The sequence below is a fragment of the Impatiens glandulifera genome, chromosome 4 (assembly GCF_907164915.1).
Source record: "Impatiens glandulifera chromosome 4, dImpGla2.1, whole genome shotgun sequence".
Lineage (NCBI taxonomy): Eukaryota > Viridiplantae > Streptophyta > Magnoliopsida > Ericales > Balsaminaceae > Impatiens > Impatiens glandulifera.
The window spans coordinates 51,495,225-51,558,055 of NC_061865.1; the positions used below are offsets into that span (position 1 = coordinate 51,495,225).

Consider the following 62,831-nt stretch of genomic DNA (forward strand, 5'->3'; position numbering starts at 1 on the left):
TCATTTTAATTTAATAATCAGATATGAAATCTCAAGTTAGTTAGACTTTTGAGTTCATTAGGTAAGATTGATTAACGAGGTCTAACATATTTATGAAAAAACATAATAAGATGGTTCAAATGTTAAAACCTATGTATAAAATAATAAAGTTTCCGAGTTCGATTTTTACTAAGAATACCTTAAATTAGAGTGTAATAATGACTTTGTGAAGTGTTAAAACAAATGTAAGGACCCGGTTGAAGTTATTTAAATAACACAATCTAATCAAGCATTATTTAATTCCCTTTCTAATATATCTTATCACTCAACTCATTAATCAAAATACTAAAATACTCTCTTTTATTAATTATCAATTTTTATTTTATTATTACTTTTAAATATTTTTATCAAAACAATTTCCAATTTCTCAAAATTATCATCAATTGAAGAGAACCAAAAACATAAAAACAAAAATTGTATAAGTTAAGCATGCATATGCTTAAATATATATTGATATGGGATTGATGAATTATTATATTAATTACCATTGAATAAGAAATTATCAAGCCATATGGAATCAAACCAGACAACCAAAAAGATTAAATTTTTGCTACAAGAAACTAATCAAGTCTGGTAGTTCTTCATACTTTTTTCCATTTGGGTTTGCACCACAAGCTTCAATAATAGCCAATTGATTATCTGCACCTCCATTTTTATGATCATCATCTTCTTCATCAAAAACTTCCCATTCATCTGTTATAATAGTATAGAAATCGCTCACCGTTCTCTTCTTACTCATCACAATCGCTTTCTCCTCCTTCTTAAACGTCGTCAATTCAGCGTTGTAACCATTAACAACTCTCTCCAGCTCTCTGATCTCATTCGCAGGAATAACCGGGATTTGGGGTTTCTCCGACGCGTTCATAACGCCTATTTTACGACAGAAATCAAAGTAATTTGTGAGATTTTGTCCCTGTTCGGTTGCTTTTTGAAGTAATTTAAGTGATATGAGACATTCTGATCGGTTGGTTATGTCAATTGTAGGAAGAACTTTCGCAATTCCGGTGCAGATTTTGCTGTAGATGTCGAATATTTCGATGATTACGCAATCCATGGCTTCGAGAATTAAAACGCGGACGTATTGAACTGATTCGGGTTTTATTTGGAGAAGCATATCGAGAAGAATTTGAAGTTTTTGGAGACGGATGAGTTCAAACATAACTTTTCTTTCTAAAAAAACAAAAGAAAATACATTAAAATTTAAAATATATAGTTAAGTAAAACAGGGAAAAATTAAAGAAAGATCAAAATACAAAAAAAAAAAATTAAAATTAAAATATATATATATTCAAAGTTAAAATATGGGTTTAGGTATGATTTTTATTTGACTTAATTTTTTTTAAAAACTATGCCCATTATTTTTTTATTATATTTAAACTATTTAAAAAATATATAGATTAAAAAAATAAGCTTAATGAGATGAGTTATATAAAAACTATTTGGATAAAAATCAAACTTTAATTTTTTTTATTTAAAAATCATGATTAGTAGTGGGTTATTTAAATAAGTTCATAGAACTTGTTAAGTAGTGAATAATTTAAAAAAATCATGAATAGTAGTGATTTTAAAAAATAAAATAAAAACTTTAATATATAATAACAATAATTATTTTTTAAAAATTGAAAATATATTAAGGGTAATGCCATAGTGACATTAGAAAATCCAATCAAACTTTTTACACTAAATTTTTAAAAAAAAATTGTTGTAAAAAACATAACATTTTAGAACAAAAGTCAATGTCACAAAAGAAAAAATACCTTTTGTTCGTTCATTTGCTTCATCGTTGATAAAACTAAAGAAGAACGCAGATTTCTGATCAAGGAAAGCATAATAATCGCGAACAAAAATATTATAAGGTCGAGCTTCATCCGGCGAAAGATGTTCATCGCAAAAAGTCGATAAATCGAAAGGGAGTCGACCAATTTTCTGTACGATTGGAACGCGACAACACATAACACCGTGCATTAAAATAAGACCCTTTAAAGCAACAACCCAATCGCGCGTTTTCTCCATTCTAATACATAAAGCCCAGGCAAATGGACGAAGATGTGAACCAGGGGAAATTCGAATCCATCTGAAAACGCGATCGCTGTTGCGATAATCAATGTGGAATTCGTTATGACTTGTTGCTTTGATCACGGCTGATTCGATAGCTGGATTCCTTAGAGATGATCGCGGCGTGAATTTGGCGATTATGATGCTGTTTTGATCTTTTATAGCTCTGGAAGCTCTCTTCCAGAGCTTCATTATCGATCGATTTCAATTTCAATTCCAATTTCGATCACGACAAGTCTATTTCTCTCTTTTTCTCTTTACTTATCGGTTGCCGAACATTTTGCAACCGATGATGAAAGGAAAAAGAGAGAAGAAAACTGTAATGATGAAATGATCCAAGAGAAGATTTGCGCGTTTTGAATTTTGATGGAGGAGAGAGTTTAAGTTTTCTTTTCTGTTTTGCGCGTTTTTCTCTTTCTCTTGAATGACAGATAATTTGAAGTCATAAGAATATACAGTCCACGTTTGCAAAACGTCAACCAATATAATATTGTTACACCCTTCTACTTTTCTTCATTATCAAATTTATTCCCACAAACTATTTTTATAATTTTTTATTGCCAAATTGATGTTTAAGTTTCGAATTTGAACTTTGAACTATCAAAATTTTGATCATTTGAGGACAAAACGTTTAAAATATAAAAAATTATGATGTTTAACGTATTATTTTTATTTTTAAATTAATTTATCATGTTTTTAAATAAAAAGTTTAATTTTTTAAATTGAATATTATTTTTTGAATATTACGTTTAACCCATTTTAGTTTTATAATTTTTTATTGTCAAATTGTTATTAGTTTAGGTTAGATCTATCAAAATTTTCATCATTCGAGGACGAGACGTTTAAAATATAAAAAAATTACGATGTTTAAGGTATATTTTTATTTTTAAATTAATTTATCATATTTTTAAATAAAAATTTTAATTTTTTAAATTGAGTATACTTTTTGAGGTTTACCTATTTTAGTTTGAAGGACTAAAAAATGGTTTTAATTAAATAAAGATTTGAGAAAATTTGAATAAAGATAAGTTTTGAATTTATTTTTCAAAAAATTTGTAATGACATAAGTTTGTATCTATCCATTTGGACGTATTTGTATTTTAAATTGAGTTATTTTTTGAGATATACGCGTTCAAAACTGTCGAATACGGTCTGAATATCTTAAAAGATGGGTAGCAGGTAGAAATAATTAAAAAATCGAAAAAATTTGATATTTTGTTATTATAAATGTGATAAATTAATTCTGAAAAGTAAAATAGTATATTAAAGTAAGACAATAAGCGATTCATTCATTTTGTGAGAAAGTCTTAAATAGTTAGAACCTCGTATGGCACAATTCAAAATTTGAGCCCATTCGATAAAAATGACTCAAATTCGAGCCTCAAATATCAATTAAACCATTTTTTATTCCCAGAGGGTAAGATAATAAGATCAGAAAATCATGACCCTCGTCTTAACTAAAGACGGTTTTTATAAAATCGAATATAAATTATTTAACTTTTTTTTTTATTTAAGTCAACATTGTAGATAAACTAATTCAAAAATCAATTTTATAAAAAAAAAAAAAACACTAAATTTGGAAACATCTTTTTTTTGGGTGTGTTTTGGATAAAAACAAATATTAGAAAGGTTGCACTTCAACAATAAATAAATAAAAGAAAAGAAAAGAAAATGAGATTTTGTTAGAAAATTTTACTCAAATTGCGTACTGTACATGGTAGGAAGAGTCAAATGGTTTGACTTTCAATTTAACTCAAATTGCCATCAAGATAGAAATTTTAATTAAAATTCGATAATCATGTTTAAAATGACGTGTTTATGACACAAATCAATTCAAATATTTAATTTGGTATATCATTATAGGATTTATTGAAATAATGGAACTTCTTATCCACATGATCATTGAATAAATTAAATCTTTCCCAGAAGTTATATAAGTGATTTAAATTTATCGGTTCTAAATGGGTACCGACCTAATTAATTACAAGTAACGATTTCTTTTAAGGTTTGGTTTGTTTTCAAATTTTGTTTTTATAAATTTAAACCAAATTTTTAACTTCGTCTGTTTTTTATAAACTAACATTTTTTTTAAATTTGTTTATTTTATACATTATTTTTTTAAAATAAAATTGTAACTTATACAAGATAAAAATTGCTTAACTTTTCTATGATAATGTATGCTTAAAGAAATTATTCTTTTTAAAAAAAATTATTCTTTTAAAAAAATGAAAAGTCTTAAAAATAAATAAATTAGACTTTAGAGTTAAATCTCATGACTTACATTCTCGTTGAATCTCAGCCAAGATTAAGAATAAAATAGTAAATTTTACATAGGTATTTTCTAGCTTTTTTCGACTTTTATAATAAATCTCACGACAAAAAATTCGATTTCTTGATTGGAAATAATTGTATGAGAATAAATATATCGATTTCATATTTTTTGAACAAGCGGTTTAGAAGTTATGATTCTATAAAGTTAAGAAAATGTTAAGTTTTCATCCAAACGGGCTCTTATCGGGAAATGTTTTTGTGTTTTTATTGAAAATATTATTTTCAGGTGTCTTATATTTATTTTATTTTTACAAAAATAATCAAGGAAGCTAAATAATTAAATACATAAAATAAATCATACAAAACAAAAACTAGAAAGAGCCTAAAGTCTAAAGGACTAGGTCGCTGGTCGAATCGGGTCAGTTCAGGCAAAGACTGGTGAGCTGGCTGGCTGGCTGTTGGTTTCTCGGTTGCTCCTTCCATTCTTAGTAAAAAACAAGACAAAGTTTGTTTTTTCGGTCGAAAATAAGGCCATGGCCAAAAACACGTTCGAAAGTCATGCTGTGGAGAATTTCTTTGGCCGATGATCCTTGCCTGGTTACTTTCACGGTCGAAAAGTTATCCAGGCAAATTTTTTCTCGATCGTCCCTCAAAAATACGATCAAAAACCATGTCATAGTTTAAAAAACCAGTTGTTATTCTAAATTCTTAGTCGAGTGTTCTTGGCCAACCAAGAACACCTACTAGCCCAAAACACCTTTAAATTGAATTTTTTTGAACAAAAACGTTAATATATATTTTATAACCAATAATCTATCATTAAATTAACCTTCATAACATCCATAATCAAAGAAAATTAAAGATTAACCAAAATAATTTTAAATAATTATTTTCAGTTAATTCAAATGACATTTTTAAGGGCTGTAAACACCCTATTTATTTAATATACAACAATATACATGTTCTTGAGCATTTTCCTTGAACATGGCCAATAACACGATTTTATTAAATTAAAACATTTTTATCATATTGAACGTTTTTTATTGGAATTAAATTAACGATTTTTATTGAAATATCAAATTAATTTAACAATCCAATCCTCACATGCATATATAAATTGAAAATACCAATATATTAATCAAACAAAATTGGGCTTACAAAATGATTAGGAAATTAAAAAAAAAAAAATTTAAGGATATCCTTAGCCAAACTACAAAATTTCAAAGTAAGAAACCTAAGTTTTGAATACCAAAGAGATGGGTTTGATGTTCTTGCTTAGAAAATTAAAATTGGGAGTTATGTGAGATCTAGGCGTGTGTTTTTAGGGTAGCTAAAGCATAGTATAAATAAGCTACTGTAAAGATTTCAGCCAAAAATTCTAAGTCTAGCGCTCGAATTATCGAAAATATTTCTAATTGACAACAAGTGCTTCTAATTTGATTTGTGACTTTTTGGTTATTCTTTTTGTTGAAATTGCTGACATATTTGAATTTCTCACATCCATGTGATGACGCAACAAATTTTAGAGCTAAAATTAAAACTCTATTGAGGGAGTAAAATGCGTTTTATAAAACCAAAAGGATTTTATGCGGCTTAGACTTGGTTTTTGGAAGAACAACTTGAAGGACACCAAGAACAGGACCTTTGAAGATTGCATGTGTTCTTGGACTTGCCTAGATTCTTCATTTTATGGTCGTGTGGGCCACACCTCGGTCGTCGCCTGGGCCTGGTCTAGGCTCAATTGACCTCCTCACCTAGTTTGTTGACCTAGTCCTGTGGGTTCTTTCTAGAGGTGTAAACGAGTCGAGTCGAGTTGAGTACCATAATACTCAAAATTGACTCGGTTTGCATTACATATACTCGTACTTGATCGAGAACCAAAATTTATACTCGAAATTGGCTCGTTAACAATTCAAGCTACTTAAGCTCAAACTCGAAAAATTATTTTTTAAAATTAAAATTATATCTTTTACACGAAACCAATTTGCTCATTTGCTTGGAATGTGAAGATCGAGTATGTGTATAAGAAAGAAAATAGGAAGGAAAAGATCATAGTTTGAAGAAAGATGCTCACGTAGAGGAGGAGAGATGTTTATGGTTTCTATTTTATAGAATATAATTTCAAAAGTCTAGTTTATGTTTTCGAGTTAAACATTTAATCCCCAGTAGAGACGTTTTAAAAACGGTCTCTACTTATAAAGTTGGATTTTTGAAAATCGGTTGAATCACGTTTTATTTTTATCGATTATTCTTCCAGTCCTAGTCATGTTTCTAGGTTTTAGCATTATTTAAAATATTGAAAAAAAATGTTTAAATGCTGGTACATGTTACTGATGATAACTAGGGATAGGTATACCTGAAGAACATCAATCATTTTAATGGTGTTAGAGTTTAGAAATAAATACTAAACATCAATAATATTTTGAAATCATTTTCTAATTACATCAAAGATCCCTGAAACATGTTGATCATCATCTCAAGGTATCAATCGACCTGGATGATGATCAAATCATTCAAAAAAGTCTATGAACAAAAATTGAAGTTTTGGTTTTAAAGTTGTTTTGAGGAGAAATGAGCTATTCAATAACTTTCATATATCTCATATACTTGATTGGTACCAAAACAATAATACTAGTTGTTCGTTTTGACCAAATCAATAACTCAAAATTTTAAATTATTTTGAAAATTTTGGTTTTGATTAAATATGATCGGGATAGATCAAACATGATCAAAACAGTTGTCCAACATGATTACAATCATATTGATATACTTTATGGGCTGTGATTCAAGAGAATTAGCCTAAGAATAGCAAACTCGTTTTTTTTTTAAATTTAATTTAGGTTTTCTGTTTAAAGTTGATTGATTGTCTCTAACCTATACATAAAGTTCATAAATGATCCTAAGAATGATTTCCAATCATAAAACACCATAAACAACAAATATACAAGTTTATGTAATTTGAAATATAAAAATTTCAAATTCAAACTGTAAATATGAATTAGAGGGTGATTGGTACTTTACCAAGGATTGGAGAACACTCCTAGATCCTTAGATCTTTTGGAATGCTCAGATCCAAGCTTTAAGGCCTAAAATAGAAAATCCAAAAAATCTGAAAGCTTGAAGTTTTAATGGTAGATTTATTATTTTCTTTGATTTGGGGTTTGAGATGTTATCTCTTGCCTTCAGAATGATTTAGGGGGCTATTTATAACATCACTGAGTCGGTGAAAATTTCAAGTGGATAGAATCAGCCAAAAGTCATTAGTGGCATTTGGACTGTTCTTCCAGCCACTTATTGAAATAGGGATGAACCATCCCTATTGATGAAGGAGAAATAATCACTGTGGTAGGATGATCATTTTAGTTTTTGAATCAGCCGAAATGGTTGATTGTAGGTTGTATTTCATATTTGAGAAATCAAAGATGGAACTGCATCCTTATTCCTCTTGTGATCGCGACGAAGATGACAGTGGCGTTCGAAATGACGTTGTTTTATGCGATTTAGCGTTCTGTCAGCGGTCTGTCCAATGTCGTTGGCGTTTCGGCGTTCCGTTAGCGATTCGGCTAACAAACGTTAGCCGATCTAGTGTTTTTCTGGCGCGCGTGTTCATTTGCAGCGTGCTACGCGGGAGCATCTGGAGTGTTGGATGAAAATTCAGCACTCATCCGATAGTTGTTGCTTTGGCTATAGCCATTCTATAGAATTTCAGCTATACCCGATTACAAATTTTATTTTTTATTTAAAACATTAACGGATTGTTTAAAATTGATTTTCTTTCACGTTTTTAGCTTTAATTTTAATCTTTTTAAATACAAAAAATATTAAAATAAATATGGCAAATATTTTACTAATTAAATTTATTATTATTTATTTTTGTATATCTTAAGGTTAAATAAATATTTTGGGAAATGAAATGGGTACCTCATTTCATCCTAAATTATTTATTTTAGTTCCTTGATTTTTTTCTAAAATTATTTTAAGATAAATGAATATAACATTTGTCCCAAATAATTTTATTTTGTTTTTATTTTATTTTAGCTAATCTCTTTTAATTAATTAGACTTTAATTATCACTATAATTAACCTAATTAATTGTTGTTATTGGGTTTTGACATTAAAGTTAATTATTTTAATTTAATTTATTCAAAAATAAATTAAAATAATTATTTTAATTTTATAAATATTGGGTAGATTTTTAGTGCTTACAATTATAAATATAAAAGTTTATAATATTTATAAAACGAGCTACTCGAACTAAAAATATAAAGTTTTAACTTGAGCTCGAGCTCGAATACAAAATCAAGCTATTTAAACTAGTCTCGAACTCAGTCAAACCTAGTTCGAATCAAGCTATACCGAGCTACTCACAAGCAGTTCGACTTTTATAGGTGGACCTATCAAAATTTTCATCGACCCGAGAACTTTTCTGACATAGTGGAACCCAATTTGTTTTTTCCCAAAATACCTACAAAACAAATCATATCCTATTCATAACAAATAAATTCATTAAAATTAATGTATATATTAACATTATCACTTATCTTATATATTTTTAGTTTATTTAACCAAAATTATATTCTTATATAACATGAGGAATTCTCTACAAATAATTATTTATTTAATAATAATAAAATATATCAATAATAAGTCAAATTATTCAAATCTAACTTATGTATCTAATTATTTATCTTATATCCCGAAATTAATTATTTCTGGAGTTCATAAACACGGCGTCACTCCCAAAATACTTATTTATTTAATAGTTCGTGTTATAAGCCCGTATATGAAATTTATAAAAATAATAAACTCGAAATTTATTAAAATATATAAACTATATAATTAGAGAGTAAAAATGAGTATCTATATAACTATTAACTAAATAAATATTATTGTATACAATTATGTTGACTAACTAATTTACTTAAATTGAAAAAAAAAATATTTATAAAAAATAAGATGATAATTTAAAAAAATTAAGTTATAAAAATATATTATTAAATTTTTTATCTAAAAAAATGATCCATATCTTTTCGAAGCAACAAAACCGATAAAATTTACTATCTTTGTATTTTTCTAACTAAGTAAATTAAAAATGAAATTGTGAGCAAAAATTTGACAAAAAGAATAATTCAATAATGGGATACCCGACTAGCCTGAATCAGATCTGGCTCAATTTCGATCCAAAATTTTTAGTTCCTAATTTACCCCATCTCGATCGGGTCGGATGGTGAAATACCCGACCTGATGGATACCCATTACCATGCCTAATAGCTTATATTATAAAAAAAAAATTCAAGTCAAAATGTGTACAAATATCAACAACAGATAATATGAGAATGTTGCCATGTTAGTCAAAGAATCAATAATTCAAATATTCAAATATGAGAGATCAAACATTAATAAGGACAATAATAGAGTTGGACATAACAACCTAAGAGCATAAGGACAAATTACATAAGAAAACATTGTTTGTGATCATTGTAAAATTGATGAGAAATATCCAATCAAAACTGTACAAATCAAATTATGACCTCTTTTATCATAAGTTAATCCGTTAAAGAACGTAACATTATAAAATATAAAAGAAAACCATTAATGTTGTGAGAGTGAAACTATTAACTATTTATAAAGGGGCGAAGATCATAACGTGATGTAATTCTCATTTTGTTACAAAATTATCAAAAACCAAAGGAGAAAAAAATTCTGCAAACATGGAAAACTCACCATTTTAAAATTATAAAGAGCCTTTGAGATCAAACGTGAGACACTTAGGAACGGAAAAGTTTTTTCAGAACCTTCATTTCCTAGATTGTATAAATTATGTAATAGACTAATCTTAATTCCTCTTGCACTGATTTTGGTAATCATAAAAAGGTTAGGATATCTTTGGCTAATTAATTATCTTAAACATAACTTGTTTCAGTGATCATTTAATGTATGACCTAGCCAGACCTAAGATGCATAGATTACCTTTCAATATTTGTCCATCTAAAACTTGCAGTTCTTGTTTGAGGATGTTCACATATGAAGATTGTATAATGAAATGGTAAACAGAAAACACAATATCTAATTAAAATGGCTAGATATGACACATGCCACTTGAATTAATATGGTCAATTTTTGTATTTATTAGCCAAATTTATTACACATAATCTTATTGTGTAACAATTACACATAAATATTATATCAATACACCAAAATGATAATAGATGAAATGCAATCGATTATTAAATAAAACGAAGAAAAATCTTCTCGTTTGTTCCGAGGCTTGTAAAAAAATCACAACTCCCTTAAAACAATTTTACCAGTCCCGTTTGTGCTGTAGAGTTTCGTTGGTGGCTGCTTTCCAGAGTACAACAGAACCTGTAATGATTTAACACATAGAAAATCACTATAACAATGAATTAGACAAAAACACATTAATCACAATCACCGGTTTTCAAGAAAAATAGTCAAGTCAATAACTCGAAGAACACTCACAAAAATAATGACATAATTTTTGGAATTCTAGAGTGAGAAATGATAAAATGATGTGTGAAAATGAATTAAAGTGAAAGGATATATATATAGTTGGAAATTAAACCTTAAAATCATTCATCAATTCTTTAATCCAACGGCCACTAATTTATTCATCCAATGGTTAGTCTTGCTTGCCTCTTCATTACATTGACTTATCCTCTTCATTAGGAGAATGCAAGTTGCATAAGTTATAGCAATAAGTATTTTATAGTTACAATAGCAATTAACAATAGGGGTGAGTCAGTACGGTACACATTAATTTTTTATCCATATTTTATATCTTACCGAATATTTCCATATACAAAAATTCATACTTACCTAATTTTATTATATCTTAATTTTGGTACGGTATCGGTATTATATCTTTAATACCTAAAAAATATATATTAACTTAAACAAAAAAGAACAATTTAATATAGATACTACATAAACGTGACACAAAACTAAAATAAAAATATTTATTATAAAATAAAATATATTTTTTTAAATCCAATATTTTTAAAAACCAGCCAAATGTTAAAAGTTAAAGTTCGTTAAAAAAGTTGAGTTAAGAAAGAATACACATAAGTATAGTATTAAAGTTAGACTAAAGTAGAGATTGGATGGTAAATCCATAACGGTCTTTAATCGTATTTGCATCTACAAATTTGTTTTATAAATGGATAATATAATTCAGGTTATATAATAATAAAAATAATAATAATAAATATTAGTTAATTTAGACTTAATTAATAATAAAAAGTCACTCTTTTCAATTTCTTCAATGTTCTTAAACAATTCAAGTTCATCATCTATAGAATATTTTCATAAGTTGAATTATTCTCCTTTTAGTCAATCATTTGTGCACACCAGAATTTCTACCATTTTAAGATTCAAGTTGTTTTTAAAATGATCCACTGAACAACATTCAAAGTAAGTGATAGAATAAAAGTGATAAACATGAACTCATTATTGTGGGTTTGAATCACCTGCTTCTGAAATACAATAATAAAGGTTATTAACAAATATTTAAATTTAAAACTATATTATTAACTTACAAATATTTACCAATATAAGTAGGGAGACACGAAAAGAAATATGGAAGTGCTGAACCCTATCCACCACACCATATAGATTTGATAGTAAAGTTCTTGGACAAGAAGTTGTGTAAGCAAAACCATAAGTCCATATGCTCCAAAACATCCTAAATAAATGTTACATGTCTGGCCTACAAAGATGATAACAACATTGTTAGTAATAAAAACATTTTACAAAGACTTTAATTAAATTTCATCAACTTAAATAATACATTTAATACCTTACTCGTCACATAATATACACCGGTAGCGTCTAGTTTGGTTTTTTCCCTAAATTAGAAACATTCCTACTTAATTAAGTCATTTGTCATATCTCTACTATTTAAATAAGTTTATAATTATTTATATATATATATAAACTCGTGTGGTGCTTGTGTCGATTTGTGACCGTGTTACAATCGTATAAACTCATAATTGTATCGTGATTGTGTCGTCTCGTGTACAACCCATGACCCGAATGAGATAATATTGTATCGTGTCCTTGATAAAGTATTCATAAAAATCCACTAAACAACATTCACAGTAAGTGATAGAATTAAAGTTGAAGACATGAATTCGTTACTGTGGGTTTGAATCACCTGCTTCTGAAATACAATAATAAAGGTTATTAACAAATATTTACATTTAAAACTATATTATTAACTTACAAATATTTACCAATATAAGTAGGGCGACACGAAAAGAAATATGGAAGTGTTGAACCCTATCCACCATACCATATAGATTTGATAGTAAAGTTCTTGGACAAGAAGTTGTGTAAGCAAAACCATAAGTCCATATGCTCCAAAACATTCTAAAACAAATGTTACATGTCTGCCTACAAAGATGATAACAACATTATTAGTAATAAAAACATTTTAGAAAGACTTTAATTAAATTTCATCAACTTAAATAATACATTTAATACCTTACTCGTCGCATAATATACACCGGTATCGTGTAGTTTGGTTTTTTCCCTAAATTAGAAACATTCCTACTTAATTAAGTTATTTGTCATATCTCTATTACTTAAATAAGTTTATAATTATTTATATATATATATAAACTCGTGTGGTGCCTATGTCGACTTGTGACCGTGTTACAATCGTATAAACTCATAATCGTGTCCTGATTGTGTCGTCTCGTGTTTGTGTCGTGTACAACTCACGACCCGAATGAGATAATATTGTATCGTGTCCTTGACAAAGTATTCATAAAAATCCACTAAACAACATTCACAGTAAGTGATAGAATTAAAGTGGTAGACATGAATTCGTTACTGTGGGTTTGAATCACCAGCTTCTGAAATATAATAATAAATGTTATTAACAAATATTTAAATTTTAAAACTATATTATGCACTTACAAATATTTACCAATATAAGTAGGGGCGACACGAAAAGAAATATGGAAGTGTTGAACCCTATCCAACACACCATATAGATTTGATAGTAAAGTTCTTGGACAAGAAGTTGTGTAAGCAAAACCATAAGTCCAATTCTCCAAAACATCCTAAAACAAATGTTACATGTCTGGCCTACAAAGATGATAACCACATGTTTAGTAATAAAAACATTTTACAAAGACTTTAATTAAATTTTATCAACTTAAATCATACATTTAATACCTTACTCGTCGCATAATATACACCGGTAGTGTATAGGTTGGTTTATTCCCTAAATTAGAAATATTCCTACTTAATTAAATTATTTGTCATATCTCTACTACTTAAATAAGTTTATAATTATTTATATATATATATAAACTCGTGTGGTGCCTGTGTCGACTTGTGACCGTGTTACAATCGTATAAACTCATAATCGTGTCGTGATTGTGTCGTCTCGTGTTTGTGTCGTGTACAACCCACGACCCGAATGAGATAATATTGTATCGTATCCTTGACAAAGTATTAATAAAAATCCACTAAACAACATTCATAATAAGTGATAGAATTAAAGTGGTAGACATAAATTCGTTACTGTGGGTTTGAATCACTTGCTTCTGAAATGTAATAATAAATGTTATTAACAAATATTTAAATTTAAAATTATATTATGCACTTACAAATATTTACCAATATATGTAGGGGCGACACAAAAAGAAATATGGAAGTGTTGAACCCTATCCAATACACCATATAGATTTGATAGTAAAGTTCTTGGACAAGAAATTGTGTAAACAAAACCATAAGTCCATATGCTCCAAAACATCCTAAAACAAATGTTACATGTCTGGCCTACAAATATGATAACAACATTGTTAGTAATAAAAAGATTTTACAAATACTTTAATTAAATTTTATCAACTTAAATTATACATTTAATACCTTACTCGTCGCATAATATACACCGGTAGTGTATAGGTTGGTTTTTTCCTTAAATTAGAAATATTCCTACTTAATTAAATTATTTGTCATATCTCTACTACTTAAATAAGTTTATAATTATTTATATATATATATAAACTCGTGCGGTGCCTGTGTCGACTTGTGACCGTGTTACAATCGTATAAACTCATAATCGTGTCGTGATTGTGTCGTGTCGTGTTTGTGTCGTGTACAACCCACGACCCGAATGAGATAATATTATATCGTGTCCTTGACAAAGTATTAATAAAAATCCACTAAACAACATTCATAGTAAGTGATAGAATTAAAGTGGTAGACATAAATTCGTTACTGTGGGTTTGAATCACTTGCTTCTGATATGTAATAATAAATGTTATTAACAAATATTTAAATTTAAAATTATATTATGCACTTACAAATATTTACCAATATAAGTAAAGGGCGACACGAAAAGAAATATGGAAGTGTTGAACCCTATCCAACACACCATATAGATTTGATAGTAAAGTTCTTGGACAAGAAGTTGTGTAAGCAAAACCATAAGTCCATATGCTCCAAAACATCCTAAAACAAATGTTACATGTCTGGCCTACAAAGATGATAACAACATTGTTAGTAATAAAAACATTTTATAAAGACTTTAATTAAATTTCATCAACTTAAATAATACATTTAATACCTTACTCGTCGCATAATATACACCGGTAGCGTGTAGGTTGGTTTTTTCCCTAAATTAGAAACATTCCTACTTAATTAAATTATTTGTCATATATCTACTACTTAAATAAGTTTACAATTATTTATATATATAGATATATATATAAACTCGTGTGGTGCCTGTGTCGACTTATGACCGTGTTACAATCGTATAAACTCATAATCGTGTCGTCTCGTGTTTGTGTCGTGTACAACCCACGACAAGAATGAGATAATATTGTATCGTGTCCTTGACAAAGTATTCATAAAAATCCACTAAACAACATTCACAGTGAGTGATAGAATTAAAGTGGTAGACATGAATTCGTTACTGTGGTTTGAATCACCAGCTTCTGAAATATAATAATAAATGTTATTAACAAATATTTAAATTTCAAATTATATTATGCGCTTACAAATATTTACTAATATAAGTAGGGGCGACACGAAAAGAAATATGGAAGTGTTGAACCCTATCCAACACACCATATAGATTTGATAGTAAAGTTCTTGGACAAGAAGTTGTGTAAGCAAAATCCTAAGTTCATATACTCCAAAACATCTTAAAACAAATGTTACATGTCTGGCCTACAAAGATGATAACAACATGGTTAGTAATAAAAACATTTTACAAAGACTTTAATTAAATTTCATCAACTTAAATAATACATTTAATACCTTACTCGTCGCATAATATACACCGTTAGCGTGTAGGTTGGTTTTTTCCCTAAATAAGAAACATTCGTACTTAATTAAATTATTTGTCATATCTCTACTACTTAAATAAGTTTATAATTATTTATATATATAAACTCGTGTGGTGCCTGTGTCGACTTGTGACCGTGTTACAATCGTATAAACTCATAATCGTGTCGTGATTTTGTCGTCTCGTGTTTGTGTCGTGTACAACCCACGACCCGAATGAGATAATATTGTATCGTGTTCTTGACAAAGTATTCATAAAAATCCACTAAACAACATTCACAGTAAGTGATAGAATTAAAGTGGTGGACATGAATTCGTTACTGTGTGTTTGAATCACCTGCTTTTGAAATATAATAATAAATGTTATTAACAAATATTTAAATTTAAAATTATATTATGCACTTACAAATATTTACCAATATAAGTAGGGGCGACACGAAAAGAAATATGGAAGTGTTGAAACCTATCCAACACACCATATAGATTTGATAGTAAAGTTCTTGGACAAGAAGTTGTGTAAGCAAAACCATAAGTCCATATGCTCCAAAACATCCTAAAACAAATGTTACATGTCTTGCCTACAAAGATGATAACAACATTGTTAGTAATAAAAACATTTTACAAAGACTTTAATTAAATTTCATCAACTTAAATAATACATTTAATACCTTACTCGTCGCATAATATACACCGGTAGCGTGTAGGTTGGTTTTTTCCCTAAATTAGAAACATCCATACTTAATTATTAGTATATTGTATATATCTTGTTACCTTGTTTAGATTCCTAGATTAGTGGGTTACCTTGTTTAGATTCCTAGATTAGTGGTTTACCTTGTTTAGAGTCTTTTGACTAGTATATATTGTAACATTGTTTATCAATAATAACCATGGGATTAATCTCTATCATGGTATCAGAGTAAAGATCCTCTCAAGATCATCAATCGAATTTTTTTTTCTCTTCCTCCCACCTTGCTGCCTCACGCACAAACTTCTAATGTCTGTCCCACCTACTAATTCAGACTCCTCCTCCAATCAAAGTCAGACGCCCACCACCATGTCTGTTTCTCAATACCACTCTGCTTTCTCTGTTAACAATCTCCGCTCCATAATTCCTATCACCCTAGAGATGGGTAGCGAGGAATATCTCTCTTGGGCAGACCTTCTCGAAAACCACTGCTTGATTCACAATGTTTACGAACATCTCAAACCAAAAACTCCCAACGCCTCCGAAACACCTTCAACATCTTCCGAGACCGACTCTCTTCTGTGGAAACGCCTTGACGCCCTTGTCAAGCAATGGATATTTGGAACAATATCCAAGGATCTACTAAACACGATCCAAAAACCTGGTATGACGGCTGCTCAGGCTTGGGAACGTTTAGCGAATATATTTCAAGATAACACAGGTTCTCGCGCTATGTATCTTGAAAATAGGTTTTCTCAAATTCGTCTCAATGATTTCCCAAACATGAGTGCTTATTGCACTGAATTGAAGATGATTGCGGATCAACTTGCTAATGTTGATTGCCCCGTTTCTGAAAATCGACTGGTGTTGCGTCTACTTGGGGGTTTGAATGAAAACTACGAAACAATCGCCACCATAATAGGTCAAAAGAAGCCTCTCCCATCTTTCTACGATGCTAGATCTGATTTGCTCCTTGTTGAAACAAGGAAGGATGAATTCGTCCACACAAACACCTCTTTTATTGCCTCGGACGATCGTAGCCAAGGCCGCGGAAACAACTCTAGCCAATCAGCCCGTGCTACCGGCCAGCAGCAGCAGCAGGGCACCTCTAGCGCGCAGGAACAGGCCGGCCAGGGCCGAGGACGCAGCCAGCGCGGCAGAGGACGCGGTCGCAACACCAGCCGCACATACCACCAGCAGCAGCAATTCTGGGCACCTCCTGGCCAACAGCAATGGGCACAGTGGGCGCCTGCGGGCTGGACAGCACCCCCTTGTCCCTACCCGACACAACAGATCTGGCCGCAGCAGCAAAGCGCCCCCTGGCACGCATCTGGTCAACAGCAACAAGGCGCCTCCTGGCGCGGTTCTGGCTATCAGCAGCAACACACTCGGACAGCAGGAGCAGGCGTACTCGGTTCTCGGCCACAGCAGGCCTACATGGCTGAGACGAGCCAGCAGCAGCCCCAAAGTTACGTTGCAACCGATATCAATCAGGCGATGCACACTTTATCCCTTACTCCGCCTGACGATACTTGGTACATGGATTCGGGAGCAACTTCACACATGACACCCAACTCAGGTAGTCTCACGCCTTATTCTAATTTAAATTGTGTTAAAAATATCATTGTTGGGAGTGGACAGGAAATCCCGATTCGCGGTATTGGTAAAACTAACTTAAAACCACCCTTACCACCCTTACTTCTGAACAATGTTCTACATGCTCCCAAACTCATTAAAAATCTTATATCTATTCGTCGGTTTACTCGTGATAACAACGTCTCTGTAGAATTTGACTCACTTGGTTTTTCTGTAAAGGATTTCCAGACGGGGAAGGTTATCATGAGGAACAATAGCTCGGGGGATCTCTACCCACTCTCTCTGTCGAGCCAAAGCCAAAAACCCCCAACTAATTCTTCGTTTACTGCAATTTCGTCAAATTTATGGCATAATAGATTAGGACACCCCGGTGTCGATATTTTGCATTCTCTCAATAAATCAAATTCTATTTCGTGTAAGCCCGTTTTAGGGTCTAAACTCTGTGAGTCTTGCATCTTTGGTAAACAAGTTAAGTTACCATTTACCAATTCTGTCTCTTATACTACTTCCCCATTCGATATTATTCATAGTGATTTGTGGACGTCGCCTGTGCTAAGTACAAATGGACATAAATACTATATTCTGTTTCTTGATGATTACACAAATTTCCTTTGGACTTTTCCAATTGGAAACAAATCCCAAGTATTCTCCGTCTTCTCTACACTTCAAAATCAAATTCAAACACAATTTCAAAAGCCCATTAAAACAATCCAATGTGACAACGGAACTGAATATAACAACAGTCAATTTCGTACATTTTGTGACAAAAATGGTCTACAATTTCGCCTCTCTTGCCCCTATACTTCTCCTCAAAATGGTAAAGCAGAAAGAAAAATACGCACCATAAATAACATGATTCGAACATTGCTTACTCATGCTTCTCTCCCGTTAAATTTTTGGCATCACGCCCTCGAAATGACCACTTATCTCCTAAATATTCTTCCAAATAAACAAATTCGAAATTTCTCACCCACTCAACTTCTATATAACCGAACTCCTTCTTACTCTCACCTAAAAATTTTCGGTTGTCTTTGCTATCCTCTTCTTCCTCCAACCACTATTCACAAACTTCATAAACGCTCTACCCCTTGTGTCTTTTTAGGATACCCCTCTAATCATCGCGGCTACAAATGCTACGACCCAGCCTCAAAAAGATTTATCATCTCTCGTCACGTCATTTTTGACGAAACAAAATTTCCCTTTTCTCTTGTCCAAAACCCAAACTCAACTCACCCATCTCAATCCGAACCAATAACCATCCCAATACACATCCAAACCCCGCCCATCACCGAGTCCATTTCCCCACCAAACAACACTCCATTACCGAGCCCATTATCAACTCAACACACTCCACCAAACCCACCATCACCCATCACCACTTCACCAGGCCCAAACCCAAACACGACCAGCCCGTCCACAAGACCAAACCGTCCAAATCATTCACCAACCATCATCAATCCAACACGGACAATACGAACCCGCGCAATGGATGGGATTGTCTGTCCAAAACGCATTTTCAATCTAAACACACTCACATCTCCATCGCCTATTCCCAAAAACCCAAAGTTAGCTTTATCAGACCCGAATTGGAAAGCCGCCATGGACGATGAGTTTAACGCTTTAATTAGTAATAAGACTTGGGACTTGGTTCCGCGTCCTCAGGGTGTTGATATTATACGATGCATGTGGATTTTTAAGCATAAAACTAACTCTGACGGCTCTTTTGAGAGGCATAAAGCCCGTCTTGTTGGTGATGGCAGGTCTCAGCAGATTGGAATCAATTGTGAAGAAACCTTTAGTCCTGTTGTCAAACCAGCCACCATACGAACTGTTCTGAGCATTGCTTTATCGAAGTCTTGGTCCATTCACCAAATGGACGTCAAGAATGCATTTTTACATGGTAATCTCAACGAAACAGTTTACATGCATCAGCCTTTCGGTTTTAGAGACAAAATCTTTCCCGACCATGTTTGTTTATTGCGCAAATCTTTATACGGCTTAAAACAAGCTCCTCGTGCTTGGTATCAAAGGTTTGCAGATTTTGTCTCTACAATCGGTTTTACACACAGCACGACTGATCATTCGCTTTTTATCTATCAACATGGGTCCGAAATTGCCTATCTACTCTTGTATGTTGATGACATTATCATTACGGCTTCGTCTGATCAGTTACGTCAGACTCTCATGAAAAGCTTAGGCGCAGAATTTGCTATGAAGGATTTAGGTAAATTAAGCTATTTCTTGGGAGTTGCTGTATCGTATACTAAGGATGGACTTTGTCTTAGTCAGAAGAAATATGCTGAAGAAATTATTGATCGTGCTGGAATGTCTACTTGCAAATCAACACAAACGCCGGTCGATACAAATGGCAAACTTGGAAAATCAACTAGTCCACCAGTCTCTGACCCCACTCATTACAGAAGTTTAGCCGGAGCACTACAGTATCTTACTTTCACACGTCCTGATATTTCATATGCAGTCCAGCAAATTTGCCTCCACATGCATGATCCGAAAGAGGCTCACTTGGCTGCCTTACACAGAATCATTCGATACTTACAGGGTACAAAGCACTATGGCCTTCATCTTTACAAATCCTCACTGTCTACACTCGTTTCATATACTGATGCAGACTGGGGAGGATGTCCAGATACCCGTCGCTCTACATCTGGCTATTGCGTCTTCCTAGGCGATAATCTTCTGTCTTGGTCGTCAAAACGGCAATCCACACTTTCTCGTTCTAGTGCTGAAGCTGAATATAGAGGAGTTGCCAATGTTGTCTCCGAATCCTGTTGGCTTCGCAATTTATTGTTAGAACTTCGTATCTCATTGGACAAAGCCACACTGGTCTACTGCGACAACATAAGTGCGATTTATCTCTCCCAAAATCCGGTCCAACATCAACGTACCAAACACATCGAAATGGACATACACTTTGTAAGGGAAAAAGTAGATAGAGGTAAAGTTCGCATTCTTCATATGCCTTCTCGTTTTCAAATCGCTGACATATTCACCAAAGGACTTCCGCGCATACTATTTGAAGATTTCAGAGACAGTCTCAGCGTCCGAGAATCTCCCGTTTCGACTGCGGGGGTGTATTAGTATATTGTATATATCTTGTTACCTTGTTTAGATTCCTAGATTAGTGGGTTACCTTGTTTAGATTCCTAGATTAGTGGTTTACCTTGTTTAGAGTCTTTTGACTAGTATATATTGTAACATTGTTTATCAATAATAACCATGGGATTAATCTCTATCATTAATTAAATTATTTGTCAAATCTCTACTACTTAAATAAGTTTATAATTATTTATAATATATATTTATATATAAACTCGTGTGGTGCTTGTGTCGACTTGTGACCGTGTTACAATCGTATAAACTCATAATCGTGTCGTGATTGTGTCGTCTCGTGTTTGTGTCTTGTACAACCCACGACCCAAATGAGATAATATTGTATCGTGTCCTTGACAAAGTATTCATAAAAATCCACTAAACAACATTCACAGTAAGTGATAGAATTAAAGTGATAGACATGAACTCGTTATTGTGGGTTTGAATCACCTGCTTCTGAAATATAATAATAAATGTTATTAACAAATATTTAAATTTAAAATTATATTATGCACTTACAAATATTTACCAAAATAAGTAGGGGCGACACGAAAAGAAATATGGAAGTGTTGAACCCTATCCATCAAACCATATAGATTTGATAGTAAAGTTCTTGGACAAAAAGTTGTGTAAGTAAAACCATAAGTCCATATGCTCCAAAACATCCTAAAACAAATGTTACATGTCTGGCCTACAAAGATAATAACAACATTGTTAGTAATAAAAACATTTTACAAAGACTTTAATTAAATTTCATCAACTTAAATAATACATTTAATACCTTACTCGTCGCATAATATACACCGGTAGCGTGTAGGGTGATTTTTTCCCCTAAATTAGAAACATTCCTACTTAATTAAATTATTTGTCATATCTCTACTACTTAAATAAGTTTATAATTAATTATATATAAAAACTCGTGTTATGTCTGTGTCGACTCGTGATCGTGTTACGATCGTATAAACTAATAATCGTGTCGTGATCATGTCATCTCGTTCTTGTGACGTGTCCAACCCACGACCGAATGAGATAATATTGTATTGTGTCGTTCCGTACTAATATTGTGTTGTATCGTGTCAGTTCGTATTGATCCAACCTGTTTCCCAGCACTCTCTAGGGCTGTGAACACAGATCATTTCCTGCTCGTAGAGAGAGAACTTACCTCCAGTGGTCGATCAGTTGAAAGAGTAAGCCTCCATTGAGGTGGTTGATAAGTTGAAAGAGGAAGCTCAAAAAGAGAAAATTGTTTTCAACGCCACGCTAACGTGTATGGTGGTTTTTTCCTAAATTAGAAATATTCCTACTTAATTAAATTATTTGTCATATCTCTACTATTTAAATAAGTTTATATTTAATTTTTTATATATATAAACTCGTGTTGTGTCTATGCCGACTCGTGACCGTATTACGATCGTATAAACTCATAATCGTGTCGTCTCGTGCTTGTATCGTGTCCAACCCACGACCCGAATGAGATAATATTATATTGTGTCTTTGACAAAGTATTCATAAAAAGTTAATAATAAAGATTATTAACAATATGTAAATTTAAAACTATATTATGCACTTACAAATATTTGCTAATATAAGTAGGAGTAACAACATTGGATCTAAACTTACAAATATTTGCTAATATAAGTAGGAGTAACAACATTGGATCTAATCTTTTTTTTTATTGAACATGTTAGGCTCAATGTAAATAATGGACCCTTTCAAAATTTGAACATTTATGATATCTGGTACAATGTAAGATTTATTTATTTACTAATTTATTTTTGGGTATGTATGAGTTTGGCTTTAAATTTATATCTGAAAGAATTATTTTCTATTGAAAATTTATAATTATTCTATTGACAAGTAACAGTTTTGTTAATTAACTGATTTAGCTACAATTTAAGGATTTCTTAACTATTGAAAGAGATTTTAGATATATAATGTTATGATCAAGTGAAATAAATGTTTCATAAGATATAGTGAACTCATATATTTATATATAGAACATTTTAATAAATTAAATATATAATGGATTAAGTAAAAGAGAGTAAATTATTCAGAATAAATAAGTTAATTAATGATATTTTTGATAATAAATAGGGGGTGAACAAATAGATAAAATTAATAGCAATGGAATTTTACCCAATTCATAATTCAAACAATTTTATTAATTAATACCGATTAAATTTTAATTGGATTGAGTATAGTTTAAATAATTAAATTTAACATTTTTTTTATTTCATCCTTAATTAATATGATTATTTTTGGCTAATTAATGTTTATCTCATTTTTTCATAGTTTTATAAACTAATTGGTTGAAAAAAAAATTATTGTTAAATTTAATTTATTTTAATATTACTTTTGTAATAATTAATTTTTTTATTTATAATAAGTATAATATAATCAATAAATCAATTTGTATTTGTCCAATAATAACTATAAAAAAAAATTGGCTATAGTTAATTACATATTTTTTAATTAAAAATAAATTTTGATAGTTACTGTTCAAAAAAAAGTGTTTTATCATATAAATATATATTTATTTATTTATTTATATAATATCTTTAATGAATTTAACAATTTTATCATTACTTTCAATATTAAATATGTCATCTACATTAGATATAAAATAATTGACAGATACATTTTTGTGTCTTTAATATAAATGCATTTGTCACATTCATTAATTTTGAATCCACTTGAGATCATAGCAGGATAAAATTTCTCAGTCCATTGTCTTAGAGTTTGTTTTAAGCCATACAAAGACTTTGCAAACTTTAGTTTCTTTCTCTTGAGTAGAAAATCCTTGAAGTTGATCTATGTAAATAAATATCTTCTTCTAAGTCTCCATTAAAAAAAATTATTTTACGCCCATTTGATGAACTTCTAGATTGCGCAAAGAAGCAATCGTAAAAATCAATTGAATAGAAGTGATTCTCGTAACCGGAGAATATGTATCAAAATAATCAAGACATTCTCGTTGACAATATCATTTTACCACCAGTATTGCCTTATATTTATCATTTGATCAATCAACTTTCATTTTCTTTTGATAATCCATCGACAACCTAGTAGTTTATTTTCCAGAGGTAGATTCACTAATTCCGCATATGGCTTTGCAAGATAAATTATATCTCACTATTAATTGCCTCTTCCAATTGAGGCCCTTCAGACTCAGTAATTGCCTCATTATATGTTTTAAGTTCACTTTTCATCATTAAAGTAATAAATTTATACCAAATGATTTTTCCGTTCTAGCTCATTTACTTCGTTTAAGTTGAACCTTAACTTCATTTTCTTTTTCTTGTTCATCTAATTAAGGAAATCTTTTTGGGGAACGCGGTTCTTCATGAAGTACATGTTCAAAGAACGATGCATTTTTCGATTTCATTGTTATATTCTTATGAATATTCGGAATGTCTAATTTAAATACAAGAAAATGATAAACACTACTGTTATGTGCATATCTAATAAATATAAAATCAATAGTTTTTGGTCCAACTCTTACCTTTATAGGTAATAGTACGGCGACATTATCTAGACACCCCCACATTCATAAATATTTATATGTTGGTTTTCTTTCATGCCGTAACTCATATGGACTATTATTAACTTCTTTCATGAAACCTTATTTAAAAGGTAATTAACTATCAAAATAACTTCTCGCCACATATTATGTGATAAACCAGAATTTAATAGAAGTCAATTCATCTTTTCCTTTAATGTTCAATTTTCCTCTCAGTCGTACCGTTTTGTTGGGGAGAATACGGTGTTGTCGTTTCATAGATTATACCATGTTGAGCACATAACTCGGTAAAAGGTTATTCATATTCCCCTCATCCATCATTTTTTATCATCGTGATCTTTTTACCAGGTTTGTTTTCAACTTCATTTTTATATAGAGTGAATTTCTCTATAGCTTCATCTTACTTTTAAGATTATATTCACATAGAAATATTGTGTGTTATCATCAATAATAGTAATGAAGTACTTGCATCCACCACGTGTTGGTGTTTCTATTAAATCACACTTGTTTGTATGAATTAAATCAAGTGGTCTATTATTTCTTTTAGCATTTCAAAAGGATGATCTCGTCAATTTTGCTTCAACACCAATTTCACACTTGTATTTCTTATTTATTTTGAATGTATGTATACTCTTGAGTTTTATTAATCGATGCATCAAATCATAATTAATATGACCTAGTCTACCATGCCATAAAATGGAAGACTCCAATAAATAAATAGAAGAGTTGTTCTTTTTATTCTGACTTAATCGCCATTACATTGAGCTTAAAGAGTCCATCAATAGCATAACCTCTACCCATAAGCACTCCATCATTGGATAAAACAATTTTATCCGACTCAATCACAATTCTAAAACAATGTTTACTTAAAAGAGAACCGAATATCAAAATTTTCCGGATCTACGGAACATACAATACATTAGTTAAAGGTAAATTGTTCCTTGCAGACAGTCTTAGTACCATTTTTCCTTCACCTTGTATGTCGAAAGTGGCATAATTCTCCAAGAACAAATTTTCACCATTCTTCACTTCTTTGAAACTTGAAAATACTTCTTTGTTGGAGCAAACATGTCTTGTAGCTCTTGTTTTAATCCATCATTCTCGTGGATTAGACCCCACCAAGTTAACCTCAAATATCATTGCATATAGATCCATATCCAACAATTTTTGAGTTATATTAGTCTCTCAAACTCTCATCGGCTTCTTGCAATTGGAATATCTATGGCCCATATCATTGTAATTGAAACATTTTCCAGTAAACTTCTTAGAAATTCTACCTTTAGGATGAAGGTTTCGGTTTTTTGCAAAAGATTTGTGTTTCTTCTTGTCCTTACAATGTTCCACCAAATTTTCTTTAGCCACATATTGAATAAAGTATTTCTTTGAGACACTTTTATTTTCATCTTCATTGCGTAGACGAACTACCAATTCTTCTACATTCATCTCATTTCTCTTGTGCTTAATGTAGTTCTTGAAATCGTTCCAAGATAGTGGCAGCTTCTCAATAATAGTTGTCACTTGGAAAGTTTCTCCCAAATACAAGCCATCGGCATGAATTTTGTGCAAGATAACTTAGATCTTTTGTACTTGTTTCATGAGTGATCTTGAATATACCATTTTGTAGTCCAAATATAGACAAACCATAAATATTTTTGCACACGCATCTTCAGTTTTATATTTACGTTCAAGTGATTTCCATAATTCTTTAACCATATTCTTTTCACTATGCACCTTCTACCATGAATCAATTCAATACAATTGAGAATCAATTTTTATCTATTGAGATTGATTTTTAGGACGAAGTTAGTGCCCTGATTTTGTTAGCATCTCTACCAAATAGTTGGGAACCTATAAAGGCAGCAATTAATAATTCAATTGGAAATGTTAAACTGAAATTTGTTGAAGTTAGAGATTGTATTCTTGTTAAAGAGGTGCGTAAAATTAATTCTGATAAAACGTTTAAAGGTTCTACTCTAAATGTGGAAGACAAGGGCAAATATAATGATAGAAAATTCAACCGATGTAAAAGCAGATCTATATCGAGGAGCAGGAGGAGTCAGTCCAATTCTGGGCGGACATTTGAGTGCTAAAATTGTGGTAAATAGGGTCATTTTAAGAGGAACTATAAAGCAATGAAGAGAAACGGTGATGATAAAAATGATGCAGCCAACATTGTTGTAGAAACTATCATTGATGTGTTACTTCTGTCTGTTGATAGACCAATAGATTCATAGGTTTCGGACTCGGGAGCATATTTCCACACCACTACCCACAAAGAATTAATGGAGAATTATGTGGCTGGAAACTATGGGAAAGTTTATCTCATAGATGGTGAGTCACTAGATATTGAAGATGGAAAATGGTTCTGTTTAGAAGATTAATAAGGTGAGACAAATTTCAAGTTTAATGCGCAATCTGATTTCTGTTACACAACTTGATGAAGAAAACTAGAAAGTTATACATGACTTCAACTTGAAGAGAAATAGTTGATGTTCTAGTTGATGAGTCGAAGAATAGTGAGTTGTGGCATTCCAGGTTGGGCCATATGAGCGAAAAAAAGATGCAAATTCTTTTGAAGAATGGACAGATTCCAGAACTGAAATCTGTTGAACATCAGTTATGTGAAAACTGAATTCTTGGAAAACAGAAACAGGTGAGTTTCTTAAAGATTGGGAATGATCTCAAGAAAGAAAGGCTGGAGTTGGTACACACTGATGTGTGGGGACCTACATATGTTTCTTCTATTGTCGGATCAACTACTATGTGATGTTTATAGATGATTCGACGAGAAAGGTATGGGTATATTTTATGAAGAACAAATCTAATGTATTTGTGGTTTTTAAAAAATGGAAGGCCTTGGTTGAAAATGAAACAAATCAGAAGGTTAAATGTTTTAGATCCGACAACGAAGGCGAGTACATCAGTTCAGATTTCAAAGAATATTATGATGTGAATGGGATTAGTATGGTGAAGATTGTTCCCCGAACGCTTCAAAAGAATGGAGTACCTGAACGGATGAATCGAACATTGAACGAACGTGTTTGGGCCTACACTTATAATAAACTCTATACTTGTTAATTAGAGTTTATTGGGTTTATATTTGGGTTTGGGCTTGGGCCTGACCAATAGTTATTTAGGTTTTATTACCTGAATGTTTACTCTATAAATATATTATTATTAAAGGTTTACATGGTTAAGACAAAATTCTAGAAAGATAAAATGTGAGGCAAAAACTTTGTATTCATTCTTCTTTATAGTGAAATTTGTTGACGGCTGAAGTGGACGAAGCTCAATATGAGTGAACCACTATAAATCTGTGTCTTCTTGTGTTCTTCTTTCTTGAGTTTTTACATATCGTTTCAAGTAGGTCGAATTTGGGAGATACAAATCCTAACATTAAACTCTAAAACCATTCATCAAATCTGGAATACAACAACCAATAAACCATCAATTCAATGGTTAGCTTTGTTTGCCTCTGCATTACATTACATTTCCTGAATGCAAATTGCATAAGTTATAGTCATAATTATTTTATAGTTACAATAACAATTAACAACATTGGTTAATGGTCTCATTGAAGGTATTAATATTAATTATAATAATTAATAAATTCATTTTCATTTAATTTAAATTTTACCTTAATTACATTTCAATATTGATGTAAATTTTATTTGAATTAAGTTTCACAATAATTCACGTCTAAATTTGGTATGAAAACAATATCTTACACTATCTCACCTATCTTACCACTTGATACACTTGGGAGTTTTGGATGTTTATATTAGGATGGAAATAACTTATCACATAAAACAAAGTTTGATCTCGAAGGTAGTATCGGTTCCCCGACAGTTGGATACCCTAAACAATAATATCATTTTTAATATTTTTGTATTTCAAAGAAACAACTAAGATATATAATATTATAACTTTTAACAACTGTAAAAAACTTAATATAGTATAGAAATGGTTTATTAAATAGTTTTAGACCTTAAGTTCAAACCCTATATGATTTGATTTGATTTTATTTAAAAGAAATTGGGTGACGCTAGACGTTTTGCCTCGCCATAAGATACAAACTCTATAATATTTATATTGAAAATAATTTTAATATTTAAGTATATATTATTTAGTAATGATATATTAATTGTTATTATAATAAATAAATATTTAGTTCAATTAAAATGATATATTAAAGTGTAATTGTTATGGGTTTATTTATACCTATGAAGATATATTTTTGTAGAAGTAGAAATATCATTTACATTTTTGCTAATTAACTAAATAGTAAAGGATTATATTAGAACTAGACCCTTAACTCATATAGATAATCTACATATGGTGTTAAACTAATTAGACTAAAGATTGAGACTTATTCACTCTCAAGAACACTTGAGAGCTATCGATAGATGGTTAAAAGAACAAAAACATTAAATCAGATATTCTAGCATTATCTCTTCATCAAAAATTCAGATTCAGAACTCGGAGATCCAAGATCGAGAGAAGATCTGAAGAACGACTTCATAAATTGTTCTTCATTACAAATTCATGTATATTTTCGCAATTAAAATTTATTTCAATTTATCAAAATAGAGTATTAAGAATATAAATTTAAAGAATAAAGATTCTAACAATCTAACATTTCTTTAAACCTTGCATATTCTATCATAGTGAATCCAAGTTTTAACTTGACTCAAAGTGTAATTTCATAGAAATCCTCCTTTATCTCGAATCCAGGTTAAAGCAGGTTACGTATTTTAGATAAATATCAATATTATTTATTTTAAAATTATTATTTAATTTAGACTAATTAATTTTAATTTAGACCTTGTTCGGTTAAGGTTTTTATTTTAATCTATACAAAATTAATTTTTCAATCAATCACTTATCACCAATTATATCACTCATTTTATTAACCAAAATACTAAAATACCCTTTATTTTTAATTTTTCAATTAATTACTTATCATCAATCGCATCACTCATTTCATTCACCAATCACATCACTAATTAATTATTATTTCATTAACCAATAATTTTAGAGATGTGTTGGAAAAAATTTGTATTAATACGGTAAAAATATTAAGTTTCACAAGATTTATAACTAAATAAACATGAATGAAAATATTTATAGAGAAGTCTAGTTGAGTTGTGTTGGGCACTGTTCTTATAGAGATTTTGCATCATCGAGTATGTTACTTATTATGGTAGAACTTTAGTGACGTTGCCTCTCAGGATTCAACAATCGTTAATGTCGCAATCTGATTAACAAGGTTATGAAGATAACTTATATGGATGCTCTAAATAATAAAAATTATTGTTTTTGATTGAAAATATATTTTATTTAGGTAGGCTCAATACATCATGTAAAGAGAAAACGAAGACAAAAAGGAAGGAATTGCTTCTTAAGCAGTTTTCACAGTCTCAAGAAAAAAGCATTCTCACGATACGGAAATGGGAGGATACCTCAAGGCAAAGCCAATGGACCCTACAAGAATAAAACAAATGCCAATGTTGATACACAAGGAGAACCGGGCAAAAGCTAGATCTCACTACAGAATAAACACAAGAAATTAGATCGACAAGTAAACCAAGATCATGCTTACATTCAGACTTAGGGTTAAGTTAATTAAGCCGAGGGAAAAGATCAGCATTAGGCCAGGCAGGCAGGGGTTATCTTCCAAATAATATATCCAAAAAAATCTAGACATTATAAATTAGTCTAGAATTTAAAGAATAAATAAGAGAAATTAAATATTTGATTTAAAGTTACAAATCAAATCAAAAGATAAGGTAATTATATATTATATTTAGACTTTACAAATCAGTAAAGATTTGATTTAAACGTTATTATAAATTAAATAATAATTAATTTAGAAATGAATAATATTGATATTTATTCAACAATTTTTGCTCTATGATAAAATGGATTGTGCATGAATCTTATCAATGTCTCCATGAGTTTTGTTGATTCGATTCTACATTCATCGAAAATATTCAAAAGCTAAACGAGAAACGCATCACCTAATGGGACTTTGAGAAGGACAACACAGAGTTGGATCCCACATAAGAGATAACGCAATGACTAATTTCAATCACTTTTGCACCATGAATGGAGTCTCCAAACTATGATGGAGACCGATAAAGCCCTCAAGATGAAGTTATCAATAATAATTGAGAAAGTTATTTTCAACCAAACAAAACACACAATGAAGAATGACTACAATTATATAAAAAAAAAAATTATAGTCACATAATCTTTGAGGGTTCATACATGTCCATTTCTATAGTATTTGAAGTTTTAAATTTAGGGATATTTTAATTATTATTTATTTTGTAAATGATCAAAGCAAATTAAATTAAAACTATTTAACATAACGACAACAACTATTAACTATTTTTAAGTATGGAATGAATAATGTTTGAAGGTCAAGCTCTCGTCCAAGCATGGAGGTGAATTCCAATAACGTCGGATAATTGGATGCTATGTCAAAATCGGGGTATTAAGTTTGAAGTAGTCATCAAATTAATCTTGTATAACGCGTATTAAATGTTTGAAAACTTGTGTTTGTAATTTCTTTACTCATGTATGTGTTTGGATTGATTTCTTTGTTTTCTTTTAAATATCAAATCTAGGGCATGTCTAGATTGATACAAATGAACTCTTGCCGTTTTTTCTTTTTCTTTTTGAAATTTTAATAAAATAACAAATAATTCGTTTATCAAAAAAAACAGTTTAAAATTAAAAAATAAAATACAATTAGTTGGTTAGAATGTTATCCAAAATAGCAATGAGAGACTCAAACAATTAATTGTTAACCTAATTACTATGCAATGAAATCCTCAATAAACCTATATGAGAATATAATATTGTGATAAAAGTAATTAAATATTATTGTTAATTAGATCCAAGCATGAAATTGAAAAGCAGCTAGCACGGCGGGGGGTAGAGCCGAGGATGGCCCTAGCCATGATCGATGAGCCGATTATACATTTGAGTGAGCCAAACCCAAATCCTTTTTCACTCCATGGAGCCATGAAACGGTTCCAAATTGTCTTTAATCTTTAATTACTCTTGGGAGAATGAAAAAGATGGCTGATTTCTGCAAAATCAAGAAAAGAGATGAAGAAAAGTTGAGTATTTGGTGGTTTGGTGCATTCTTTCTAGCAGGCAACACTCACTGTTCTTAAAGTAGAAAGTTAAAGCTCTGAAGACTCTAACATAGGCATATGGGGCTAGCTAGATATGTGGATAGGGACCCCCCAAGATAAAGAAAGGAAAAGGCTAAAGTTTGAACAAATGGTGGGGATCTTTTCCTCTCCCTTTTGTTATGCAAACAAGAACACACTCACCATTTTCTTTTTCTTTTAACATGTTTTGTTCATTAATAATGTATATGCTAAATTGTTGGTTTTTAAATCACTTATTCATCTTAAGTTTCGGTTCTTTATTTTAATCATATCTAATTGAAGTTTATGAGAAAATTGAAAAAAAAAACAAACGGGCCTCATCAAGATTAATTAGTCATCTCTTTTGGTTATCGCATTTTTTTCTTTCAAAACATTTGTTGAATCAACGCACACTATGTGAATGTGTTAGATTGTCGCCTTTTAATGAACTTGAAGTATTTTATGTGCATTATCTCCTCATTCAATTGATAACGAGAGATAATGGTACCCCGACTATGTCCAAGGTGGGCGAAAGCGGTATCAAAGCGAGACATAAGTTGATTATCCTCGCTTAGAAAGCTATCACCACTTTCGAATATGTGCATAGCACAGCATCACTAGTGCGGGTCGAATCCATATTTTTATTTTGTTTAATATCTAATAATATTCTATAAAAAAATAAATCGAGAGAAAGGAAGAAAATAAAAATAATAAAAAGAGGAGCAACAACTTAAATAAACATTAGTTTTATTGTTATCTTTTTCTTAATATGTTTGTTTATCCATCGCTCTTTTTGAGTAAGTGTGCTTAGTCATTTTTAAATAGTTTTATACTATTAAAGACACTATATTCTTTTTCTTGTGTTAGCTTCTAAAAAATCACTCAATGCATTATGAGTGAACCAAAAAGTCTTGTTTACATTTTCTTTTAATGATTTATTTTCTTCTAAGATGTTTTGTTCAATTGATCATAAATGTGAATGTGTTTAGATTTTTGGCTAGCTTATGTTTTGTTCAGTTGATAGTGACACTTTTATGTGTGAATGTGTTTAGATTGATGGCTTTCAAAATACTCTTATTTGTTAAGGACATTCTCTCCAATGTTTCTTCTTTATATCCCTTTTAAACAAAAAAAAAATGATTGAAGTATGTATATTGAGAAGAAAAAAAAGAAGCAATTACATTTGTTTCTTGTCACTATTTTTTTAATATGTTTTGTTCGAGCATCGCACCTTATTTGTAATTCATTAAATTATCACTTTCAATAGTTTTCTAATAGAACAAATAGCACGAGTTCTATTATTACTCAGAACTTTTTAAATGAAGATCATGATAACTTTCAACATTAAAAAAAGAAAGTAAAAAAATACTTCTTCTTCCACGTCTTAAGAACATTTTTGTTTTTATGTGTATGTTAGCATTTTTTTTAATAACATAAGTTGGAAATTTGTGAATAAAAAAACAGCTCTAGTAAGACATTTTTCTTATAGTTTTTTTCTTCTAAATTGTTTTTTATGACCATCACACATTTTGTATGAATACTGCATTAGCTTTTAAAGAAGTTAGGGTAAAAATATAATTTTTTAGTTGATCTGAGTTTGAATTTAAATAAAAAAAATATAAAAAATTATAAATATATATCTTATTTATCATTATCATATTATTTTGTATCACAATTAATAAAATATTTAAAATAAAATAAATATTAAAAAGTGTTTCTAATTGAAAAAAAAAAAGAACAATCTATCTTTCTCTCTCTTTGAGGTTGCCCATCCCTTATTTGACCACCAGTGCTGAAATTTACCACATACTTCTTTATGGGATTTTCTTGTAAGAATCTCCCCCTCTCTCTTTTTCAGGCACACACAATTACACAAATAAGTCATAATATATAACCCACAAGTGATTTATGTGATTAATGATTGTGTTCTTCCTCTAACTTCTCTTTTGTAATTATTAGAAGTTGTTAGAAGGAAGAATGACAGATTCAGGAGGAGATAATTCAAAACAGAATGGTGAAATGGAAGATTTAGATCAAAGTGGAATGGAATGGGGAGATGATCATGATCATAATCAATACTATTTCTTCTTGCCACTTTCACATCCAATTGAGCCACCAGATGAAGATAGGCCAGTCAAATGTCCTCCTCTTCCACAATCTTCCACTACTATTCTCATGGATAATAATAATAATGTATGTATCTCAATCTCCATGTTATTAATTGATCTTGTTTTTATATATATTTAACATTTATGGTTGAATTTCAATCTGGGTTTCATCTTTAAGTGCCCCATGAGAAACCTCTCAATGTGATAAAGATGACAAAATTAAAGATGAAGGAGAAAAGGTTGTAATATTGATAGTAATGGGATGATTGTTAGATTTAGAATCTAAACTATGAAAAAGTACTATTACCTAATATAGTAAATTATGTTTTAAAAAGTAGGAGTTTTGCTTGAATCCATATGACAGAATTTTTTTTCTCTAAATTTATTGAATGAGAGGTTTTTTTCTTTCTAAATTTCTATACTTATTTTTTCATCTTCTCATTTCTCATATAAGAGTTTGTTTGATCTTGGTTATTTGAATTTTTTCCAAAAATATTTGTTTGATAAAAAAAAAGTAATCTGAATTTTGTAATTGGTTTAATTATTAAAATGTCATTTTTATATTTAAATTTTAAATTTAATAAATATATTTTAGTTGATAAAATGAATGATTTAATGATTATATTAAAAGTGATGATAGATAAAGAATTTACAAAAATAATAATAATAATAATTTAAATAAATAAAAATGAAACAAGTGCTAAGGGAATAATATAAGAGTGAGTTATTATTTAAATTGTACACTTAACACTAATGTTTAGTTATAAATAGAAAATGATATGTGAATGTATTTTGACTGTATCACTTTAATTTTAATTTGTGATTTTTTATTGAATTTCTTGATCATGTAATTATATGCTTATATTATTGTTTAGTAATAAAATGTAAAAACTAATGTTCATTGAGTTATAAATTTAAGTTATTTTTACAATCGGCCAATTTAGGGGAAAAAATGATAACATTGGTAGGTAGGGTTAAAACTTTATAAAGTGACTTTAATTGTAATTGGATTTTCTTTAGAAAATTTGTTTGATTGTTGTCTGCAAAAAGCTATTATTGAAGAACTCTCCTTAGGCAGCTTCAAAGTAACTCATCATGAGGAGAGCCTTTGCAGGCAGCCCTTTTCATGTTACAAAAGACTTTGGTCCTTCTTTCTTTGTTTCTTTACCTTTAACTTAAGTGATTTTGTCATATCTTGATTTATTTGAATAGGTGGTTGATTTAATTATTGGATATTTGTGATTGCAAGGATGAAACAATAGTCCATGATCAAAAATTTACAATTGGATTGAGGAAAAGGGAAGATTTAGTATCTTCTATTGCTGAGAAGGCGACCTACTTCGACACACCTCCACATCCGGTGCGAAAGAGACACCACGCCCTCACATGTGGAGACATTATTTTTGCCCCACCACCGATAACATCTCCTCGGTTTTCATTTCCAGCCAAAGATAATGCCTCTATACTCCGAACATTTCAGCAATTGGAATAGTTCGACTCGCGACACAAAGGTATATATGCTAACATTGGCCTTAACCACATTCTTACACTTTTTCTTTAAATGGTTTGAAAATGAAAACAATAGTGATTTAATTTAACCATAATTTTATATCAAATAAAAAAAAGTATGGGTGTTTCTTTTAATTCAAGTAGCAAGACTTTATTTGATGTTAATTATTATTTAGTAGAACAAGTATCCAATCATCAATCTATAAATCTTTCAAATCATCAATAATACAAAATACAGCTTCTTTGATGGGATTTTAGATTTTTACTATATTTTCAAAAAAAAATAAATAAAGTGATTTATCTTATTTGTATCATTATAATTATTAAATCATTTAATTTATTCACTAAAATACTCTTATTTTATTTTTATTAAATTTAAATTTAAATTTTTAATAATTCTTATATATCAATTAATATTTATACAAATCCAAGAAACCCAAAAGTTTTTTTGTAGGACTTCAAGAAAAATCTTTTTTTTGATAAAAAGAAAAAGTTATTAGAAATTTATTTAAATAATGGAAAAACAAAATTAAGGGTATTTTGGTATTGGTTGATAATTAAATAAATTTGATGATTAAATAATAATGATGTAATATAAACTTTAAAATAAAATAAAAACTCTTAAGATCAGTTTATTGTGGGTTATTTGAAAATTTTACCAAAAATTCATATTTTATTATATTTTTTTCAATCATCCAATTCCTTAACTTATCAATCAAAATACTAAAATACATATACTTTAATTTTATAAAATATAAATTTTAAATACAAAAATTATTATAATAATTCAACTAATTAAAAACTCAAATAACCTACTTTTTCACTCAATAATATTAAAAACTCAAATAACCAACCAAATTAAACAAATTCCTAATGTTTTCACCCAAAAATCCTGCATCAATTATCTAAAATGGTTAACCACTTGGCTATTCAAATAATCTCAAATCAAACAAGTTCCAAATGAAAATATACTTGTTTCAAAAAGAAAAAGAAGTTAAAGACCCACATCTGGCTCAAAATAGGCCTAGCTCATAGACTCCAAATGTTTCAGTATTTGGACAAGTTATAGTCATGACATAAAAAGACATGCAGACATTATTGCTGGCTAAAAATAGGTATCATAGACTCTACATATTTAAACATTTTGACATGTTTGAGACCTGTCATAGAAAGATATATGCTAACTGCTAACATGTAGCAGAGATATGGTTCATGATTGTTCTCATATTGGATAGAAATTATCTTCTTTTTTTAAGTGAAAAATGAATCAATCACCTTAATCTATAGAGAAATGTTGCAGGTGATGAATGAATCCTAAGATTACAAATAGAGGCAACTGGAGAATACAGCAAGATGACTCCAGTAAGATCATCAAAGATTATCCTTTTTAACTTGTATATGATATTCTAAGTATTATCATCATTTGTTTTTAGTTTCTTTTGGAACTTGGTTTAATATGTTTTAGAGATTGTGGATGCAGTAATTAGTAGTTTGCTAGTAAATTTGTTCAAATTTGAGACTTAATTAAGATCCTCCCATGAAAGTAATAGCTATGTTTTATGGGTTGTTCTAAAAGAAATTGAAAACTTCATTAAAATCCAGTGCATGTGTAGTTATGAATTTGTGGAGAGGTGAAAATGTATGTTACCTACCTTAATAAGCCCAACTCTCATATAGGCCCAATTCAATTCCTTTAATAAAATCTTGATAATAACTCTTAAAATGTTAACTATTTAAAAAAAAATGATACCAAGTCTAAACTAGGTAAACTCTTAAAACTAAGATAGACTATTAATTAATATTTAAATTTACTATAATGATTTTATGATTATACATGAAAAAAATAAATTTATATTTATAAATAAAAAAAATAATATTCAAATAAATGAATTAATATAATTACTTTTGTAAATATAATATTTTTATAGTGTTATTTACTTATTAATTTTTTAATTAATTTTATACTTAATTATATATACATATATATTAAATTATATATATATATATTAAATTATATATATTTAATTATATATATAATAATAATAATAATATATAACTATTATTTTTAAATAAATTTTATAATTTCAAATAAACTTTCAATTTTATAAATTTATAATTCCAATTAGAAATTATAAGTAAATTCTCTATTTTAACTATTTTGCTGTCACTTTTTTAAGAGTATTTTTTATTAAGAATCCTAAGTTAAAAGAAGTTTTTTTTGTTAGCTTTTTAAAATTAAAAATTAAAAATTAAAAATTTTGACTTCAAAGAAATATAAGTTTTATATTTTATTTAAATTATTGTATTTAAGTTAAAGTGAAAACATATAAAAGTTGTGTATTATATTTAATAATATTTATTAGTGTGAAAGGTTCAAACCATAAGTTTGGTCAAATGTTCAAACCATAAGTCTGGTCAAATGTTCAAACCTTGTGTCTGCAAATGAGGTTTAAATAATTTATAATGGTCGGTGATTGTTTTATGAATGTTTGCACGGTGATTAAGGAAAAAATTGAAAATATTTAGACCATCTCTTATTCATAAATTTATTTTTAAACTCAAAATCATTAAATGTCACGTAAAACAATAATTCTATTTTAACTTAAAAACTCATTTTCAACTCAAATATTTTTTTTTATATTAATTTTTAAACTTTTTCAATATTATATATATATTTAATAATCTTACAAAATAGATTCAATACTTTTTCAAACCCACACCTATTAAAAAAAAAATTATGATAAAATTAATTATAAATCAATAATTTATACACATAAAAAAACAAATTAAATATTATTAATTTAAAAATCTCTATTATTATTCTTCAATTTTGTAGTCTTTAACCAATTATTGTATTTTAATTTTTATTTGTGTTATTTTAATAAAATTAGTTTTTGTTAATTTTTAACTTGATGATATTTTAATCTTATTAATAAAATATATATCATAAAAAATTTAAACATATAAATAATTATATAAGAAACTAAATATATAAAATTGACTTAAATTATAATATGAAGGACCAAATTAATTTTTTATAAAATATTTGAGTTTGTGAAAAGTAGCAAGCGGTTTGTAGGAGAGAGAAATGTGTGAATAACGCATAATGCGTTTGCATATGGTGATAAATTTGAGTGCATAATTCTAGTTTGGATTTGCGTATGCGGGATCGTTGGAGTTGCTATTAGGACTAATATTCAAATATTTATTCACATGTTTTTTTATTAATTTTTTAGTTTTTAAAAGTATGGTACATTATTGGTTAATAACTATAAATTAAAGTTATTTTAATATTTTAATTGATTAATTGGATTTGATTTTCTAAAATTGTTTAAAATTGAAATTGAAGATTAAATAGTAGAATACATGTTAAGTTTCTAAATTTAAAAAAATAAAATAATTGATGAAGTAAGTAAAAAGACAATTGAAATGAAATAAGACATGTTATAATTGTATTTTTGGTGATATAAAAAATTTTAAAAAAATTATAAATCATAATCGGCTCTAAGATAAGGTAGTCAAAATGTTATCTGTAAAGTCATAAAAGTCAGTTTATTTAAAATTGTGAGAGTGTTTTTAAATAATATTAGGTATATATTATTATTATTTATATATATATATATATATATTAATTTTTATATATTTATTATTTAAAAAAATGTATATAATTAAGTATAAACTTAAATAAAAATATCAATAAGTAAATGTTTTTATAAAAAAAAAATATATTTATAAATTAATTATATTTATTTATTTAAATAAATAATAATTTTTTAATTTATGAATATAAATTCACTCTTGATAAAACTGTATAAAATTATTTAAAATTTTATTATCATAAATTTAAAATTATAAAGTTTAATTGATTCAAAATTTTATTTTAAAATATTTTAATTTGTAAGAAATTAACAACCAACCAAAAAGAAAGAGAAATTTGATGAAATGACACTAAAAATGTCCCTAATTGCTAAAAGTGTCCGCGCATACAAAAAAAAAAACGCTGGTGAGACTTTTAATTTTTTCCGAACGATTTTGCCCATGTCGCGAGACGTTCACAATCGCGAGACGCTACCAGCATTCGCGAGACGCAACCGGCATTCGCGAGACGATTTTTTTTTTTTAAAAAAGAAAAAATTCTTCTCGCAAATGTCGGTTGCTTTTCGCAACGGGGACATTTTCGTTCAAAAATAAAAGTGTCATCAACTGTTTTTTTATGCGTTAACACTTAAGATATATTTTGGTGTCATTTCATCAAATTTCCTACCAAAATTAAGAAATAAATTGGGGCCAATCTCCATATATTTAAATGTATTTTTGACCTACTCCACAATACTAATGCCTATATGTTCTAGGCACGAGTTGGTTTGAGTTTAGAGGCAGTTTCATTAAAATATGATTATATTTGTTTATATTTCCTTTATAAATATAGATGTCTTATCAAGTTATTTAAATAATCTTTTTAAGATTATAATTATAAAAAATAAAAAATATTTGATAAAAATATTTAATAGAATTTTATCCTTAAAAATAAAATATATTTTAATTAATTAATTAATATTATATTACTTTAATTTTTCCATTTTTATCTTAATTATGCTTAGGATCTGAAATTATTGGGCATGTTTTATTTTTATTGTGTATTTATTTTTATTTTTTAATAAATAATTTTTAAATATAAAATTAATATTTTTATTTAAAATATAATAATTAAATTATTTAACAAAATAAATAATTTTTTATATTTAAAATTATGATATTTACCTGTCAAACTTTATATCTAGATTATTTCTATTAAAATAAACATTATTAATAAATAAAAATAATAATTTAAAAAGTAGAAACAAATAAAGTTTTGGGATCTGGTCAAATCTGGTAAGCAGCAAACCGTGTGTTCATACAACATTCAAAGTCAAGAGATGGTACATAAACTATACAATTGAATTCAAATTTAAAAATAAATATAAAATTTAAACTAAACTTGATGCAAATAAAATTCTAAATAACTTAGTATCTTATCTAATTATTAAAAAAACAGATAAGAATTGTAGTATTGTGATGCAGATTTGTTTTTTTTATTTATTTAATAATATCTTATTTAAAAAATAATTATTTGGGAGGATTTGATTATATATATATATATATATATATTATATTTTTATAAAAAGATTTAAAATTTAATATATAATAATAAAATAATAATTTTAAATAATACATTAATTAATTAAATATAATATTTTACTAAGTTGAGTTATTTCAAACAAGTTTTCAATAATCCCAACCTCCTCTCATATATTTAATTTGAATTGGTTGGAGTGAGAGTTTGGATTTTATGGATTGTTGTATTTTTTTATTTTTTTCTTAAATTTTAGTCTTGAATGTCAGAAAATATAAAGAATTTAAAAATCTAATAAAGAAATTGTTTTTTATTGATGTTGACAAAGAATATTAATAAAAATAAAAACTTTTATCCAATTTTTTATTAGTTTGATATGACAAATTTTTACTTTTCTATTCTCATATTCTCAATTGATTTTGTTTATAATATTTTTATTAGAGATATGATTTATATAATTTTAATTTTTCACAAAATATATATTTTTTTTTTATATAAGAGGATTTAAACACTTAAGATACCTTAATTGTGATAAGTAGAGGCGTATCTACTAAGAGACTCTCTGAAAAAAAAAATGCTTTTTATAGTAGAAATGTAACATGTGTAATTTCTTAATTATTTTCAATTTAATTCACGGTTTGATTCTCTTATTTAAAAAATAATAAAAATGACAAAACTCATATACATTTACTCATTTGATCTAAATTAGAAAAAATTCATGCGATTCATATAATATTTAATATAATATTAAATTCTTATATTAAATACAGTCTTCATAAATAGACTAACAATAACATTACATCATTCCACCAACTCAATTAAATAAATTATATTTGTTTGAAAAACTATTTATAATTAATCATTTAAATTGATATATAATTCAATTTTTTAATATATATATATATATAATTGAAATTTGTGTTAATCAAGGAATTATTTGAAAAAACTTTAATTAAGGATATTTTAATAACAAAAAATATAAGTAGATAAAATTTGAAATAGAGAAGGTAAAAGAAATTGACTAAAACATAAAATAATTTATGTCTTTTTTTTTGTAATTATTTGATTGACTTATTAAAAAACAAGTCAAGAAATCGTATTTAAATTACACCTACATACCTAACATGGCCTCAATGAATGAATGAGTACGACCATTTTTGACTAATTCAAGTGGCAGACTATTTTGGCGAACCCACTGCAAATAAATAGTAGTGGTTTTTGGGTTAAGTTTATACCATCTACTGAACTATTCAGCGATTGAAGAAGAAGATAAAGGAAATGGCTTCGATAACAATCCCTCATGTTCTAACTTCACCCCGAGATGATGCTATTCAATTGCATCGTGCTTTTAAAGGTTAATCAAAACAATCTATCTTCTTTCTCCATCTTATTTTCTCTATTTTGAACTTCATTTAACAGCAACCTGTACATGAATTAGTTTACTGATCATATTTATGTTGTATCAAGAGTATAACAGAGTAGATGTATCAGATTGGTTAACTTTCTCCATTTATATAGAACAATACCCTAGATTTTGAAAACCCACCTTTAAATATGTGTTTAACTGATCTTGTATTGAAGTTTGCATATTGTTCTAGAGTGATAGGATGTAATTTAATCAATTGTTCCAGTGTTCATAATGAAATTTCTTGCATTTCTGCTTTAGTTTTCAGAAATTGTCTTGTAAAAGTGTAATTAGAAAGCTTCACATTTTAAAACATAACTTATGTGTGCAGATATTCAGAAATTTATTAGTGGTTTCAGTTTGAACACATGCAGATTCATATCTAGAACAAAAAGTGTTTTCAAATAGGATGTTTAATGCTACATGTAAAACAAGTTTTGTTTTTTCTTTTGATATGAAAAGTAGAATTCATGAAGATCTGTATTATTAACAAACAGTTGCATTTATGGAAGAAATTAGTTCAACCCCAATTACAGTTTCAGATTTCCAATGTTACAGAGATCTAATGAAAAAAGTTTAGAGGAAAATGATTAAGTGGGTAGTTGACTATCTACCTTATGGATTAATAGTTGTTTAGATTGTTGCAATTACTCTTGAGAGTTTAGTAATTTAGGCCAAAATACGAAATGAAAATAGATTGATTTTTGATCCTCTTCAATAATGGTACAGAACAGTGGTATTTTTGTAGCTTATGTCGAGGCCATGATTCCTTTTGGAAATAAACCCTGATTTTCAAAAATAAGATTAAGAGATCCATAAGAGGAACATGAGGACTAACTGAAGTAACAGTTAAGATAATGAAAAGCTATTTCACCCTTTTTAGTTGGAACTTTAGGCAGGTCTCAAGAAAAGAGCTGAAAAAAAGTTAAAAGTCTCTCTAATAGCCCATCTCAAGATTTTGATTGTGATCTTGAAGTTGACAATAATTTGGTGTGTGGTTTATTCAGGATTTGGCTGTGATGTTAAGGCTGTTATAAATATCCTTGCCCATCGAGATGCAACACAACGTTCTTATATACGTCATGAGTACAAAAACATGTATTCTGAAGGACTAGAGAAACGCTTGGCTAGCGAGCTTTCGGGTGATGTCGAGGTATGACAAGCCAGAGAGCACCTGATCACTTTTACATCTTGTTGGAATTCGATATGTTCGATTAATTTCTTTGGTAACATTTTATTTTTGTCAAATATCTTATCTGGATGTCACATTTGGAAATATAACTGAGATAGAAACAAATTCAGAAATTTATTAACGCTTTTTCATCTAGATTTGAATCAAGACCAGATCTAGATGGGGCATTAGGTTTAAGGTGATATTTGAATTTCATGTTTATTTTCAGAGAGCGGTGTTATTGTGGATGGACGATCCAGCTACACGTGATGCTACTATACTGAACTGGGCTCTCCGTGAAGGCGTGGTTAATCTAAAAGCCGCGACTGAAGTGATATGTTCACGAACTCCATCCCAGTTAGTACAAGTCAAACAATTGTATCATTCGATTGCTAAAAGTTCCCTTGAGCAAGACATTGAGTATCAGTGCACCGGCGATCATCAACAGGTTATTTTCTTGTCTTTTACTTCGTATAAACTTGCATTGTCGAAAGGCTCTTATGGCTTGTTCGGGATTTCCACAAAAGAAAATATTTTTTTGCTGTAAATCTCATCAACTATCAACTGTTCAATCAAATCATAAATCAAAGTACCAAACAATCCTAGTTTAGAATCTCAATTATGGAGGAAAATGTTAAATCATTGAAATGTGACGTTTTGCTTTTGAATATTTTCATTGTTTTTCAGTTGTTGCTCAAATATCTTGGCACACAACGCTATGAAGGACCTGAAATCGATAGAAGTATGGTAGAACATGATGCTAAAGCCCTCTATAAAGCTGGGGAGAAAAAGTTAGGAACCGATGAGAAGACTTTCATAAAGGTTTTCAGCGAAAGAAGTCGCGCTCACTTAGCCGCAGTGGAAACTGCATATAAAAGCATATATGGTAGCTCACTTCAAAAGGTAACCACCCACCCACCCGGTTTATGCAATTGACATGAACAACTTTCTTCCTTCATGAATGAATGAACTTAGCTTTTTTAATATCAAACAGGTGGTTAAGAACGAAACATCTGGTAACTTTGAATTTGGACTTTTAACAATCTTGAGGTGTGCTGACAACCCAGGGACATACTTTGCTAAGGTATTTAATGTTGTCTTTTGGAACATATATGGATGTTTGGTATGAAACAAATTGAGGTCATATGTTTGCTGTTTTTTTTAATCCAAAAAAACTAATATTTCATTGTCAATCATTTATCCCATAAAATCATTTAAACTATCAATATTAAGAATAGGGTACTTATATTATTACTTTATTTTTTCAAATAATATGAATTGACCCAAATCATCCACTTTCTTCCTAAAACAATATTATCATTTATTTTTTCCAATAATCTGTTTTGACACTGGTTTTGTCTCGAGCTGGTGGTAGCTTTTATGAGTTTTCCATGATTGATTTGAAATTTGAATATGCAGCAACTGCACAAGGCAATGAAGGGAATGGGAACAAATGACTCGGACCTGATTAGGATAATCGTTACAAGAGCAGAGATTGACATGCAATACATAAAGGGAGAGTATCAGAAGAAATATGGGAAATCTTTGAAGGATGTTGTTCGGTCTGAGACATCGGGCAATTACGAAGACTTTCTTCTTGCTCTTCTTGGTCACTAGCTAAACTCTTAGCTAGTTTGTATTTGTGCTTTATGATATGATTGGTTTTTTTATGTAATGTTTTCTGTGCTTATTTGCTAATAAGTTGGATGTATTGTGGCTGTGTTTTGTTGTTGTAAAAAGATGAACATTCTGGGTATTTAAACCTAGAATATTTTCTTATGTATCGAAGCTAAATTGGTAATATTTCTGGGTGATTTTCCCAGTTTGGTAAGATGAGGTGAACTGAGTTTGCATTATCTACTTTAACCATGTCAGTTTAATTGAAAACGTTTTGAATTGAAATCGAGTCCAGAGTTAGATTATAAGGCTAGTTATTATACTTTAAAAAAATATATCAGAATACATTTGACAAAATATAAAAGAATAAATAAATATTGAACCATTGAAATCCTTCCAACATAATGGTTAAAAATATGTAATGTAAGGTTTGGAACATGGATTTCAGATTTCTTTGCTATCAACATCCGATGTTCTCTCTCACAACAAGGAAAGGTAAAATTGGAATATATAATTTTTTTGGTAAAAAATTTTTACCAAAACTTTTTTACTCCCTCTTATGTGAAAGGGAACATGGAAAGAATGAGAATGTTCAGGAACATGGGAAGAATGAGAATGTTGGTAGCATAAGATCCAAGTATTTGAAACAAACTAGCCAGCTTTAAAACTTATCTCGATGTGAGATAAAAAATTAGAGTTTGAGTTTGAAAATAATGTAATAAAAAGAATTAGGGGCCTTAAACTTAATGTATAATGTTTTTTTTTTTAAAATATTGTATTTTGAATTAATTGAACAAAGACAAAAAAAAAAATTAATTATTTATCTTTAAAATCACAATAATACTAATCTATTATAAGTTTTTAAAAAAATGTTTATTTACATAGATCCAATCTAACTATCTAAACTTTTTTTTTTTTTAGAAAATACAACTATTTAAACTAAATATGTTCTAAAAAAATAACCTTAGTAAAAAAAATAAAAATCCTTGGAAGAACAAATAATCCACAATCAAACATTACTATAGAACAAGTTTAATAAGATTAAAGAGTTGAGTGCTCATGTTAAAATTATTTAAATAATCCAATTTAATTCAAACATTATTATTTACAAAAATCTAAATCCCAACATGTCCATGATTACCTACTAGGCTACTATCCTCACAATAAAGTAAAGTTGGTATTTGGTTATTGATTTTTTATACCAACTTAACTTGTACCTATCTAAACATCCAAACCAGTTACAAGCTTGTACAAATAAATGAATTATTTTTTCTTTCATTTTTAACATTTTATTTTATAATATCTTTTAATTAAAATATTATTAATTCTGAAAATCACTTGTTATTGTTTTTTAATTATTATTCTAATTTTATTTATAATTTATAAGTATATAAATATTCATATTTATTATTATATTTTTTTAATTTCAAAACATTGCAATAGTACAAATAAATAACCCAGTCAAAAGCTTATATTTCTAATAAAAGCAACATGGATCATTAATTAATAGAAAAAAGATATAAACAAATTAAAAGATTTGGTCTTAGGTCAAATATGGTAAGCAAACTGTGTAAATGTGTAATAAGTCGTTGGCTCATGGGAATAGGAGAATTTTGATGAAATGATTCTAATAATGGTTTTAAGGGTGCAAATGATCACTTTTTATTTTTCGGACAAAAATACTTTATGTCACGCGACGACACGTTCGACGAATTAGGGTTCCGCGACGGGGTATTTTTGTCCGAAAAATAAAAAAGTGATTATTTGCGCAATTTTTATTAGGCGCTCCGCATTTAAGTTAATTATGAGGGTCATTTCATCAAATTTCCTAAATTCGGACATCCAAATCAAATTTATGTATAAATAATTTAATTTTAAATTAAATATAAAAATTAAAACTAAAGTTGATAATGATTGATATGTGAACATTCTAAATTAATTTAATATATATATATATATATATTAAAAGAATAAAAATCATTTGATAAAAAAAATCTTATCAAATTTTTATTTGTACTTTTCTAAAAAATTATTTTTCATTAATTTCTTACCTAATTATAAATTTTAGATATAAATAAATTTATTTGATTTTTATTTTATTAATTTTTAAGAGTAATTAAAATTGTGACGATAATTATGATTTATTTTGAAAAAATATATCTTTTTAATCTTAAATCACGATTGTTTTGTATTTTTGTATATTAAGTTAATGTTTTATGTAAATTAATACAAACTTGTATTAAAAATATTTTATACACCCTAAAAGAAAACAATTAATTCTTTTATTCCACTAACTCAATTAAATAAATCAATAATTCCATAAACTACTTATATTAATTATTGGTTGGAATTGATAACTTATTAGATTAGTATTTGTTAAAAAAAAGACTTATGTAAGTCTTAAATAGGATATGATTAAGATTGTGTTAGTTTTAAACTTTTGGAATTGGTATATATCTATATTATTTTAATATATATATAAAAATAATAATTTTAATTTGTCTTAAATGAATTAGAGTTTCTAAAAATAAATAATTTTTTTCCAATTTATGGCCACTCCTAATGTTTCTTAGTATTGAAGAGTGTATTGTTCCTCTATTTCCCATTCTATTTAGTCCGATCGAATTTATCATCTTAGATTTTTGTTTCTTACTATTTTGAACATATACTAAACTATTAATTATTATTTTGCTGAAATTTTTAAAAAAATTAAGTGTCGTTTAAAATTTTGGATAGAAATTCCTTAAACACCGCATCATTGATTGTTCGAATTGCTCTTCTCTATCCCTCATCCTTTGTAAATTTATATTATTTAAGGTTGGTTATATTTTATTATTTTTAAATTAATATTTTATTTATAACTCTTTTTTATTTAATTTAATAATAATTAATTCTTTATAAAAAAAAACAAAATTAATTTGAGGGTGACCTTTATTGACTTTTTCCTCAAATTGGACTCTTTCAACTTGTTATGTTCTATTTTGGCGAATCCACTGCAAATAAATAGAAGTGGATTTTAGTTCTTTATATCAACTACTGAAATATTGAGCGATTGAAGAAGAAGAAGATGGCTTCCATAACAATCCCTCCTGTTCTAACTTCACCGCGAGATGATGCTATTCAACTGCACCGCGCTTTTAAAGGTTAATCAACAATCTATCTTCTTTCTCCAGTCCTATTTTCTCTATTTTAAGCTTCATTTAACAACAACTTGTACATGAATTAGTATAACAGAGTAGCTGAATCAGATTGACTAACTTTTTTTCCATTTATATAGAACAATACCCTAGATTTTGAAAACCCACCTTTAAATATGTGTTTAACTGTTCTTGGATTGAAGTTTGCATATTGTTCTAGAGTGATAGGATGGAATTTAATCAATTGTTCCAGTGTTCATAATGAGATTTCTTGCATTTCTGCCTTAGTTTTCAGAAACTGTCTTTTAAAACATAACTTATGTGAACAGATATTAAGAAATTTATTAGTGGTTTCAGTTTGAACACATGCAGATTCATATCCAGAACAAAAAGTGTTTTTAAATAAGCTCAATGTTTAATGTTACATGTAAAAGAAATTTTGTTTTTCTTTTGATCTGAAAAGTGGAATTCACGAAGATCTGTTTTAACAAAAGGGTTGCATTTATGTAAGAAATTAGTTCAACCAATTACAGTATGAAATCTCCAAAGTTACAGTCAGATCTGAAAGAAAAAATGAGAGGAAAATTATGAAGTGGGTAAACTGTCTATCTACCTTATGATTTTTTCTTTCATTGTGGACCCTCTTCAATAATGGTACAGAACCGTGTATTTTTGTAGCTTATGTCGGGGTCATGACTCTCGGGTCGTGCTAACTTCCACTAGGGAATACACCCTGGTTTAAAAAAAAAAATTATTTCTGAAAAACTAAGAGATCCATTAGAGGAACATGAGGTCTAATTGAAGTATCAATTGAGATAATGAAAACTATTTCACCTTTTTAGTTGAAACTTGGTAGTTTTCAAGAAAAGAGCAAAAAAAGTTAAAGCCTCTCTTATAGCCCATCTCAAGATTTTGATAGTGATATTGAAGTTGACAATAATTTGGTGTGGTTTATTCAGGATTTGGCTGTGATGTTAAGGCTGTTATAAATATCCTTGCCCATCGAGATTCAACACAACGATCTTATATACGTCATGAATTCAAAATCATGTATTCCGAAGGACTAGACAAACGCTTGGCTAGCGAGCTTTCTGGTGATGTTGAGGTATGGATTTTACATATTATTGGAATTAGACATTGAGATACTGAATTTTCAAAGGCTTTTGGTTATTTTTGGTTTATTTAAGGTGATATTTGAATTTTTCATGTTTATTTTCAGAAAGCAGTGCTATTGTGGATGGACGATCCAGCTACACGTGATGCTACCATACTGAGGAAGGCTTTCCATGGAGATGTGGTTAATGTGAAAACTGCAACTGAAGTGATATGTTCACGAACTCCATCCCAGTTAGTACAAATCAAACAGTTGTATCATTCGATTGCCAAAACTTACCTTGAGCATGACATTGAGTATAGACTTGACGGCGATCATCAAAAGGTTCTTGTCTTATCTTTTACCTCGTATAAACTTGCATTGGCGACAGGCTCTTAGGGCTGGTTTGATGTAAATCCCATCAAGTATCAACTGTTCAATCAAATCATTCAAATCGTATATCAAAATATCAAACTACCTTCTCTTTTTTTAGTTGGTTTATTTGTACCACATTAAAGTCAAGAGTATTTGTGTAAGAGAACCACCCAAATTTAAAGTCAAGAGTATTTTTGTAAAAGAACCACCCAATATTTTTTCCCAATAATACATTTTTTTGGGTAAATAAACCCAAGATTTTAAACAAGCTCCTAGTTTAGCATCTCAATTATGGAGGCAAATGTTTAATCATCAAAATTTGACATTTTCTTTTGAATATCTGCATTTTTTTTCAGTTGTTGCTCAAATATCTTGGCACACAACGCTATGAAGGACCAGAAACCGATAGAAATATGGTAGAACATGATGCTAAAGCCCTCTATAAAGCTGGGGAGAAAAAGTTAGGAACCGATGAGATGACTTTCATAAAGGTTTTCAGTGAAAGAAGTCGCGCTCACTTAGCCGCGGTTGAAACTGCATATAAAAGCATGTATGGTAGCTCACTCCAAAAGGTAACCACCCAACTGGTTTATGCGATTGACATGAACAACTTTCTTTCTTCCTTCATGAATGAACTTGACTTTTTTTTGAATATCAAACAGGTGGTGAAGAAGGAAACATCTGGTAACTTTGAATTTGGACTTCTAACAATCTTGAGGTGTGCTCACAACCCAGGGACATACTTTGCTAAGGTAATTTAATTGGTGTTTTTTGGAACATGGATGTTTGGCATGAAACAAATAGAGGCCATATGTTTTGCTGTTTTTTTGAATCCAAAAATATTTCATTGTCAATCATTTATCCATCAAATTATTTAAATTATCAATTAAAATACAAAATACACTTACTTTATTTTAATTGGATCATCCTAAAAGAAGTTTCAATTTTTCATAAATAAGATATTATTCCAAAACAAACAGTCCAAATTCAAAATAAATTCAGATCAAAACAAGTGGAAATTGAACTAGGCCAGTCTTTATCCACTTATCTTCTGGCTCTTTTGTGCATCACTTTATTAAATTCACTTATATTGATCAAATTATTTCTTACATTAAATCATCAATTGAAATATCACACTATTTCTTCTATTCAAATCATTAATTAAAATATCATTTTTTTATAATATTTCCTTTTTCATTTCTAACAAAATAAAATAAGAGTTGTTTAGTCACTAACTACCCAAATAATCAATTATTTTAAAATAAATGTGCCAAGGCACCAACCAAGATTATCAATTATTTTCAAATACTTTTAACCCATCAATTCTTTAATCTAGTCATTCAAATTGTTGATTAAATACAAAAATACCTTTTTATTTTATGTAACACCCATTTGGAAACACTTTAAGTAGTTGGAGCTTGAGTGTGAAAACATTATTACATTTCCTTGGAAACACTATTTTTTTTTGTGACGTATCTCATTTGGGATGTTGATTAGGATGAGATAACGTTTTGGGATATAACTTAATTAGACATATATTCACAAAGATGATGCACACGTCATTCAAACTCAACTCCATCTCTAGTTCCGAGTACAAATTATTATTAATTTTTCAAATAATATGAATTGACCCAAATTATCCATTTTCTCCAATAAACAATATTACTATTTCTTTTTTCAAATATATAAAAACAATCCCGAAGAGTTTTCCATGATTGATTTGAAATTTGAATATGCAGCAACTGCACAAGGCAATGAAGGGAATGGGAACAAATGACTCGGACCTGATTAGGCTAATCGTTACAAGGGCAGAGATTGATATGCAATACATAAAGGGAGAGTATCAGAAGAAATATGGTAAATCTTTGAAGGACGTTGTTCGTTCTGAGACATCGGGCAATTACAAAGATTTCCTTCTTGCTCTTCTCGGTCACTAGGCATATATGATATATGCAGCCATTCCTTCTTCATAGTATGTATTTGAAGCTTTGAATCAAAGATGGATTATGTGTGCCAAACTCTTAGTTCTATCTATTTTTGCAGGATTGTGTATTTATGATATGTTTGTTTATGTTGTAATGTTTTTGTGCCTATTTGCTAATAAAATGCATGTATTATGTCTGTTTTTTTCGGTTTTTGTTGTAAAAGGAAGAACATTCTGGGTAGTTTACCTCGAATATCTTAATATTACATTTTGATACTTCTTGGTAATTTGTGAAAGATATGATAACTATGTCTTGCTAGTTTCTTGGTGTTTTTTATTTCCTGGGAAAATTGTTTTATTTGCTGCTTGAGTCGACTCGGTTGGGTTAATTGAGTTGAACTGATTCAACCAGACTGAGTTTACATTATGTTCAAGAATGGTCAGTTAAAGTTAAACTCTGTTAGACTAGTTATTATGTTAGGTTTATATTTATGTGTATTAGGCCCAAACCTACTTGCAATCCCTAGTTAAACATTACATTTAGTAACCTATTTTGATTCACAAATCCCAACTTAATTTGAATGTTATTTGTTAAGTTTCGATATACTTAGTATCATTTTTTTATAATATTTCTCTTTAGTTCTTCTTTTATAAAATATGGTATGAGAATAATATTACAGAATTTATTGGTTTTTGCTTTGTTAAATCATCTCTCTCAATTTTTTTTCCTTCAGAAATTGGGTTACTTGGGTTACTAGTAAGAAAATGGTAGAAGAGTCCTTCTAAACTCTTATCTCTTATTTTATGACGGTAGGGATGATTGCGACATGTTTGACTTTATTATGAAGAGACCCTTTCTATCCTATTGAAATAATAAAGATGGTATTCTTCTCTTATAACCGGCGAATTTGTTGGTGTTTACTATAACGAGGAACTCACAAGAGTTCGAGCTTCTACGGCTGTACCTTTCTATCCTATCGAAATAATAAAGATGGTATTCTTCTCTTATAACCGGCGAATTTGTTGGTGTCTACTATAACGAGGAACTCACAAGAGTTCGAGCTTCTACGGCTGTACCTGTTACGATAAAAAAATATTGTAGAAATGAAATAGATTTGAGACTAATCGATTTACAACTTACAAAAAGGTCCTACCGGGAGTCGAACCCAGGTCGCTGGATTCAAAGTCCAGAGTGCTAACCACTACACCATAGAACCAATTTGAAAATATTTTGCTTAAATAAATATAATATTAGAAGTTACAAAATTAAAAAAAAATAACAACTAATATTTGTACTTCAAAATAATATATTGCAAAATATGATAAAAAAATCTAAAAAATGGGTGTGCAAATATTATATTCCGAACTTATTTATCAATTACTTTAAAAGAATTTTACTAGGAATCAAACCTAGGTCGCTGAATTCAAAGTTCAGAGTGCTAACCACTACACCATATAAACATATATAACTAAAAAAAAAAGTCCCAGTCATTGGATTCAAAGTTTAGAGCACTAACCATTACACTATAACCAATGTGAAAATATATTGTTTGAATAGAAATAATGTTAGAAGTCACAAAGGAATACTATAAAAATAACAACTAAAATTTTAGTATGAGTATTAGTATGATTATCAATAGTATTAATCATGCTCACATCAATATCACCAAGAGCAATAACATCATGTACATAATGATATCGCACATGAATGTGCTTAGTTCTTTAATGGAACTTCCGATCTTTCGTTAGAAAAAAATATCATTTTGATTATCACAAAAAAATGTCTTCATTTGTAAAAAAAATTCTCGAGTTCCCTAAATATGTCTCGTATTCAAATGTTTTTTTTACAAATTTCTTAATGAGCTTATATTCTAACTCAGTAATAGACAAAAATGTTTATGCAAATATCAAGAATGTTGAAAACAATAAAGAACTTTCTCAATATATTTTCTATGATTTGGTAATAATTTTCTAGTTGTTCAATCTTTAAAAATTTCTATTCTAAATTTTTTTTGGCTAACACTTAAAAGTTTTATATCAAATAATTTACCAAGTTGTACGTATACTTTCTTTATCTCTTGTTCATCATTAATATTAAAATCACACTTTTTGAAGTCATGCATGGTCATTAAAGAGTCGAAACTTTTATACCACTGTCTTGACGATTTTTTTAAACCATAAAGAATTTCTTTTTCAAATAAAAATACACTCATCTAATTCACATCTACCTGCACAAACTCCAAAATATGCATCGCAACGATGTCAAGTAATGCTCGAATCAAAATATGTTTCACAATCGAAGAAAACACGGTTAGTAAAATCAATCTTCGGACTTTGACTATAACATTCTTAATCAAGTAGGTAGGTCTAATATCACATATGATATTGTGGTGCAAACGGTAAAGTATTTGACAACACTAGTTTAGTTAACGATATTGTCACAAGTTTAGATCCGATCTGATCTCAAACTTTACTTGCTTGCTAAATTTTTTGTTGAATCTTATATCGAAAAGAGTTAAGATTTTTGTTCAATCTTGTCACAAAAAGAAATAAGACCCCTATAAAATAGAGTGCTAACCACTACATATAGATACAATGTGAAAATATAAAGTTTGAATAGAGATAATGTTGGAATTGACAAAATAAATACTACAAAATTAATAACTAAAATTTGTACTTCAAAATAATCTATTGCAAAATTTGATAAAAAGAAACTAAAAAAATTGGTGTGCAAATGTTATATTGAGAACTCATTTATCAATTACTTTTACTAGGAGTTAAATGCAGGTCGCTGAATTCAAAGTTCAGAGTGCTGACCATTATACCATATAACCATTTAAACAACATATATTGATTGAATAGAGATAATATTCAAAGTGAGAAAAGAATAAATGCAACAAAAATTAAAACTTCTTTTTGAGTTACGTTCCACCGGAGTTAAACCCAAGTCATTAGATTCTGCGAATCAAACTTAGGTAGCTAGGAAAGTGAGAAAAAAATAGATGCAACAAAAATTATAACTTCTTTTTGAGTTATAAAAAAGTTAAAATCGGGAGTCAAACACAGTTCGCTGAATTCAAAATCTAGAGTGCTAACCACTAAACCATATAACCCATTTGAAAATATTTTGTTTGAATAAAGATAATATTGGAAGTGACAAAAAAAATTACAAAAATAACAACTAAAATTTGTACTTAAAAAAATAAAAATCAGCTAAAAAATTAGTGTGCAAATATGATATTCTGAATTTATTTATTGATTACATCTTTAAGGATTACGACAATTCAAAGTTCAGTCGGGAGTCGAACCCAAGTCACTAGATTTTATGGATCAAACTTAGGTCCCTATATTCAAAGTCTCACAAATTTTGAGTTACAAAAAAAGGTCCCTATATTCAAAGTCTCAAAAATTTTGAGTTACGAAAAAAGTCCTACTGGGAGGCTCTGGATTCAAAATCTAGAGTGCTAACCACTACACCATAGAACCCATTTAAAAATATTTTGTTTGAATAAATATAATATTGGAAGTGAGAAAAATATTACAAAAATAGCAACTAAAATTTATACATCAAAATCATCTATTATAAAATTTGATAAAAAAAAAATAACTAAAAAATTAGTATGCAAATATTATATTTTGAACTTATTTATCCATTACTTCTTTAAAAGGATTTTAGTATGAGTCAAACCCAACTACGATTCAAAATTTACACCTTATAACAATGTGAACATATATTGTTTGAATAAAGATAATATTAAAAGTAAGAAAAAAAATAGATGAAACTAAAATTAAAACTTCTTGTTGAGTTAAAAAAAAAGGTTCCATTGAGAGTCAAACCCAGTCATGAATTCAAAATTTAAAGTACTAACCAATACACCAATACGTATCCATATAACCTAATATGGAAACATATTGTTTGAACATGGATAATGTTGAAAGGGACAAGAGAAAACTACAAAAATAACAACTTAAATTTGTACCTCATAAAATTTGATTAAATAAAACAACTAAAAAAAATTGGTATGAAAATGTTATTTCTTTAAAAGGACTTTATTAGAGTCAAACCCAAGTCTCTTCAAAGTATCAATTACTTGATTTATAATATTTTATTTAATTGTTTTAAGTCATAAGTTAAACATAATTAATGATTAAATAATAATTAAATATTTTCATTTTTTTTTTGTCTAATTTGGGTAAAATATTTTATCTTCAAACTAATTTTAGAATTTTGAAGAAATTTTCTAATTAAAGTTTAATTATCATAATAATTAACCCTTAATTAAGTTTTAATTTTTTCTTTGAGTTATTTTGAATATAACAAATTCAAAATATTATTTTAATATTATTAAAAACAATGATATTATTTGAAAATTAAGGTAAGTCAAATTTTCATACTTACCCTGATGATTTTGTGTTTTTGTTCATATTTTGTAATATATAAAAGAGTACTCTAATTCTATATAAAATCATTATAGACTAGAGAAAAAGAAAAATCCTATTCGCCTTTGTCTATTGCGACTATATTTTGTTTTTCTTCTAAATTACGAGTTTATATTTACGAAATAATTATAATTTATACAATTTTTTTCTTTTGATATTTGAGCTATTGTATATTGTTTACTATTTTTTTTATTAAGAAACAAATTAATGTCTTAGATATGACAAACATGACCAATTTTATGACATTTTTTCATTTTAGATAATACAATTTTTTTTTTTTTGGCCATATGAAGATGACAATGTGATAAAAGAAAATATTTATTGGCATTTACTTAATTCTTAATTCGAGATTATTAATTGTTATTATTTTATAAACATTGATACTTGTACAACTTTTAATTAATTATTTATCGTATTGTGTTTAAAATATTTATCTAAACTAAATGTTTAAGATATCTTATTGATATATATATATTTTTTTGTTATGAATCATAGTTTTTATCCACAATTATACAATACACGAATTTTGACTAGTTTGAAAAAATAAACTTAAAAACTAAATCAATAATAATGTATAAACTAAAATAGATATTTAGTATTTAATGAAAGTTTCATGGTCGGGTTTAAACAACTATTTATTCCCAATTTCAAACTCGATTCGTGTTAGACTTAACCTATTGAAATTTAATATCTTAATTTACTACTTATTATAGAAAAGAAAATTTTAAGAAGATGTGAACAAATTAAAATTGTTGGTACTAGGTCAAACAAACCGCGTAAGATATGGTCCTTGCCCTGTCCCATGGTAGTGGGGATATAATATTATTAAAAATCATGATAAGGATATGCAATATGAATAATAATTACAATTTAAATTAAAATAGTAAAATTATAGTGATAATGATATATGTGACCATTTTTATTTAGTTTTAAAAATTATAATAAACCTTTTTTAAGAGTACTTTTTAACTTTTAAAATTGTGATAAACGTGTTTGAATAGGAATCCCATTTTAATTGCGATTTGCTTTCCCCTGTATCATCTTTTCCTTTGATTTTTCATGCTAATCGAATCGTTCTTCACGCGTTTCTCGCACTTTGGCTGTTTCAATTGGCTTCTTTTTGACAAACCCACAAATAAAAAGTGGGTTTTGGTTAAGTTTATACCATCTACTGAACTATTGAGCGACATAGAAGAAGAAGAAAGATGGGTTCGATAACAATTCCTCATGTGCTAACTTCACCGAGAGATGATGCTATTCAACTGCACCGTGCTTTTAAAGGTTAATCTACAATCTATCTTCTTTAACAACAACTTATATGAATTAGTTTACTGATCATATTAATGTTGTATCAAGAGTATAACAGAGTAGATGTATCAGATTGGTTAACTTTCTCCATTTGAAAAGAACAATACCCTAGATTTTGGAAAACCCACTTTAAAAATGGTGTTTTACTGTTCTTGTATTGAAGTTTGCATAGTGACATGATGAAATTTAGTTAATCATCCTAGTGTTCAAAATGAAATTTCTTGTATTTTTGCTTTAGTACAACCAATTACAGTCAGAACTGAAAGAAAAAATGATAAAGTGGGTAGCTGCTGATCTACCTTATGGATTGATAATTGTTTAGATTTTATAATTACCCTTTAAGAGTTTAGTAATTTAGGCCAAAATACGAAATGAAAATAGATTGATTTTCTTTATTCATTGTGGATCATCTTCAATAATGGTACAGAACAGTAGTATCATTGAAGAAGAAAATTAAACTTACAACTTTTTTGGAAATATCTTTGTTGGTTATGGCAACCTTCTGAAAAACTAAGAGATCTATTAGAGGAACATGAGGACTAATTGAAGTATTGATTGAGATAATGAAAAACTATTTCACTTTTTTAGTTGGGATTTTAGGAAGTTTTCAAGATAAGAGCGAAAAAAGTTAAAGCCTCTCTAATAGCCCATCTCAAGATTTTGATAGTGATGTTGAAGTTGACAATAATTTGGTATGTGGTTTATTCAGGATTTGGCTGTGATGTTAAGGCTGTTATAAACATCCTTGCCCATCGAGATGCAACACAACGTTCTTATATACGTCATGAGTACAACACCATGTATTCTGAAGGACTAGACAAACGTTTGGCTAGCGAGCTTACGGGTGATGTCGAGGTATGACTAGAGAGTACCTGATCACTTTTACATATTATTGTAAACAAACTGTCCTTTGAAAACACTTTTTTTTCTGTCAAATATCTTATCTGGATGTTTCCAACTAATACTACATTTGGAAACATTAGTAAGATAGACACAAATTCAGAAATTTTTTAATGCTTAGATCCAGACCCATCTAGATGGGCATTAGATTTAAGGTGATATTTGAATTTTCATGTTTATTTTCAGAAAGCTGTGCTATTGTGGATGCACGATCCAGCTACACGAGATGCTACCATACTGAGGAGGGCTCTCCATGGAGACGTGGTTAATGTAAAAACCGCCACTGAAGTGATATGTTCACGAACTCCATCCCAGTTAGTACAAATCAAACAATTGTATCATTCAATCTCAAAAACGTACCTTGAGCATGACATTGAGTATCAGTGCAGCGGCGATATTCAAAAGGTTCTTGTCTTATCTTTTACCTCATATAAACTTGCATTGTCGACAGACTTTTAAGGCTTGTTTGATGTAAATCCTATAAGTTCCGGTTCAATCAAATCATTCAATCATAAATAAAAAATGACAAATTATAGTTTATTTTACTGTACAACATTAAAGTTAAGTACATTTTAGTAAAAGAAACCAAATAAACGGTTTTCTTGTAAAGTAAGATCAAACAATATTTTTTCTCCATTAATTTTTTCTTTGTGGTAAATAAACCCAAGATTTTTACACAAGCTCTTAGTTTTTGCATCTCAATTATGGAGGCAAATTTGAAGCTCTCTTTTGAATATTTTCATTGTTTTTCAGTTGTTGCTCAAATATCTTGTCACACAACGCTATGAAGGACCAGAAATCGATAGAAATATGGTAGAACATGATGCTAAAGCCCTCTATAAAGCTGGGGAGAAAAGGTTAGGAACCGATGAGATGACTTTCATAAAGGTTTTCAGCGAAAGAAGCCGGGCTCACTTAGCTGGGGTTGAAACTGCATATAAAAGCATGTATGGTCACTCACTCCAAAAGGTAACCACCCCATCTCTTGTTCTCTCCCGCCTCTACAGCGCTCGCATAAACGGAGTGACTCGCGAAAGGAGACCAACCGGTTTATGCGATTGCCATGGGCAACTTTCTTTCTTCCTTCAGGAATGAACTTGTTTTTTTTTTTTCAATCAGGTGGTGAAAAAGGAAACATCTGGTAACTTTGAATTTGGACTTCTAACAATCTTGAGGTGTGCTGACAACCCAGGGATATACTTTGCTAAGGTAATTACTGTTGTTTTTTTTTTTGTTAAACATGTTTGGTTTTTGGAACATGGATGTTTGGCATGAAAGGTCTTGTTTGATGTTTTATATCATTTTCAATCATTTATCTCATCAAATCAGTTAAATTATCAATTAAAATACAAAATACACTCACTTTATTATTATACTATTTTAAAATATTAAATACTTAGCTTATTTTGATCATTGTTTTCTAAAATTTCCAATTAAATAAGATATTTTTTCAAAACAATATATTTTGAAATAAGATATTCCTGATCATAAATAAGATCATTTTTCAAAACAATCAGTCTGTTTCAAATAAATCCTGATAAAACTAGCCAAAATTGAACAGGGCCAGTCTTTATCAGTATATTTTGAATAAATTCTGGCTTATTTAGAAATATTCTGGCTTTTATTTTTCTGCATTACTTGGATTAAATTCAAATTTTCAAGTAATTCCAATAAAAAAGAATTTTTATTGATCAAATTATTCTTACATTAAATCTCAATTCAAATATCATTCTTTCTTTTGTTTCAACCATTAATTAAAATATCATTTTTTTCTTTTGTTCATATAATATTTTCTTTTTCATTCTAACTAAATAAAATAAAGGTAGTGTAGTCACTACCTAAATAATCAAATTATTTAAAAATAAATCTATCACCAGACAAGATTATTGATTATTTTCAAATATTAACCCATCAATTCTGTAATGGAATCATTCAAATTATCGATTAAAAATACCCTTGGGTTCCCAATTGTTACTTTTGTTTTCAAATAATATGAATTTACCCAAATATTCCATTTTCTTCATAAAACAATATTACTATTTCTTTTTTCAAATAATATGTTTTGACCAAAATAATAACAGTATATAAAAAACAAGCCCAAAGAGTTTTCCATGATTGATTTGAAAGTTGTATATGCAGTTACTGCACAAGGCAATGAAGGGAATGGGGACAAATGATTCAACCTTGATTAGAATAGTCGTTTCAAGGGCAGAGATAGACATGCAATACATAAAGGGAGAGTATCAGAAGAAATATGGGAAATCTTTGAAGGATGCTGTTCGTTCTGAGACATCGGGCAATTACAGAGAATTTCTTCTTGCACTACTCGGTCATTAGGTATGCAGCCATTCCTTCTCGTTTATGTACAGTAATTGGCTTCTTCTTAGTTTGTATTTGAAGCTTTGAATCAAAGATGGATCATGTGTGCAAAACTCTAAGTTTGTAATGCTCTAGTTTGCAAGATTGTGTATATACTAGTAGACATGTTTGTTTTTGCTGTAATGCTTTTTGTGCCTATTTGCTAATAAATGCACGTATTATGTCTATTTTTTGTTTTTGTTAATAATTATTTCATTTGTGAAGGATATGACAACTATCTCTTGTTGATTTCTTGGTGATTGAGTTTTTGTGAAATCTGTTTTTATTTGCCGTTTGAGTCGACTCGGTTGAGTTACTTGAGTTGATCTAACTCGACTCAAATGAGTTTACAGTCTCTACTTTAACAATGGCCTGTTAAGCTATATATATATAGAGAGATTGGATTGATAACAGCTAAAATATGAATGAATCTATTGTAGAAAGAGCATAAGTTGAAAAGAGCATGAAAAAATCTTTTCTTTAATTTTACAAACTTTGTGATATAAGAAAATTACAACTATGAAGAAAAAATTAATTAATATCAGAATGATGAAACTAAAAGATCATATCAATCAAAATAATAGTTGGTTTGTGAAAGATATGACAACTTTGTTGCTGATTTCTTGTTGAATTTGTTTGTTCTGGGAAATCTGTTTTATTTGCTGATTGAGTTGAGTCTGTTGGGTTGCTTGAGTTAAGTTGAGTCGACCCAATGGGCCTGCTTAGAAATACTTAGTGTCGGGGTTGGGTCGGAGTGTAACTAAGCGTAAACAAATAAATATTATTAAATTTATTAATATATAATAATTAAAATATATTTTATTTAAATTAATATTAAACAAAATTAAAAAAAAAAATAGTTTTTAATAAATTTAAAATAGTACTTTTTTTTTTTTTTTCCAAATACAACTTCGGATGCGAACGTTTTCAAATTGGATCATTATGTACTTCAACCATATTTTAATAAGTCATTATTTTGACTTATTTATTTGTATAATTATGAGGTTTGAACTTTATTTATATTTCTTTTTTAAGTTCTCACTTCAAATATTTTAAGTAAAAATTATAAATATTATTTTTAGAAAAGTTTGAATTTTATAATTTGTAGGTCCAAAATGATAATGAGCAAGGAACATTAATAACTTTAAAATAATCTATTGTAAAATCTAATAAGATACAACTTCGTTTTGAGTTATAAAAATGGTAAGTCCTACTGAGAGTCAAATTCAGGTCGCTGGATTCAAAGTCTAGAATGCTAACCACTACACCATAGAACCCATGTGAATATATATTATTAGAAGTAACAGAGGGAGAGAATTTGGGAGAGAGAATGAGAGACGAGGTATCACCACATTACTAGTTAGAAAAAAAGAAAAAAGAAAAAAGGGTGAGCAGGGAGAAAATTTGTTATTTTTTCAACGAATCAGATTGTCCCACGTAATTCCCTATCAAATTCACTCTCCCAAATTCTTTTCTCCAATCATTTCTCATATATTATTTGAATACAAATAATGTTGGAAGTGACAAAAGAATATTACAAAAATAAAAACTAAAATTTTTTACTAAAAATAATTTATTGTTAGGCTAAAAATGGGACAATGCATTAAGTATGTAACCCGCAAACACACTTAACCATTTAACAAGGCGCAGAACTTGATGCCTGATGGGCTCAAACCTAGGAACTAAGGGTTAGTATCCACCTCTTATAGCCTAACGATAATAAGATAACCCCGGAGCTACGAGACTTCAAATTGATAAATACAGATTTTTTAGCATTAATTGTAAACGGAAGTCTCAATATCAAAATGAACCGTTTATATTGCCAACCCAAGCAAAATAAATATTCTATGCCAAAGACATTGGTAATAAATCGGGATGGGATATTATAACAAAGACAAATCTTAAACAATCAAATGTTGATGTTTAAATATTTTTTTGTTATTGTTTTCTTTCAGATATAAATGGCACCTCCGAAGACTTGTAACCGAGATTTTTGCAGTCATAACTCAATTTACTTAGAAAAAAAAGAAATACGAGCGACTATTCATCACAGACTCTAGTGGAGGATCTCCTTGAGGATTATCTGTTTACACATGAGGATGTGCAAAATAATGATGAGCCCGCACCATCCACTAACGAAGGCACAAATATAGAGTCTTCCAGCTCCCAGAGAAGGCGAGGAAGCAACAAGAACTTTGATTGGTCAAATTGACGGCTAGTGGAGAAAAGGAGTGGGTCACATTCGACCCAATTGAAAGGAAGTCGTGCTGCAAGAATATGGGTTTATGGAGTCGGCATTTAGATGACACTATTCGAGAGAATAATATTATCCCACATTACACAGTCCATTGATATCACCTCACCCCACCACCTTAGATCATTTATGATAGTCCGTAATCGTAAGTTAATGATTTTTAATATACATTTCTATTTGATATTAATGATTTGTTTTTTATAAATCGTTTATATTTCAGGATAAAATTGATTTAGAGGATATTAAAAGTTATTAAGACGACATTTTGAGACACATGAAGATAAAGTGAGAGGATTTGAGGTACTAAATAAATGCCACTAAGATAAGGCTCCACAATGGAAATGTGGACGCAAT

The 62,831-nt window shown here is 29.0% G+C and overlaps 5 protein-coding genes and 1 non-coding gene across 6 annotated transcripts; 4 read left to right on the forward strand and 2 right to left on the reverse strand.

Moving 5' to 3' along the window:
* Window positions 1-588: 588 nt before the first annotated feature.
* On the reverse strand, window positions 589-2,286 carry LOC124936876 (putative clathrin assembly protein At1g25240). The gene is made up of 2 exons (XM_047477405.1): window positions 1,797-2,286; window positions 589-1,209 (listed from the first exon to the last, which is right to left on the reverse strand). Exons 1-2 carry the CDS (start codon window positions 2,284-2,286, stop codon window positions 590-592), a joined length of 1,110 nt encoding a protein of 369 aa, XP_047333361.1. The 3' UTR covers window position 589.
* Window positions 2,287-33,642: 31,356 nt separating this feature from the next.
* Window positions 33,643-36,951, forward strand: LOC124937007. The gene is made up of 3 exons (XM_047477529.1): window positions 33,643-33,958; window positions 35,123-35,384; window positions 36,683-36,951. Exons 1-2 carry the CDS (start codon window positions 33,743-33,745, stop codon window positions 35,363-35,365), a joined length of 459 nt encoding a protein of 152 aa, XP_047333485.1. The 5' UTR covers window positions 33,643-33,742; the 3' UTR covers window positions 35,366-35,384; window positions 36,683-36,951.
* A 4,742-nt stretch (window positions 36,952-41,693) lies between these two features.
* On the forward strand, window positions 41,694-44,854 carry LOC124933690 (annexin D5-like). The gene is made up of 6 exons (XM_047474131.1): window positions 41,694-41,849; window positions 42,908-43,053; window positions 43,301-43,519; window positions 43,759-43,974; window positions 44,066-44,155; window positions 44,491-44,854. Exons 1-6 carry the CDS (start codon window positions 41,774-41,776, stop codon window positions 44,686-44,688), a joined length of 945 nt encoding a protein of 314 aa, XP_047330087.1. The 5' UTR covers window positions 41,694-41,773; the 3' UTR covers window positions 44,689-44,854.
* Window positions 44,855-47,678: 2,824 nt separating this feature from the next.
* Window positions 47,679-51,499, forward strand: LOC124933691 (annexin D5-like). Its single transcript, XM_047474132.1, has 6 exons — window positions 47,679-47,831; window positions 48,785-48,930; window positions 49,045-49,263; window positions 49,650-49,865; window positions 49,956-50,045; window positions 51,033-51,499. Exons 1-6 carry the CDS (start codon window positions 47,756-47,758, stop codon window positions 51,228-51,230), a joined length of 945 nt encoding a protein of 314 aa, XP_047330088.1. The 5' UTR covers window positions 47,679-47,755; the 3' UTR covers window positions 51,231-51,499.
* An 863-nt stretch (window positions 51,500-52,362) lies between these two features.
* TRNAQ-UUG lies at window positions 52,363-52,434 on the reverse strand. The gene has a single exon. It is a non-coding gene; the product is annotated as a tRNA-Gln (tRNA).
* Window positions 52,435-56,780: 4,346 nt separating this feature from the next.
* Window positions 56,781-60,507, forward strand: LOC124933692 (annexin D5-like). Its single transcript, XM_047474133.1, has 6 exons — window positions 56,781-56,938; window positions 57,675-57,820; window positions 58,052-58,270; window positions 58,619-58,834; window positions 58,985-59,074; window positions 60,005-60,507. Exons 1-6 carry the CDS (start codon window positions 56,863-56,865, stop codon window positions 60,200-60,202), a joined length of 945 nt encoding a protein of 314 aa, XP_047330089.1. The 5' UTR covers window positions 56,781-56,862; the 3' UTR covers window positions 60,203-60,507.
* Window positions 60,508-62,831: the final 2,324 nt, after the last annotated feature.

Coding starts and splice junctions, on each gene's coding strand:
- LOC124936876 (XM_047477405.1), bottom strand. CDS start 2,286: ATGAAGCTCTGGAAGAGAGCTTCCAGAGCTATAAAAGATCAAAACAGC. Junction 1,210..1,796: donor AGCAAATGAACGAACAAAAG/GTATTTTTTCTT, acceptor TTGTTTTTTTAG/AAAGAAAAGTTATGTTTGAA.
- LOC124933692 (XM_047474133.1), top strand. CDS start 56,863: ATGGGTTCGATAACAATTCCTCATGTGCTAACTTCACCGAGAGATGAT. Junction 56,939..57,674: donor ACTGCACCGTGCTTTTAAAG/GTTAATCTACAA, acceptor TGGTTTATTCAG/GATTTGGCTGTGATGTTAAG. Junction 57,821..58,051: donor AGCTTACGGGTGATGTCGAG/GTATGACTAGAG, acceptor GTTTATTTTCAG/AAAGCTGTGCTATTGTGGAT.
- LOC124937007 (XM_047477529.1), top strand. CDS start 33,743: ATGACAGATTCAGGAGGAGATAATTCAAAACAGAATGGTGAAATGGAA. Junction 33,959..35,122: donor TCATGGATAATAATAATAAT/GTATGTATCTCA, acceptor TGTGATTGCAAG/GATGAAACAATAGTCCATGA.
- LOC124933691 (XM_047474132.1), top strand. CDS start 47,756: ATGGCTTCCATAACAATCCCTCCTGTTCTAACTTCACCGCGAGATGAT. Junction 49,264..49,649: donor TTGACGGCGATCATCAAAAG/GTTCTTGTCTTA, acceptor ATTTTTTTTCAG/TTGTTGCTCAAATATCTTGG. Junction 49,866..49,955: donor ATGGTAGCTCACTCCAAAAG/GTAACCACCCAA, acceptor AATATCAAACAG/GTGGTGAAGAAGGAAACATC.
- LOC124933690 (XM_047474131.1), top strand. CDS start 41,774: ATGGCTTCGATAACAATCCCTCATGTTCTAACTTCACCCCGAGATGAT. Junction 41,850..42,907: donor ATTGCATCGTGCTTTTAAAG/GTTAATCAAAAC, acceptor TGGTTTATTCAG/GATTTGGCTGTGATGTTAAG. Junction 43,975..44,065: donor ATGGTAGCTCACTTCAAAAG/GTAACCACCCAC, acceptor AATATCAAACAG/GTGGTTAAGAACGAAACATC.